The sequence below is a fragment of the Ursus americanus genome, chromosome 2 (genome assembly GCF_024610735.1).
Source record: "Ursus americanus isolate L20-20 chromosome 2, mUrsAme1.1.p, whole genome shotgun sequence".
NCBI lineage: Eukaryota > Metazoa > Chordata > Mammalia > Carnivora > Ursidae > Ursus > Ursus americanus.
In genome coordinates, this window is record NC_142128.1 from 42949387 (window position 1) to 43010334 (window position 60948).

The 60948-nt window shown below is 54.6% G+C and overlaps 2 protein-coding genes across 5 annotated transcripts; one reads left to right on the plus strand and one right to left on the minus strand.

Moving 5' to 3' along the window:
- Positions 1-4371: 4371 nt before the first annotated feature.
- On the minus strand, positions 4372-15059 carry LOC123783530 (ETS translocation variant 3). 3 transcript variants are annotated; one of them, XM_045784301.2, is made up of 5 exons: positions 14948-15059; positions 13062-13120; positions 12221-12458; positions 10861-10976; positions 4372-6053 (listed from the first exon to the last, which is right to left on the minus strand). In XM_045784301.2, exons 2-5 carry the CDS (start codon positions 13105-13107, stop codon positions 4924-4926), a joined length of 1530 nt encoding a protein of 509 aa, XP_045640257.1. In that variant the 5' UTR covers positions 13108-13120; positions 14948-15059; the 3' UTR covers positions 4372-4923. The 3 variants fall into 3 exon arrangements, with proteins under 3 accessions (XP_045640257.1, XP_045640258.1, XP_087711382.1); XM_045784302.2 differs by having other exon boundaries at positions 13062-13117; positions 14948-15031; XM_087855256.1 differs by lacking the exon at positions 14948-15059 and having other exon boundaries at positions 13062-14785.
- A 31685-nt stretch (positions 15060-46744) lies between these two features.
- On the plus strand, positions 46745-59143 carry LOC123783565 (uncharacterized). Of its 2 annotated transcripts, none has more exons than XM_045784379.2 (5): positions 46745-46885; positions 49776-50165; positions 51734-52030; positions 53547-53654; positions 54504-59143. In XM_045784379.2, exons 1-4 carry the CDS (start codon positions 46813-46815, stop codon positions 53639-53641), a joined length of 855 nt encoding a protein of 284 aa, XP_045640335.2. In that variant the 5' UTR covers positions 46745-46812; the 3' UTR covers positions 53642-53654; positions 54504-59143. The 2 variants fall into 2 exon arrangements, with proteins under 2 accessions (XP_045640335.2, XP_045640337.2); XM_045784381.2 differs by having other exon boundaries at positions 54586-59143.
- Positions 59144-60948: the final 1805 nt, after the last annotated feature.

A 60948-nucleotide genomic window follows, 5' to 3' on the forward strand; every position in this document is an offset into this window, starting at 1 on the left:
CAACAGGGGGGTAACCCGGAGCCACCATGGCCCTACCTTCTCCCCTCCTGCCACCCCACCTCCACACAATTCTGTGCGCGGAACGGTCCGCACAGGGTGGCACAGCCTGACGCGCGGGCCTCACCTCCGAACTACACCCCTCTGGGGTTCTGACCCAGCTGTCTCCTTTTGCTTCCAGCCACAGGAGGCACTCCCAGCACGAGGGTCTGCCTCCGAGCTCAGTCCCAGCTTGACTTGGGTGGTTTAGGGATTCAACCAGTCTCTGTCACTTCACTTGTTCCCAAGCAGCGACCTTGACAGGCTGGGTGGTTCCCCAGGGCCGTGACCGCCATGTTCCTCACTGGCTAGTAAAATGGTAAACTCTTGTAAAATACTGGGGATAGCCACTGCTAGTGGAGTAAAATGTGGCCTCCCCAGGCATCTCCTAAGACCTTTTGTGATCTGCCCTTGCTTGCCTCTTCAGCCTCGCCCCTATCGATCTCAGCTTTCCCGAACTCACAGGGCCTTTCAAGAGGAGTCAAAATGCCTGGCTATGATTCTACAAACGTGGGGAACTTAGGGGTGAAATGAGATGACTTAGCCTAGCACCATCTCTCGTAGGCTGTGTTGTGGGACAGTCAACATCCCAGCGAGACCCCCACCTGCCCCTTTGGATTCCCATTCTCCCCTGGCTTCCCTAGCCCCGGCTTGCCCATGCTTCACAAAACCACCTCTACTGAGATAATTCACGTACCGCGGCATTCACCCTTCCAGAGTAACCATGACTCAGTGGTTTTTACTATATTCAAGTTGTGCAACTATCAGCACGCACTGCAGAAGGCTGCCATCCCTCCAAAAACACGTGGCCCATTGGAGCCCTGCTCTCCTCGGCAACCGCCGGCCTAGGCTCAGGCCCTATGCATTTCTCTACCCTGGGCGTTTCCTGTGAACAGAACCTTCCAAAGTGCGGCCTACTGGGTCTGGTTTGGTCAGGTGCTTTTTTTTTTTTTTTTTTAAATTTTAATTCGAATTCTCAAGTGAGCTCTATGTCCAACGCGGGGCTGACACTCACCACCCTGAGAGCAAGAGCCGTGTGTCCTACCGGCTGAGCCAGGCGGCCGCCCCTGGGCCGCGTACTCTTCATTCTCAGGACAATCTTGACAATCTAGACATTCCCCCGCCTCCCCCGGCTCCAGCTATCCCTTCTCTAGCAGCGGCCACTGACGCCAGGATACGGACAGTCCCCGAAGCTGTCAGACCTACGTGCTCACCGTGCGACGGGACGAAGGGCGGCGGTCTGTGGGCACGGGCTCGGCAAGTTCTCGGCCACGACCGCCCTGGCGCCGCGCGTCGACACCACCAACACCCCGCAGACGTTACTTAAAGTATTTTTTTATTTAACTTTAATTTCTGAGGTAAAATACTTTTTTCTTTCAACTTCCATAACAAAATACAGAGCTATCAGATACCCCTGGAAAAAATATGTATATTATACATATATTTCTATAACATTACATCATATATATATATAATATATATGCAAAAATCTGAAGACTTTATAGAAAGTGAAACATCTAAAAGGCACTGCACAATGGAGTCGGCTACCTACATCTATGTACATATACACACTTTATTCTGCTGAAGCGGAGAACTAGTGAAGTCATCTTTCACGTGTGAATGTCTCACTCACAAATCCCTGCCTCGCAATTTTGTAACTTAAACAACACCCAGATATTTCAAATCAATTTAACTGATAACTCCCCCCACCCCCCAAAGTGAAAAATAGAACAGTTCTTGAAAGATTGATTCAAAAAAATTTTTAAGCAAAATTAAAATGTTCCATTACCCTTTACAAAACAAAAGTACAAACATAATTATGGAATAAATAAAAAACAAGGGACAAACAGCCAACTGACTACCCGCTTGGTGAGAAGTGATGTACTTCAACTACGTTTTAATGCTTCTGAAAGTTTCTTGGCCCACGGAGGACTACTGCGGTAGCTAGCGAGCTGGTTTAATGCAGTGCAGCCTGAAGACTGGGGTGAAGGGACCTGGGGAGTCACTTATATGACACTCCTAGCCATCCTTAAAAAAAAAAAAAGAGCTCAGCAGTGCTGCGTGCTCTTAAAGAGACCTGTTTCTTCTATAGTCAAAAAAGCGAACTGTTTGCACGAACAAGTTCTTAATGAAATTTCAAGATTTGTATCTGCAAAGTTTTCAACGTTTGGCACAGCGAAATCTCGAAAAAATGGGGGAGAAAACAGGCCTGGTTTTGTCCCCCTTTTCCCACCTGCTGCCGGACAGTGATGAAATGTGCATGAGAGAAAGGCGTGGCTTTGTGCCGGGCTGGCGACAGGTGCTGCCAGGAGCGGGTCCTGGGGGTGAGAAAGTACCCCCACCCCCCTTTACCCCCAGGAAACATCAATGACTTCCACATTCCCGGTCCCCTTCCTGAGCAAGCCCAAGTTCGGCTCTGTGGAAGGACCTCCCACCCCCTGCCCCAGCCCCAGCGTGCAGTGCAAATCAAGCAATGATTTACTGGTGGAATGGCAGTCAAAGGAAACAGTAAAACACCAAACAATTTCTTAAAGCCAAAAAACATTTTTCATGGAGTTGAACATTTTTCGAGTGTGTTTTTTCAAGTGTAAAAGCAGTGACTTTTTGTTCAAACAGAAGCAGCATCTAGGAATTAATTCTGGCACTTGGGTTCCAGGGGGTTACAGGTATGCATCACAGATTTTTCTCCCTCTTATTTTAAAGGCCTCGAGTTTCTATTCCTGAGTTCATACCGACACGTGCCGGCCCTCTGCTCTCGTGGACAGAGGGGGGCCAGCCAGCCTCCCTGGTTAGACTGGGCAACGCCAAGCAGAGAGTCGTCTTGCACCTGCCCGGGCTTGCTTTCTGATCCGAGGTAAGAGGTGCAGAGAGAGAAATGACAAAAACATAACCAACCAGAGGAGCCTAACAGGGAGCCCTTTGCAGCCCAACCAAAGCCTGAGTTGATAGAGACCGCTCTCCCGATCCCTTCCCTAGGGAAAGACAAGTCACTATTTGGAATCTGAACCGAACAAGGAGGATGCTTGCCAGACAACAGCATGATGCACTCAAGTCATCCCAAGTCGACTACCTATTAACCCACCAACCTGCTCCGACCCTTTTCCGCCCCTCATGCGTGCACTCCTTTCAAAAAGATCCCCCCAACCCCCATCAAAAGACACCCCTCGAATGCTCCCCAGTGTAGCGCTCACTTAGGCTAAGGTGCAGTCAGGGATTTCTCCGATTCCTCGACGGCGCCCCTGTGCCCACTTCTCACCTCCATCGGCTACAGAGCCCTCTCCTCTCACCCTGCCTCCTCCACGCCAGGCAGACGCGAGCCACCTCAGTGTCTCCTCTGTAAGCCACACCACGCAGGGACACGCGCAAACACATGGGTGGCAATGGCTTCTCTCTGCCCCCCCGCCCCCCCATCAGGCCCCTTTTGCTTCATGCAAGAGTGATACTTTCCTGTTCCTTTGTGCTGACGGAAGGGGCTTTCCCACGGAGAAACCACTCCTCCCTGTAAACTGGAGGCTCCTGTGGGATGGTCAGTTGATCGTGAGAAGGAGAACAATCTGGGGAAATGGGTATGGCAGGAATGGCCACACCACAACCGTACAGACACCGACTCCTTCATTCCTACCAGGCTCCGGCATCTGGCTACCTTCTGTGTCTCTGTCCACCTCTGCCTTCAGCCTCGACAAACACCCACTTGCACCCCAGCTACCTTCCGCGCTCCCGGGTTTTACCCGCCCCGACCTCCCGCAATCCTGCCTTTTTGCTCCCTGGCCCCAGGAAGTCAAGAGGGGACCACTAACCACCAGCTCGACCTGTAACCATGTTTTGACATTCCTGGGTTGTCTGAAGAGTTGTCCGTCCCTTTTACAGGTTTATGCTGACAGACCCGTATCACGTGATGAAAGTATGTTCATTGTTAAGGCTTCACTTAGGAAACAGTCAGAGACCCAGACACGACGCAGACAGCTCCAGGGTCGGGCCGCTCGGTGAACTCACTCATAGTCACTCTGCGGTCTGGCTCCCCAAACCACGATGGAAAAGGAAAAATGAAGATCGTTTTTGTGTTTGTTTTGTTTTTAAAGGCATTGGGTTACTTCCTCATGCCCTCTTCTTTCTTCCCTGAATGAGAGCTTACGAGTCCTCATGGCTTCTTAGCAGGTGAAGGAGGGGCGAGCCCAAGGAGCCGGCACGGCTCCCCACCTCCCGCGCCGCCGTCCCGCGCCTTGGCCCTCCCAGCCCCGTTCTGGCGCCGCGGCTCCCGCTTCCTGCAGCCGGTTTTTAAAAAAGGAAAGGTAAAAATGCCAAACAACAACAAAGGAAGAAAGAAAAAAAGCAACATCTGAACATCCCCCTGTCCCCAGTAAGACTGAGATTACCTTACTCCTCCCCCGAAGGAACTACACAGAAACATTTCAGGCCACACGCTTGGTATAATGGTCTCTCACTGCTCAACCTCCCCACCACGCCCTACTCCCTTCTCTCTCTCTCTCTGACCAAAAGAAATTCATTAATGGCTTTTCATATATAAATACAATAGAAAAGAAAGAAGTCTGGAACCTGAACTATACCGGGACCAAGGACACCTTGGCCCCCTGGGAGTTTGTCAGCAAGTGTGAGCCTCCCCAGGAAGCAGAGGCTCTTCCCCTCCTTTCAGTTCATTACCCTTCCCGTGTGCTACTCACCAGGAAAAAAGTGTGTTCACGTCCCACCTAATTTACAACAGAAGATACCCATCCCATCCCCCAAACATAAAAATACAAGTCTATGCCCCTAAAATGATCAAACCAGTCTAATTCCCTCCCTCCCTCCCCCCCGACCCTGAAATCTCGCTACATAAATACATGTATGCATTTGATTATAGTATAAACACCTCCCAATGCACTTCCAGTTCTAGGCGTCGGCCGCGGCCGTGGCCAAACCCCGGGGTCCGGACCCGCTCCAGAGGAACTTGCCGTTCTTACTCAGCTCTCGGGCTTCGGGATCGTCATTCCAGCGCCGCTTCAACCGGAGCTTGGGCGGCATCAGGGCATCTTCTTTCTTCTCAGGTGCGTTGGGCTCTTTGCCAGGCCTGTCCTCACTGTCTTCAGTCACCTCTAGGGGTTCTTCACTTGGGGTGCTAGCGGGGACAGAGGGCCAGACTGGTGCGGCCGGGCGGGCAAAGACGGTGCCTTTTTCCTCCTCTATGGTCCTGCTTGGCACAGTGCCCTCCTCGTGCGAGCGCTCCTCCTCTCGCACCAACTGCCGGAGACTCTCGGGATCCTTGTCAGAGGCTGGCTCCACCTTAATTCTTGGGGGGACAGGAGCCACGGTGGTGGCGGTGACAGGGGCTGACTCTTCACTGCTCTCTACCCTCTCCCGGTTCTTCCGCCCAGCCGGCGGCGGCTGCAGCTTGATGGAGAACTGGGCGGACTCCTCAGGATGCATTTGGCACTGCAGTGGCGGGACCATAAGTCCTGGGTAACGGGGAAAGGTCCGGGGACTCAGATGGTAGTTGAACACAGAGCAGGCTTGAGAATGAAGGTAGTGTTTCATTTCCTCGGGGTTGAAGGAGAAGCAGCTGCTGCTGGTGAAGGGGCTCAGGCCTGGGGATGGGCTGTAGGAGAAGATGGTGGGAGTCAGGGAGAGGGCCGGTGAGATGGGGACGTTCAGAACACCTCCGCGGCCAGGGAGCGGAGAGACAGCGAAGGGACTGTGGGGGTCAGGGTACATCCCTGGCCTGGTGAACAGAGGAAGCATTATGTCAGGCTTGCGTTTCTGATGGCCAAGCCCTCCACCGACGGCACTCCGGGAGGACAGGAGATCCACGCCCCGGCGCCAGTCGGCGGCTGAGCCGTCCTCCAGCTCCGGAAGCTCTGCCTTTCTATCAGCGCCATTACTCGACTCCTGGCCAGAAGCGGTGAGGGAGCCAGCCGAGAACCGCCCTGGCTGCACGTCACTAGTTGGAGAATGGGCGTCCAGAGGCGGGAAATGGAACCGGGACGAGGCGGTTGGCACTGGTGGCGCACTCTGGGGAACCACACCTGGGACGGTGGAGAAGACAAAGGCCGCTTTAGAGGACTGGTCACTCATCGGCAGCACGGTTACTTACGCTACGTGAGCCCAAGATGTTTACTTCTTGTTACGACAGGAAGCCAACACTCCAGCCGTGCTGAATCCCTCCGCTCCCCGTCTTCCCGGGAGCACAGCTCAGCTTCCTCCACCCAAGCCCTCGCCCGCTCTGTCTTCACAGGACTCGTCACTGCCTGCCTTCGCAACCATGTACTTGGTCGTCTGCACTCTCAAACATCAATTCCACGAAGGTGGGGACTTCCTCTCGTTCACGACTAGACAGACGGCCGTTCGCGGTTAACAACAGGTGGGGCTCAATACAGGTTAGGTGAATGAACGGATGGATGGGCCCATGAACCTTCTCGTCTCCAACTCTAAATACTGTGCATACACCACCTGCTGCACTTTCCAGCTGGGTAAAGTCTTGTTTTATTTTCATAGGTTCGGCTTTATCTGTCAAACAAGCAAGCGAACCAAACGCAAACAGCCCTGGAAATGATGCGCACGTCAAGTGATGCATTAGAAGCCCAAAGACTGCACCTCACGTACGTGGACATGCGCAAGACCACGTAAGATTTAAGAACAAAAGCAGATTAAAAAAGAAAAGGCCATATGTTCAAGTGAGTTCTTACGGTAGATCTTTTACCATTTCTGATCTAAAATCACCACAGAGATTCAAATATTTTTCGATCTCTTCAAATCTGATTTCCTCTAACGCGTTCTATAGAACGCTCACCGTTCCCACCCGCTTTCAACGCTCCTCAGGCACCGAGCAGGCTGGGAGACAATATAGGACCTCCCCTGTCCCTCCCCCAAGTCCGCCGCTAAAACTGAGACTCAAATCCAAGCAGAAACCAACTTCACACTAAATACACCAAATTCAGAGGCCCACAGGTTCTCCACTCCCCCAAGAGGTCCTTCCCTAAACAAGGCAGAAGAAAGGTGGGCCATCAGAGGCCTCAGAGCCCTTCCTGGGAGGGGCTCCTGGGAGGTACCAGAGCCTTCGATGGGTAATGGCGTCAGGAGAGCTTTCTACACTCTGAGGCAGAGATAAGGGAGAAAGAAAAAGAAGGAAACCCAAGTGAAAGTATGGTGACCTAGGAGAAGACACAAAAGAGGGCGTGAGGCGGAACTGGGAACTGCCCCCATCAGCTGCCTCCTCCTGTTCCTGGAGTAGTGGGACATCCCCCGCCAGGACTCTGGGGTCGGGTGCCGTGTGCACTGTGGCTTTCGAGGCACGTGCAACTGAGTGACTGCCAGAGCAGTAGTTCCCAAACTGAAGTTCCACAGAAACTGCTTTGTCCCCCTAAAGCCAATGACCTCATCTTTCAATTAGGAAAAACTCATGCATGACCTTGTATATAATTTGACTAGAATCAAGAAGGTCCCAGGACAAAAATCTCCCTTCTGCCAGCCTTAACTGTATCTACTCTTTTTGATTCATTTGGGTCTTGTTTTATATTAAGAGCACATCTATTGAAAAGCAAAAAACCACTTTCTCTGTGTTCTGAAAGACTATAGGAGTATAACGTGGTGGGGGCGGGGAGGGGGGAGAGAAGGTCCTGTCTCCTGAACAATTTAGTTTTGTTTTAAATCTGGGTGTGAATCTCAGTTCTCGCACCGTCTATGTTGTGGCATGTAATCAACGGGTTTTTGACCCCCTTTGGCAAAATGGAAATAACGAGACCCTTGCCTAGGTTCAAACCCTGGCTCTACCATTTATTAGCTGTGTGACTCTGGATAATTTACTTACCTTTCTGTGCCTCAGTTTCCTTACCTGTAAAAGGGACAGCTACAGGACTAATCCTCATATTATAAAAACTTAAAGGGTTAATATTTTTATAAAGTCCTTATTATTATCGGCACACAGCAAATTACATGTTAGGTTTTTGTTAAGACAAGTAATTTTTTATTACATAATAGTCACACTTTAAAAACAAAAACTGTAAAGGCACATGCTATCTGAATATGTACCATGTGTTAGACAAGAACAGTAGAGTCACGTTAAACTTCCCAGATGTGTTAATGTTACTGGGGTCATGGAGGAGAATGTCCTTGTACCGAGGGTGTAAGTGCTAACGCACACAGGGGACAAATGTCACGACGTCTGCAACTTAACCTCAAAACTTAAAAAGTACGTAGAAGAGAAAAACACATATGGCAACAATGTCGATCATCAGTGAATCTAGAAAGAGGACACATGGGTGTTCCCAGTTCTATTTTATCCCATTTTTCTATAGGTTTACAGTTTTCCAAAATAAAGAGCAATATAAACCACCAGGGTGGGAGTGGGGAGGCAGAGAGTGAGAATTCTCGAACCCGTCCCTGAGCTGGCCTGTCCTGCGAGGTGAGCACTGTTCCTAGTATCTTCTGTATCTTCCCAATCTTTGATAGCCAATAAACATTCAAAAATACAGAATAACGTATTTTACAGCACGCTTTTAACGGTAACGACAAGATACCGTACGCAGAGTACTTCCCGCACCTTCCAAATGTCAAGCATTCTACCTGAAGCTGTCACTGATGAGGAGGATGGTGGGGGGAGGGACCAAGAGTGCTTGTTTGGCTTTTTACTCTAACCCTCGGAACTGTGTGGACAGGTGCCACCACCATCTAGACATGAGCTCTCTGGCCTCAGAACCAAAAGCCACACAGCTCTGCTTCCTGGAGGGCTTCACGCACCGCACTGCTATTTCCCATCGTGCTCCACCTCATCTAGCTTCTCTCTCCTGCGAAATTTTCAGTTCCTCCGGAGAAAGAACTCCTCCCTGATCTTTTTGTTTTGTCTTCAGGACTTAACACGTTTTCTGTTGAGCAAATGAATGAATCCCAGTCTGGGGGAGGAATGTATGAATTACTCCATAAAAGCTGGATTTCAGTAGCTCAGTCTCTTAGGAATGGTTTGCTGAGAAACCGTTCAACGGGTAACTGTACTCAACCTGCCTGTCTCAGTCTTGGACTTTGCTGTCCTCCGTAATTTTCTCATTTGTAAAATGTGAATATTGAGATATACACTTCAGAGCAGGCTGGGAGAGGTGAACGCGGTAACTCACAAAAACACCAAGCAAAAGTACCTCCGTGAAGCAGATGCTCAGTCAATGTTGTTTCCCCCGTCACCATAAGTTAAACCCGAAACAACATCTGCCCTCTGGGTAAAAGTTCTTTATAAGCTAATGATTCCCGTTCTTTGGGGTTATCTGTACCCAGGACGTAAGCAACCAAATATATACCTAAATGAAATGCACACTGTTCTGCTTTCCCTGTGACTTCATTCTGCTAGGGCCCCAGCTTTGTTAAGGAGCAATGCTGGGCCCACTGCTTTCAGGCAGACTAGGCTGTGCTAGGCCATGACCGCCAGGCTAGTAGTCCAGAGTCTTCCCAGAGTGAGGATCCAGATTTTCTTCCCATGGAAGGGCACATTACTCCCTAGGGCTGACGGGTGTGCCCTGTTCCAGGCTGCCCAAGTGGCTGGACTTCTGGGTTTTCAATAGACAAAAATGGGTCAAAGACCTAAGAACAAAACCAATGAAGCCCTTTTTGGCGGGGGTGGGGGGGTGAGGGAGAGTGGTATGGAATACCAATGCATGCTTCAAAGTTGCTGGTATATCCACGTAGAGACCCAATTCCTCTAGGTACACAGGAAGGGGGCAAGAGTGAAACTAGAGGAAGCGGGATTCCAGTGGCTAGAATAGGTCTGATTTCCTAACACCTCTCCCTCAGGCACCAGGAAAGAAAACAGGTTGTAATTAGAGAGATGCATTCCAATACCATTTTTTTTTTTTAACGCATGCCCCAGGGACAGGAGGGAGTGGCTACAGGAGAGATGAGATGGAACTGTACCGATAGCAGCATCAAGCCCAAACTGCCCTAACTTGTTGTGTGTAGTTAATGACCTATCTGCAATGGATCTCAGCATTATACTCTCAGCCACACCCCCGCTCTGATTTTCAAGTTTCTTCCGACTTTTCTCTGAGAAATCAGGATATTGCAGCGTCACAACAGGTTTCTTGGCCTTAACATACAACGCCACAGAGCACCGATGGACTGTTCAGAAACTAGTTAAATACAATCTATTTTCCTAGGGAAGGAGAGATTTTGCCTCTGAAACGAAACAAAACCAAATCCCTTCAAAGCGGCTGGACAGAGGCTGACCTGAAACCTTTGTGAGGAGCTCTGATGGTGAGCTATCCGTGGACAGCCCGGAGGGGAGGCCTTGCTGCACTTCAGAGCAAAGAAGGTCAAGTAACCCCAGACCTTACTCTCTGAGGAGGTGCTGGTGCAGATCAAAGACACCGCTTTTCACTGCAAACATATGAACCTCCCCTTCTGTGATTAAGGATGCTGTGGTTTTGATGATATTCACTTGATAAGCGAGAGCTTGGTAGTTTCATAGAAAATCGGAAGTGTTTGTAGAAACCGGTTCTTGTCTATGAAAGAGCTGCTGGGCAGGGTGTTAACACTGTGCGTTCTGACCTGAAGGATGAACACGAACCTATGGAACATAATTCCTGAAGAGGACAGCAGAAGAGAATCTGGGAGACGAAAACAACATGCACAAAAGAGAACCAAACAAACTACGAAACAAATCTCTCCTGATGCAGCAGAGCCTGTCACTCCCCATATGGGACAAACAGAGAAACCTGAGCAGGACCCTGGGGGTAATCCACTGAGCCTAGTATTTCTAAAAATCCTTTAACGTGCCAGGTCTTAGACTTGGGTTTTTGAACTTCTTTATCAACTCAAAATTCATTCCCCACCGAGAAAGAGTTTGCTTCTTACCACTTGACCGAATGTTGATGAATGGGTAGTTGGGCATCACCAGCTTGTTGAAGTTAAATTTGTAAGTAAACCTTTTCCCTTTTGTTTTATGAAGGATCCTCTTGTTGTAATAGTATCTGTAAAAATAGGAGCATGGATCAATTTACCTTCTAGTTACCGACAATTTTTGATATACACAGGTAACCACTGAGATCAACAGCAGCTCTGCCCCTAAGTATTACATGGAAACATCACTATCATTCTTTTGCAGCCTGGCCTTCAGGTTAGGGCTGGGAAACTTATACAATTTACAAACGAAGTTCTAAGTCCTTGGCTGGAGCTTTACAAAGACAATCTCACTTTAAGATCTTGAACACCTGTCCTAGCCCTAACCACCTTTCTCCTCTGTCACTCTACAGTTTCAATTCCATAGTCCATTTCCTTCCTATTCCCGTGTGTGTCACTGCTCTGCCCAGGTGGGGGCAGACAAGTCTCTTGGGAGACCTGATCTGGCCAGTCTGGAGGCCTGAGCACAAAGTGCAGACGAAGACATGTACAACTGTTCTGCGGCAGCAGATCCAGCAGTCACACGCCCTGATGTGGAAAGCAGCAGGCAGCCTGGTCTGCTTCACTTTCACAAAGATGTGAGAGAGCCCCCAGCACTGCTGCTGCCCAGCTCTGACATTCAAGGCCACGAGGAATGAAGAGAGACAGGGGCCTTGGGGGGGGGCCTGCAGCCCCCGGCCTGGCATCTATTCGGCAGCACCCGTTACACACAGCCTTCTGGCCCCTTGAGGGTGAGGAGGCTAGGAGATGGAAAAACTGACAAGGGGAAGAAAAGAACCCAAGAGAACCTGAAGTGGTCAGTCTTTAGACACTTCAGAGCAACCTTGGGCCTGACAACTGAGCTCAAAGATACGGGTCCTCAACAGTGAGGTCAGGACCATTCAGGGAGCCCTCCTCCTGTGTGCTCTGCTTGCTTCACTTTTCCCAGTTTTTTCCAGGAGAGCCTCCAGAAGAGACATTCTAACACATTTCCCGCAGAGAAGTCTAAACTCATCTGGATTATAAATGAGCTCCAATCCGTGTTTCACCATACACGCTCGCCCACTACAGAGCAGAATCGGTTGTCTGTCAGGACCCAGTGCCAACCACGTTGGAATTCCCTCCTACATAGAACCAAAGATATGCCTTTTCTCCTCCTGTGCCTGTGCTACTCAGACTCAGCAGCTCCTCTACTCCCACTTCAAAGCTACACATTATTCACTTAGATAGTGCAGTCTCTTACCACCTGATACGCTTTTTATCCAACATTCATACCCAACTGCTTAGTCTCCCTCCGATCTGTTAACAGCATCCATTCGGGAATCCTTTCCCTCACCTGAGGGCTCGGCTCAGCTTGTCGTAGTTCATCTGGGGTTTGCACTTCCTGCGGCCCCAGAGGCGGGCCACCTCATCGGGATCCTTGATGACAAACTCCCCGTACTCTCCCTGCTGCCAGGCGATGACATGGCGGAACTCTTCCTTCTGCAGCAGTTCCAGGATGAAGTGCCACAGCTGGATCTGCCGGGAGCCCGGCGACGACTCTGTTTTATAGGCCCAGTCAGGAAACTGATACCCTTTAATGTGAAAAGGGCAAGATCAAGGGAGTCAGGAGTCAGGTTCATATATATCGGTATTCCCGACTTCACATGCCGATGCTCAATCTCTAGAGTGCTGTGCAAACATGCGATAAACATCCCTTCGGTCAGCCAGGGCTAACCACAACAGGGGAGAGGAAAGCACAGAGACGTCACCTTTCCTGTGGCAATCGTTTTATCTGCTAGAGCTGGACAGCAGCACCCAGGTGTGCCAACCTCTCGCTCTTTCCTGCATTACTAAATCTCACACCTACTTTCCGTGAGGGCAGGAACATTCCAACAGAAACAAACAGGAAAGACAAACTAACATTTTAGGGAAATACAGCTGAAAACCCCTTGTCCCCGAGGGTGGAACTGTGTCTCTAACAGGGAGGAGACTCTAAAGCTTGGGATAAAGGTGTGGTGACCAGACATGTTAATATACATCAATAAGAAACAAGCCTACAACTGTGCTAGCAGTATCCACCCAGTCAAGAGGCTGTCTAGTCATGGTCTGACATTCGTGAACAGAGCCCAAGTGGAGAGAAAAGGAACCCCTGAGGGACATTCCAGGTACATCAGAGATGATTAACTTCTGCTCACCTCCACCTCCTTCTGGCTTTTCCACGATGCTACAGCCTGCTTTCATTTTCGCCCTCCTGCTGAGAGACACAAGCCACATCAATTACTTTAAGGTGCTATTTATTTATTCTCCTCCCAAGGTTTTCTGGCACAGCCTTTCCCCAAACTTCCTTTCCCCGTCTTTCCCTCCTTATGTAACCCTCTTTCTTTCAAATATGTCACCTCCAAACTGCTAATCCCCAAGTCATCAAATGATGGTCCTCAGGTCATCAGCTTCAAAGGCCATAATTATCTCTCACCTGACTTTAAACCACAAAGTGTAAACACTGTCTTTAATATTTGCTTTCTTCCTCCTGACCAGCCCTTCAGATGTAAGGAAGAGCGCAGTGAAATGGGTCCAGAAAGGCAGCCAAAACAAGCCAAACAGTTTTTCTTCTATTACTAGACAAGCCCAGATGCCAAGACACACATGCCTGAGTTCACCCAGATGTACCAGTTTTAAAGAGTAAAAAAAATCCAAGTCCATCTGACTACAACTCCAGAAAACATCTGATTTTGATTTATTTTGCTGAATTACGGGAGACGGGAGAAGGAAAACTCCTCCCAGTCAGAAACTAACCCCCTCCTCCTTGAAAAACACCGTGGGATACAGGAAGTAAACACACCGCATGTACAGTTACTCACATTACTTTGAGAAATATTTTTACATTTTTTCCCTTTAACAGGAAGGAAAAAAGGCAAGCATTTCTGAGAACCCTCTGTTCAAAAAGCGCAGGGAGTCTTGCTGTGATCTGAATTCATTCCATCCAGATTTACAGTTCCTCAATAAATTTCCTGTTCCTAGCAGCAAGCAGCTTTGTATCAGTCAATCCTTTAGCAAAACGGAGGGAGGGGTGAAGCTGCCTGAGGGAGAGGCGGGCAGGAGAGGGCAGATCTTCGCTCTCCGTTCCCCAGGGTGGATGACAGGGCCACAGCACCCACATTAGCAAGAGCGCTCCTGGATGGAATGTAGGTGCCTCAGTGGCCTCGGGGTGGGGTGGGGGCGAATTCCTAATCTTGGAAATTTCATCTAACCTCGGATTCCTCTAGATCCTTCGAGCTTTTTTCTCACCACATACATTAAGATAATCAGCGAGTTTGTCTATAAAACTATGAGGACGACATAAACACCCCAAAGGAAGGAGAAAACAGACGCAAACACAAACACGCAGTCACATACACAAGACACACAATCACAAGGCCTCGGAGCCGAGGCAAGCTTCCTCTCCCGGCTGCTCCCATCTCCGCGACAACCAGGGAGGAAAACACCGCTCCCCTCCGCTCCAGGAAGCCGCCCGGACTCCCGGTCCCGGAAGGCTCCGCAGGAATGCAGGGCCTCCATTCTGCCGCAGGAATGCCCTCCAAGCGCACGACTCGGGGGTCCGGACCCCGCCGCGGCAAGGACTTGACCAGGAAGCTTCCTCCCGACACCCCGGCTCCCTGATCGCCCCCTCGCAGGAGTCCGCAGGCGCCTGTCTACGCCGCCCACAAATTCACCGCGAGGCCGCTCTTCTCGAGTCTGCAACCCCCCCGGGCCCTCACCCTTCCCCAGCTCGCGGCCGCTCCCGGGAGGGCGAGGCGAGCCGAAGCCGGCGCTGCGCTTGTCCCGAGGCGGCGTGCGGCCCGGCTTCCCGGCCCCCGGAGTCTCCTTCCCTCCTGCCTCCGGCCAGGCCGGCCTCGCCCCGGGGCCCCGCGGAGCCACCGCACGAACGCGCCCCGGGTCCCGGCCGTCCCTCACACACCGGGGGCCCGGTCGCTCCCGCGCTGCCGGCGGCCCGGCTGGGCCGGTAGGCGGCCCGCCCCTGGGGACGCCGCCCGCGAGGCCCGGGGTCGGCCCGGGAGGGCCCGGCGACGGGGTCGGGACTCACCTCTCCCCGGCGCGGCCCGTCTTCGCTCCGGTCTCCTCCGCGGCGTCTCGGGCTCCTCCTCATCCACCCTAGCAGGAAGTGACCTCCTCAGCCGCTGTCGTCACTTCCGCCCACGGTAGGGGGCGGGGCCAGGGGCGGGGCCGTCCAGCCGGGTTCTCCCCCTACCGCGGGCGGCGCCCCCGTCCTTCTCCTCGCTGCAGACGCCGACTTCCGCCGCCCCGCCCCCGCGCTCCTCCAGCCGGGCGTCGCGCTGCGTCACGCCGCGGGGGCACGTCACGCACGCTCGCGGGGGTCCGTGCGGCCCCGACGGACGGGCGGGCGTAGGGACGCGCGGCGGGGCGTAGGCGGAGGGGCCACGACCCCTGGGCCCGCCTGTCCCCAACCCGCGCAGGAGTCGGAGCCCTGTGCCGGCCGAGGGTCCTGCGTGCCGGGGAGAGGGACGCCGCGGGTGCCTCGGAGCCCGGCCGCGCCCCCGAGTTCCCGTCCATCTGCTGTCTAGTCCCGGTGTCCAGATGCGAGCCGCTGGCTCTCCTCCCTGAGTCGCTAGAAAACATCTCCCTTTCTTTTTTTCTGCCTTCTGTTGTATGCGCGCGCGATCGCGAGTGTCTTGTCCAGAGCATTTTCGGCCTTGCCCGAAGACTGGTTCGTGGTGAGGGCCGCTAGCAGCTCGCCCTGGCCTTCGTCCCCACCTCCAGGCCCACCAGGGGCGGGAAAGGGAGGAGTGGGGGTCGGCAGGGGCAAACAAAGGGGCATGAGTACTGAGAGCAGCAGACTTGGAGAACAGGGACGGAACCCAGCATGGTTGAAGAGCTAGTCGGGATACAAGAGCAAACTCTTAACACCTTTTTCTCCCGAGGGCCGCAGAAAACACGTGAACATCACCATCCATCCGTGCTTGGCTCTGCCACTAGCCGTTCTCTAGCTGTTGATAGGTTAACTAGTAAGTTGTCCCCTCTGGACCTCAAGTTGTCCCCCCCCCCTTTTTTTTTTGTTTAAAAAAGGAAGGATAATAGCATCAGGGATGTAGGGTCTTCTCTAGTTAGAAAAGGATACAATGCAGGTGAATAAAATGAGCAAAATTTTAGTGCCAGAGAGGATTACCAATATCCACAACTATACCATGAGCTCTTCATAGAAACTGTCTATATGTCCTTTGTATCTTCTGCATAGTGCCTAGAACAATGTCTTATATGTAAATATCAGCTGTTTGGTTGAACATTCTTATTAAAATACTGGGATTTAGCTGAACGATGTAAATTGTAGTTTGATCTTAGTGCCTTCAGTTATTAGCTGTGTGACCCCCATTAAGTTACTTGATCTCTCTGTGTCAGTCCCTTAGTACCTTCTCCTGTGGTTGTACTAAATGAGTTAATACATGTAGAGTGGTTAAAAGAGAAGACCACATTGTAAATAGGACAGATGAACGTATGTTAGCAAAAATAATCCTAAGAATCATTATCACAGAAGTCCTTAATCTTACCGGTTGAGTCAACTCAGACACCAGGGTGGTCAGGAGCAGCTTCCCCTGAAAGTCTGAAATTGCTAACCTTTGGCTCAGGGCTCAAATGGTCATGGTGAGAGCCAGCATTCCGCCTCCGAGGACCCTGTATTGTACAAAGGGCCAGCAGCCAGAGCCAGGCACTTTTGGCATATTCTTATTCACCCTGGTCTCCTAGTGGTTCTCTGCTGCTGCTTCTCTGGCTAATTAGGGTCACAAAGGATGAGTTGAGTGAGTAAACACAGTTAACAGAGATAAACAGGTCTCTCTACCGGGCTGGAGTCTGAACTGATGTATTGAGTAATGTCTATGTCCCAGCAGAGCTCAACACAGTTTTTACATTTATCTAATCCCTGGCCTGAGACTCAACAGGCAGATTTGGGTGTGACCACGCAAACTGGGAATTCCCTGACAATTACTGGGTCCAGATAAGTAAGTTTTGCATTGGAAACCTCTCTGTGGTGGCAGAATCTGGAAAGATTGGGATGGTTAGGGACTCCTTGCCCAGCGCACTCAAGGTCCCTGTCCTCTCTCTTCCTCAATGTGGCACCTGCTGCCTTCATCTGCTCCAGACAGACTTCCACAACCATGGAGGTTCTTCTTGCTCCTGAAATAACAGAGAGCGTGAGCTTTCTGAAAGCGTGTGGGTGGAAACATGTAGGCATAGTCTAGGAGTCAAGACAGGTCATAATCTCTCTCGAATTTCCACTTGCTCCAGGCCCTCTCTGTCCACTGCTACTGCCCACTGCCCCGCTTCCTATCTGTCTTTACAATTGTCCCATATGCTGGGGATGAGTTCTGTTCTAAATCTCACTCTCTCAACTCTGCTCTTGCCACAACACAGAGACTCCGTTGCTTCTTAACTATGAAAGAGAAGAAAAATAACTTAAGTTTATTTTTCTTTCAGAAAACCTTTCCTGGATTGGTGTATGTGTGTCTTCCTTGCCCTGCTTACTCTTCTTTACTGCTCCCATTTTTATTTATGCACTTGTATTCTCCACATCCCGAACTTCCCTGGCCATGTGTATGGCAGAAATGCTTTCCCCTCTACCCGTGGAGATCACTGGGGCGGATCTACTGCGGTAGATGCCATCGATAGAGCGTGCACGTATTTGCTCTTCTTGCTGTGTTTGTCTTAGATTGCAGGCCCTCAGAGGTTAGAGCTGCAGCGGATCCCGCAGTGCCCAGAGCACCTCTATGTCATCGTTCGAAATGCTTGGTGATGATAATTTCCTTCTCTGCCAACACACGAGCTGGTGTGCTGCCAAGACTAGCTCCTTCCCGTCTCCCTTCATCTCCTCTCGGTCTCCCAGTAAAATTCAGGTGGCCCCTTCCCCCCAAAGGGTGTTCTCACTGAACTTGGATTCAGAAGACCTGAGTTTCAGTCCCAGTTCTGCCCTTTGCTAACCGTGTCCTTTGACAAGCTGCTAAATGAGTCCTAGCCTCCTCATCTGTAAAAGGGTGACACTGTTGATGTCCTTGATGAGGACGGAGTGTCTTAGCAGCTGTGGAGCACTTGTGAACTGTGAAACTCTTTACGAAGGTCAAGGATCGTGATTACTCTCACTACTACCCCCGAACCCACACTATTCTTGGTATCAAGAACTCAAACTTTACAGCCTTTATCACCTAATTTCACAAACCTTGAGTGAATTGAACGTTTCCAACTTGGGTAGGACACTAACGGAAAAGAATTTCAGACCTTTCAGAAAGAAAAATGAGATAACATTAGAACATTATTTATATTGATGAAGTCAAAGACCGAAGGGTAAAATCAACTCACTTTCCTCTCTTTGTGACTCAGTTTCCCCTTCAGTAATGTGAAGATAAATTATGAGAAAATAAACTTTGACTATGGATTATTTGTATCTTACCACATTGGACTCTAGTAGATAAGATTTTTGTGTTTTGGTTTATTTTTCCCATCAACCTCAGGTTGTTGTGAAGTTGGAGGACTTAATGTCAGTAACATGAGTGGGGATCCCCAGATTAAAGGTTAAGTGAGTCCAAAGCAGAAGTAACTTGGCCCCGAGTCACAGCTCAGCCAGGAGGGGCAGAGCCTGTCTGTTTGTTTAGCAGTGACTTGGGGACTCAAGGACTCTCCCTGATTCCACATCTATCACGGTCCACAAATACCCCTTCCTCTCATTTCCCGTTTTCAGGTCTTGGTTCCCCCATCTCAGGGGAGAGGGTAGTGAGAGATCACAAAGGAACAGAACAGGAGAACAGGATAACCACGAGGAAATGGCCACTTAAGTTATTTTGGCTTTTTTTTTTTCTCTTTTTCCTGGCAGACTAGGAGAAAAATGTTCCCCTAACCAAATGAATGATTGCCAGAATCTATATATTTCTGAAAGCTTGTTTCTCCCAGGAAGTCTGCTGAGGTTAATTGGAGCAGAGGGCTAGCTCCTGATCTTGACCCACCTAGGGCATGTTTCTCAAGGCCCTTGTGTATTTATTCCGACTCTGGTAAGACCCAAGGCCATAACCTGTCTGCTACATGGACCTTCTTCCTGTCTTTTGTATTTGTTCAGTGTTCATGTCCGGCTCTGGCTGTACACTCTTTATGACTGTCCACATCACTTGTCATCTGAAGAGGGCAGGGACTGCGTATCTGATTCTCGTTATACGATGGCCAATAAACTTGATAATCACTGTAATATACACTTGGGATCATAGTCTAGCAAACGCCCGTAATAATTGCAGCGGACAACAGAATGGGGCCTCAACTCAAGTTAATTAAAAGGCAATCACCTTGAAAATATTTTAGAAAAGCTTCTCTTTAATAATTGTCCATGGGTTTTTGGATATGTAGAATCTTAGAGATGGACTGAAGGTCAGAGGTCATCCTCCCATCCTCTTGCTAAGTGCTGCCAGCCTCTCCCTGGACCCTCACCATGACGAGGAACTCACTGACACCTAATACCTAGTCAACCTAGGTTTCTCATTGTAACATACGTCATACCCACAGAAGAGTATGTGGAAATCTATATGTCAGTTGAAAAACAGTAAGAAAACAAAGGTACTTAAGTGCCTACCACCCAGGCAAAGAATAGAAGTTACCGCACCCCAGCATTTTCTTTGCTTCTCCCAATTTTATCCAAGTTCAATGTTTAGATCACCCTAACTGTGGAAAGTTCTTCCTTATACGGAGCTGAAATGTGTCCTCCTGACACGACTACCCATGACTCCCAGTTCTGGGCACTGGGGCTCTGCAGATTAAATGGAATGTTTTTTCCATGTGACGACTTGTCAGCTATTTGAAGACAAGTACCATGCCTTCTGTCAGGAATTACTGGAAGAATCATCCTTACTTCCTTTCCTCCTCAAATGTGGCTTCAGTAACTAAACACTGGTCATCCACAGAGCCAGTGTGAATAGCAAAGTTAATTCCTTCTTTGTTTGGACACTCTCACTCCCCCCTCCGCCTTTCTTTTTCCCTCTCTCTTTCTCATTCCTCCCTCCCTCCCCCCTCTTTCATTCCCTCTCTCTCTCTCTCTCATGACGGCCTTGGAAGGATTGACTGCTTCAGAGGCCAGAGTATGCTACTGAATAGATAGTCAAAATCCCTGTGGTTTTGTTATGAGAACCATCCAGGTCTTCTGTTAAGTAGCTTCAAAATCACATTAATTATATCCACTCGTGTCAACTTTGTTTGGTAGGGTTTTTTTTTTTAAAGATTTTATTTATTTATTCGACAGAGATAGAGACAGCCAGCGAGAGAGGGAACACAAGCAGGGGGAGTGGGAGAGGAAGAAGCAGGCTCATAGCAGAGGAGCCTGATGTGGGGCTCGATCCCATAATGCCGGGATCACGCCCTGAGCCGAAGGCAGACGCTTAACCGCTGTGCCACCCAGGCGCCCCTGTTTGGTAGGTTTTGATCTGTTATTCATTCCAGTCTGTCTATATCACCTTGATTTATCAGAATATATTATTGTATGATTTACTGGTAGAGAGACTCTACTTGGAGCAAACATTAAAAGAACTTCTGCAGAATACATTAAAACACCAAATGTGAAACTATTCTACACACAATCAGACATTTTCTGACGGGCTCAGATGTCATTGCAGGAGCTTGTAGTGTGTCCTCAATATGGGACCTTTCATCTGTGGGATGTCAGTGAGTAGAGCTGCGGGTAATGGGATTCCGGACAGCAGAGGGCTCAGTGAGGAGACTGGCACAGAGCTGGAGCCACGGGGAGGGTAGGAACATCAAAGTCGCGCTGCTCATTACGCCGGCTGCGGGGAGAGGGGAGCGGGAGCTCGTCTACAGGACTTGGACATCATAAGGAACTGGGAATCGATCATATTTTGGCATCAATTCAGAAGGCGGAACTTCTAGATACGTGTACTGCCAGGACATTTTTCTCCGAACAATAGATTATTGTCATGGGCTGTGCTCATGGGCTTGCATTAATGCCTTCAGACCAGGTTCGCTGGCACAATGAAAAAAAAAATCACCATCATTATAATAACAAGTCTTGATTTTGCAGCAAAAATCCAGGCTGCCAATACTTTCAGGAAAGAAGAAAAACTCAGCCCTTGGAAGGAAAACACCCTAGCAGGCGCCTCCTCCTTCTGGCTGTTGGGAAAGCACCCAGGGCTCAGAGGACAGGCACGGCAGGCACACAAACACGCGTGCAAGCGCCGTCTTGTCCGCCTTCGACGCGGCGCGGCCGAGCCCTCTCCTGTCCCTACGTGCCGGGCTGGTCCAGACGGTGCTGCTTTCTCTCAAGTTCCTCGTGGAAAATATTTTGCCCTGCGACTGCCTCTGAAGGCCTGAAGCGCTAATTGAACCCGAACGTTTTAATTGAACCTCATTACTTGCACTGTGTGAAGGAGGTGTGGGTCCCCCGGGTCGGCCCTGGGGTGGGAGGAGGCTCCCCTCCAGGTGGCCCAGGTGTCTCGTGTGCCAAAATGCACGGCCTCTGGGAGCCCAGTTACTTGTGGCAACTCTGTGTCCTGGGTCCTCATTTACTGCAAGTACTTCCCGCCTGCCTGAGCCCTTCACCTTGAGGCAGAGAGGGAAGTAGCAATGAGACGGAGTCACGAGAGGCTCTCCAACGTTGGGGAGGCCAGAATTTGGGGAACCGCCACCAAATCGGCCGCTGACTCCCACAGCTAATGCCATTCGTTAGTTAGGCGCTCGGTTCTTCCCTATTCTGCAGAACACGAAAGGTCAGACACGTGGGGTTTTGTGGAGCAAAAGTGACATTCCAGTGTCCTGCATGCTGTGTGTGGATTTGCGCCGTGCTGCCCGCGACTCTGCGGAACCAGCGTGAGACGCCGCTGAAAACAGCTCGTAGGGACTAGCGCAGCCCCACCGCTCAGAAGAAGTGGCTCTGAGCATTGTGGGCCTACTGGCCAAGCTCATGAGAACCATTCTTTGTTAGCAGAATAGAATAGAATAAAAACAGGTGACAGAAATACCTGGTGATACAGGATCTTTGCAAGTACCAACAGAGAAGAATGCATGCCCAGTTCTGGAAGACATTTTTCTAGAAAACATGATAACTCCTGAAGTTTAAATAACAATGTTTTTTCAAAGCATTTTAAAAAAGTAATCTCTAAAGCCCAATGTGGGTCCTGAACTCACGACCCCAAGATCAAGTGTTGCTTACTTTGCCAATAGACCCAGCCAGGTGCTCCATGTTTTTTGTATTTTCACGACTCATTTATCCATATTCATTCCATAAACAATTCAAGCAGCCGATACTATGTACTGCGCATGATGCCAGACTTTGGAGGGACGAAGCTCACGAGCTTGCCTTCCTCCGACTGTAGAAGCAGTTCCATTAGCGATCCTCCCTACAATTATTCAAAGGTGTGAACCACAGACTGTGCAAGGCAAACATACGGACGGAGTTTAATGTCGTAATCCAGTGTAACAACAGGTTCCTCTAGGTCATTAAGTTCTATGCGCTCATTCCTTCCATAGATATGGGCTGAGCACCTGTATGAAGCGTGCTCGTCACTGAGGGTACACAGTTGGTCGACACACTGGCCTCTGGTTCAGAGAGTGGAGAGCCTAATGGGAGTGGTAGACACAGAAGCCGACAGCCCAACGCGACGCAGACGCCGTGCCGGAGGTCGGCAGCCTCCCTGCCGGTCATTCCCGACGTTTGCCTTCTGGCTGGCAGCGCTCTCTTCCCATTATAAAAGTGAAAATGCTTTCCCAGCTTCCCTTGCAACTGGGAAAAGCGCGTGTTACCAAATCCTGCTCCGTAAATTTACTGGAAAGATTCTGGCAAACTTGAATTCTGTTTCACTTGAAAAGACAGATTACCAGGGGCGCCCGGGTGGCGCAGTTGTTAAGCCTCTGCCTTTGGCTCAGGGCGTGATCCCGGCGTTCTGGGATCGAGCCCCGCATTAGGCTCCGCTGCTGGGAGCCTGCTTCTTCCTCTCCCACTCCCCCTGCTTGTGTTCCCTCTCTCGCTGGCTGTCTCTGTCAAATAAATAAAAAAATAAAATAAAATAAAAAAAGAAAAGAGAGATTCCCAGAGAGGAATTCGCAAAGCTGCATCTCCCTCTGTCCTGAAGGAATTGTGCCCCCCACCTCTTTTGTTGAAGTCCTAATTCCCAGTACCTCCGAATGTGACCGTATTTGGAGATGGGGTCTTTAGAGAGGTAGTTAAATTACAAGGAGGCCATTAGGGCCCAGAGAATGGCCTACGTGCTCACTTAGAACCCCGACATAGCGAACCAGGTCTGGAACCATCCACTTCCAGGCTTCTGGTAAAGAGACAGTAAGTCCCTGTTGTTCAAGCTGCTTCAGATGTGGGAGTTCTGTTACCCCAAACCACAAGCATCCTAACTGATACATGCAAGGACAGAGGCCTTGTACAGAGATAGGGATCTCAGGGACACCGAGAAGAAGTGTCTAGGTGGCAACTCAGCCTGGGTCTTTCAAGATATGCGGAAAGTAATCAAGTCAGTGCCTGGACAGAGGGCATTCAGAAAGGCAAGATCGCACAGACAGCAGAAGCCACCAGCTTTGTGGGAGAAACTTAGTAGCGATAAGCCTTTGGTGTTGTAGGAGTCCCAGGGGGGAGTCGGGAGGGTTGGGGAGTGAGGCCTTGAGTTCTGCGGGAGAGCCGAGCCTCACTGGTCCCTCTGGGGAGCGTGTGTTCCCTGGGGGAAGGGGGAGACACCCGTTCCTTCTGTTGGTCAGAATGTCGCTGGCAGAGGCAGGGATCTCAATCAGGAGTTTCTCGAGAGGTCAGGAGGGAGAGGAGGGAGCAGAATTCAGGTGGAGCGGAGATGGGGAGGAAAGACCGGCAGCAGGAAGTTCTGGAGAAAGTTCACACACTTGCGCGATGTTGCATAGCCTTATTGTACTGTACAACAATTAGGCATAATCAGCAAGTGGCTGTATTTATAACGTAGCTGAGAGCAGAATGTTGAACCTTATCCCAAATGCCAAACTTTGTCTATTTGCATCCCTTTTCATGCAAAAATTTAAGATGTACTTCCTACTTCCCTGTCTTTTTCAGCAGAGTCGACCAGATGTCAGCTAGCCTTTCCTCGATGACTCGTGGTTGTCACTATGAAACAGAGGCGTCACGGCGCAGAGGGGAGGGTGTGCTGCACGCCGTCAGATCTGCCTTTCTTCCCAGCCCCACACGCGCTAATCTGTGTGGTCAGGGAAAAGGTCACTGAGCCTCTCGAGTATGTCTCTTCTCCTTGACCGTCTACGTCACAGGCTCGCCGTGGGATAGCTCGGAGAATCGCGTGCAAGGGCTCGGTGAACCAGCACAGAGGGAGGCGTTAGGATCCTTTCTCTAGAGCCAAGTGGCATAGGACACAGTGCTGTGCCTGCCTTCAAGCCCTACTGTCTTTTGCTGTTGGCTGTCTCTTCCTGTCCAGACGCTCCCCTCACTAGAAGGCCTTTTACCCACGGCCCACCTCGACCTCCAAGGGCCGTGGGCCGGGAAGTCAGAGGTCAGCCTCTGAACCTGTTGTCCAGGGTAGCCCAGTAAGGCTCTGTGTGGAGGTCTGAGGACCCGGCTTTGGCTCAAGAGATTCGTGTCAGCTCTTTGGGTGCTTACAGGCCTTTTTCACTTCTGAATTTGGGGCTGCGCCCCACGGAACCGAGGATGTTGGAGCCAGACCTCCAGTGTGCTCGGACGGCTGAACGAGGTGTCCGGCGTGCGCCCCCCCTGCTCGGGTCTCTGTCGGTCCCGAGGCCGGGCACAGAGTCATCCTCACACTGATGCGCACACCAGCACGTGGAACTGGTCCAGACCCGTGGCTGCAGCTGCTCCCCAGAGCTGTATCTTGGATTCCTCCTTGAAGGATGTAGGGTCCCTGAGTTTCCACCTTCCTTCCCTTGCCGTCTAAGGGCTCCTCGAGGAGCACGTTGAGCGGAGCCCAGCCTCTCACACGGACTGTGGGGACTTGGGTTATGCGGCCCAGACGTAGGAAACGGGCGGTTTGCTGAAATGGTAGAGAATTCAGTGAGTAGATGTACGGACTGCTGCTCGATGCCTGGGCTTCTGCGTGGGAGCGCTTGGCTCTGGCGTGCCGCGTGACTTCTCGTTACCTGGAGTGTGAGGTCAATGTCTTGGCGCAAGGAGCCACCGTCTCTAAAGCCACAAGGCCTCTAAGGTACTGAGCACAGACTCTGGTACAAAGTCAGTGCCCATTAAACAGAAGGTGGTGATGCTGGTTGGAAAAACCCATCCCAGGAGACAGGGAGGCCGGGGGTGGGGGGTGGGCACAGAGTCTGAGCTCCTTAGGACAGAGGGGACACAGAAGCTGTTCGGACCCAGGGACGGGATGTTCATAGAGGATGGCTAGGTGTCTGTGTCAAGCAGGTTCTAGACCACGGGCTGGATTTTGGATGACCCAGTGTGGGTAACTCCTGGCATCCGGGCAGGCTAGGTGGGGGTGCAGAGAAGTGGGGAGACACCCTGGACACTGAGGTGTTTGGGGACTGCAGCCAAGTCTGGAGCTTTAACTTTTGTATCACGGAGCTCTCTGTGGCCGTGGCTGTCCCAGGTCCCCTCCCCCACATCCTTCCTGCCTGGTGCCCATCAGCTTACCGTGTGTGCCAGATTCGCGATGGCCGGAGACCCTCTGATACTCCTCCCTCAGACGTGGCATCTATTTCCCCTTCTCTGGAATCTTGGCTGACCTTCGATTGCTGTGGCCAATGAAGGACAGCACGGGTGACTCAGAGTGAGTCCTGGCTTAGCCTTCAAGAGGACCTCCAGCCCCCACCTTATTCTCTTGTAGCCTGGAGCCGCCCCTAGCAGAGAAAGCACATACAAAGACCCCAGACTGCATGCAGAGGGAAAGGCACCCAGCCTTTCCACCATCTCAGGCAAGATGCCACATATGAGAAAAGTTATCTTGGACTGCCCAGCCGAGCTGAGCCACCACCTGGGACCAGCTGACTCCGTCTGAACAGCGGGTCGCAGAAGACTCGCCCTGCGGCGTGCTATCCAAGCTCCTGACCCACAGAATCATGAGAGGTAATCAGATAGCTCTTGTCTTAGGCAAGACATTTTTGTCTTAAATTTCGGGGTGGTTTACTCTATAGAAATAGAAAACAGAACCAAATAAGGACAAAATAAGGTTTATTTGCAATATTTTGAACGGGAACAAGGAATTTCTGGGATCAGAAGAGCTCTCCATGATGTCGCCATCGAACTATTCCTCCAGATAATGATTCAACTAGAGAATACAGTCGACCCCATTATAGTAGCTGATTAAGGACTGAAAGCTCACGGACCTGAGAAAGCCGACGGACCAGCTGTCTCAGGCCCACAAGGGTGGGCTCCGCTACTCAGATGATGCAAGATGGAAGATGGAAGAATTCAGGACATATCTGGGAGAGAAGGCCCTCTCCTGTCCTCCCACTGAGGATTGGAAGAGGGTGGAAGGCCTCTGAGCGGAAAGAACTGGAAGCAGGACCACCAGATACAATTTCCAGAGCTCGGCCAGCTCTCCTTTCCTGCAGTCGTAAGTGCACAAATACAAGCTCTGCCCTCGGAGGGATGGCCTCATACACAGCCTGGGATCGGCCGGCCCTAGCCCCCGGCACTCAGAACCCCAAGCCCGGGAGGGCCGGGTCCCCGCCCCCGGCACTCAGAACCCCGAGCCCGGGAGGGCCGGGTCCCCGCCCCTGGCACTCAGAACGCCGAGCCCGGGAGGGCCGGGTCCTGAAGTCCCTTGCTCGGTTATTTGTCATGTCAGTGGTGGAGCTGGACTCGGGATCCTGGCTCTCCTGGGCTGTTTTCCGGGGGGATTTTTCTACTGTGTCCATGATGTTTCCTCTACCCTTGCGGCTAAGCACAGGAGCACATTAAGTAATAATTATCTCGAAATTCTCTGGGACCCTGACTCCCAGAGGTTCAGCCTTCTGCTCTGAGTGGTTACCTGCCATCACTCTGGGAGGTCAGAAGGGGCAGGCGTTGGTTTGCTGTCTTCGGCAGAGGGGACAGCAGCCCAGAGCAGGGGCTTGCACGGAGCTCGGAGCTCAGCAAGAGAAAGTCCGAGGCAGTGGGGAGAATTTCAGAGGGTCAGGTTTGGCCCTCAACCGTTTACATTCTAGGTGGGGACGTGGCATCTGCTTCCTCCAAGTGGGTGGGGGAAGGCAGGAAGCCATGACTAAGCAGGTCTGAGCCCGTCATGCTGCTCCTGGAATGGAGGGGAGAAGGGGAGGAGAGGTGCTAGTCACAGAAGGCCTCTTGGAGGAGGTGATAGGCCTGGATTGGGAAGGAGTGAGAGAAAATATCTAGGAGCCAACGTTTTGTGCAAAGTTGCAGAAACAGAGACAAGCACGCTCATGTTTGCGGCCTGATAAGAACGTGGCCAGAGATAGAGAGCAGGCCTGGCTGAGGGAGCAGGAGAGGTGTCATCAGAGAAATGGGGGGGCTCCCGGATGCTCAGGAGCGCTTTCTCTGATCCAGGGGCCCGGTACCACGGGTCTGGTCCCAAGGCCAAACCTCCAGCTCCTTCTGTTCCGTGCACATTCCTACCTTCCCTCTGCGTCTCTTAGGCCTCTGAGCGAGTCACAGAGCACGTCTGACACCTGTTGTCTGCTTCCTGCTTGACTCGTGCCAGGCACGGCCAGAAGCTCCGGTGCATTCTCCTGTGACCAAGGGCGATCTACACGTCACCGACTAGGAGAGAGCAAGTGTGAGAATGCTGGGAGCAGGGTGCTGGAGGCTTGACACCCGGCCCCGTGGAGCCCTGGTCCTTCAGGGTGGCCAGGCTGGGAAGGAGCCGGTGTCACCATCACCGTCCCTGTCCTTCTGAGTGGGGGACCCAGTGTCACTGTCCCCATCCTTCTGAATGCAGGACCGAGTGTCACTGTCCGGGTTGCCGCCCACGAAACTGGCTGAGGGTCATTGCGGAGACACAGGAGGGACAGACCTGCATTCAGCCGTTACTCCTCTCCTCTGCTCGGGCAATCGCTCAGGAGCCTCCTTCAGGGAGGGAGGGAGGACAGCTGGGAGCCGAGGGTGAAGCTGTCCCCTGGCTGATCCACCCTCAAGGACCCCTAGCTCCTGGTGGCTGGAGCTGCTCCCAGATGAGGGTCAGGCTGCGTGCAGCCCGGGGTGACGTGTTGTGTGGGTACACATCCACTCGTAAGGTGTGAAAGTGGTAAATAATCCAGGAATTTCTGCCCCTCTAGTGCCCTGTAAGTCCGTTTATTTAAGGTGCCCTTGCTGTGTGCACTCGGCCCAGTAGCGAGGGCAGGATGCAGAGCAAGGGGAAGGAAAGCCGACGCTCCCGGCCTCAGGAAGTTTTGCACTCTGATCGAGGATATAAGATTCATAAGCATTAAATAATTAGAAGACAATGCCAAATAACGTATAATTATACTGTCCATTACGTATGATGAAGTCCCAGCATATACTCCCCACACGTTACTTGCCGTGCGCGGTCTGCACAGAAGCCAGGGTGGCTCTGGTGACACAGCGTGGAGGGCTTCCTGCCATGGTGGCCTTTGTAGCTGGACCTTGAAGGAATCAGAGACGCGAGGGGGCCACTCACGGGTGGTGTGGGAGGTGTGCGAGAATGTTCACGAATGTGTGGGAAGGGAGAGCAAGACTGGGGACGGCATGAGCGCAGCAGGTGACCAGACAGGCTGAGCCCCAGGTGGGGGGCAGGTGGGTGGCAGGTGGGGACAGAGCTCCCGTGACGGACATGCTGCAGGGAACCAGGTGTGTGAGCTTCGGCATCATGTCACCTTCGCGAGCCTGGATTTTCTAAGACCATAGCATCTGCCGTTCAAGGTTGTTCTGAGTGATGTGCGGGAACAGAGGCAAAAGAAATGTAGGTAAAATTCAACTTATAACTTGCAGCCCATTGGCAAATACCCAAGGCAGGCAGAGTATAACCGTCCTCCAGGAAGCTCCCAGCTGTCTTCCTGTTAATGCCTTTCCCGAGGGAAAAGCAGCCTTAGCTTGACCATAGCCAGGCCTCTGGGATCCTGAGTCTTCTTTAACATATGAAAGTCCCTTTGGGAAGTCCTTGGTCATGACCTCCCCCAATTCCCAAGGATATAATCAATTGCTCCTCACAATCCCAGAGCAGTTCTTTCTGCCCACGGGGCCTGTCCTCATGCTTTAATAAAACTACCCTTTTGCACAGAACACGTCTCCAGGATTCTTTCTTGGCCGTTGGCGCATGGAGCCAAACTTCAAACCACATCACTAAGGACTATGTGATCCACATAGAGCCTGGCATGGAGCCTGGCACGGACTAGAGCTAAACACAAAAGGTTAGCTGTTGTGACAATTATTTTGCAGACACAGTCGCTGGCCTAGTAGGGTCAGAACGCGGCCGGCATCAAACCCTAGCTCCAGTCCACTTAAGCTCTGAGACTCAGTTTCTGCTTCTGAAGGTAGAGTTGATAGCATCCCCACCTTGTAGGGGGAGCAAGGGTGGAAGGACACATGACACACAAACACTGAGGACGGGGCCTGGTTCCTGGTGACCAGTAGCCGTTAGGTTTCGTGATGGCGAGCCCTCCCCACCCGCGGCAAGGGCATTTGTCATTCCCACATTCGTGGACGAAACAGTCTCAGAGGTTAAGTGACTGTCCAAGCCACCCAGGCAGTCACTGGTGAGCCAGGACTTCCGTGAAGAGCAAACACGCCGGCCCAGACTGCCTTCCTCGGGCCTCAGGTGGACACGTAGCTGTCGTTCTCACAGCTCTCTGTGCTTCCAGGATAATACAGTCAGACCTGCCCTGCGGTGACTCCCTCCAGGGCGACTGCCCCTGTCTTACTCATCCTTCATGAACCAGCGCCTGACATCTGCCAGCCTCTGGAAGGTGCCGTTGACCTGAAATGAAACAAGGTGCCCGGGGTTGGAGCCCCAGAGCAGGCGGGGCTTCCTGTGAGCCTGCATGCCGGCTGTCAGAGGAGAGAGGCAAAGACGATTCCACTCCCGGGACTGAGTCTGGACCAGGAGGAGGAGGGCGGGGCTGAGGGCACAGAAGGGAGAAGCTGCTGGCTTGGGTCAGAGAAGAAAGTGGGGGAAGGGCACACACAAAGGTCAGGTTGAGACAGGTGGTGATGCAGTCAAGAGCCATTTACTTAGAATTCTGGGCTATGAAAATCCAGTGATGGCTCCCTACCCTGAACCCGAGGACTGGCTTGTGACCTGGCCTCAAGGTCCCTGCCCTGGACTTGTTCCTACAGGAGAGACCTGAAACACACGCAGGAAACCCCAGTACTTAGAACACTTGCACAGCCACCTGTCAATACCCAGAAAAGGAAAGGGAGTCTGTCACTGTGAGGATGAGGAGCTCTGGATGGGGGTTGGGGAGGGGTCCCTCTAGGAGAGCTTCCTGGACAAGGAGGGGCAAGAGGGGCAGGAGGAGGGAGAGGAAGAGACTCAGCGTTGGCCAGGAGGGGGCAGCTAGCTGTGAAGCAGAGAATCAGGGGGTGATCGTCTTTGAGGGAAGATGAGCTTCCTGCCTGTGGCTGGGATGCTGGGCATGGTCCCCTCGCCCATCCATGGGAGTTGCTGGAGGAAGAGACCATCACAGCTGTCTCAAGGGGGCCCAGAACAAGATCTCCAGGGAAACAGGACAAGAATAACCATTGTAATGCACCCTTCCAGCTCAGCTGCCTTCTGTCCCTGCGGGGGCTTTGCTTTCTGCCTGGAGGACATCCTGGCCTCCATCCTCCATTCCCCAACTTTCCACCGGGCAGACTGTGGGGAGGAGGGACCACCACCTCCCAGCGAGGGGGGACAGCCGGCCCTGCCAGCTGTCTGTGCCCTCTCCTTAGCCCACCACCATCCCTTCCTCCTCCCTCTTCCTCCGGGGCTGGGAGCACCACTCTGGTCCTGACAGACAAGTGGGGCATCCCTGTCTGTGCTGGCCCACCCCCTCCCACCCTCCCAGCTCTGACCCCCTCCCCTCAGCTGGCCATATCACCCTGATGTCCATGAAGTGAAGGCCTGGATGAGGCTGTCTCTGTCTCCCTCTTGGGCTGCTGGCCCTGGCCTGTCCCCAGGTATCTCCCAGGACACTCTCCAGCCTCCCACCCCTCCTGCTCCCCAGTACACCTCAGCAGCACCCTCTGCCCCAACCCCTCTGCCCGGCCATTAAGGGGGCACAGCAGCTCCTGCCCGGCCGGGGCCAGCTGCGAGTCCCTGGGGGGCAGGGGCAGTTCTGCTTCTGGGAGTTCCCCAGCCTGCACTAGCAGGAAGCCTGCATGGAGAGGGAAACCGAATTCTGGGCATTAGGCCAGCTACTAAACCAGACCAAAGTTCAGGCCGGGAGCCTGTTGCCCTGGTCAGCTGGGGACTCCCACTGACCTCTACTCTTCAGATCTGGGTGGGGAGGCCTCAGAGGTCCAGAGAACAAGGTCAGGTGTGGGCCAGGAGAGAGAAGGAGGCACTGGAGGGCATGGGAGCCCTGCTGACCCCCGGCCCATCACCCTGTCCTGTCTGTCCCTGCCCTCGCTGTCCAGCAGTGGGGTGGGGGCTCCGTGAGACAGGCGGTTGTGGCCTGAGCCCAGAGTGTTCATAAAGGGTGCGTGGCAGAACCACCCTCCCCCACCCTCATGGGAACCCCAGTGTGTCCCAAGAGCAGAGCGGGCAGGTGGGCACCCTCCACTCGGGTCTCATGCAGAGACACCCAGGAATTCAGACAGATAAGTAGGGTAGCTGGCAGGGGGTGCTTCCCTCTGGTGCCTCAGTTTCCCCTTTTTGGGTCTCTTGCTGTTGGAGAGGGATAAACCCTGGGAGTGGGGGGGACATGGCCAGTGGCGCTGGTGGGGCGAGGACTGCCAGTCACCACCATTCCTCCCTGTTCTCTGCTCTGTCCTCACCCCCACCCCCCTGCACAGTTCTCTGGCTCCAAATGAGCCCCTGGGGACCCACAGCAGCAAACACAAGAGGGACAAGCAGGAGCTACCCCCAGGGAGCGCAGCAGACAACACAGTGACTGTGCACATTGCACGTGCCCGGGCCACCCTCCTCTGCCCTTCCTCCTTGCCTCGCCACCCCGACAAACCAGGCTGGCTGCCCTCAGGGCTCTTCCCGGGGCCCTGGCCAGGAATATACCCCAAGACCCAGGCAGCGGGGCTGGGAAGGGCTGCTCCCAGGGGCTAGGCTTCAGTCACTGCCCTGGGCCAGGGAAGCCCAGGAGCCACAGCCCAGGCAGGTGTAGGGACTGAGGGCAAAGCTGTGTGAGCAGCGCCGCCTGGTGGAAGGAGCTGCAGCGACAGCCGCCTGCACCCAGGTCTCTCAGCCCTGCCTTCTGGGCCATGGGGAGCAGGTCTGTCCTGGACACTTGCAGGGAGGACAGCATAGCCCTCCCAGGGCCCAGGGCATCTCTGCTCCTGCCGGAGTCAGGTCTGAGAAAGGTGTCCAGGAGCCAAGGTCGATCCCAGTGACCCGGGGTGGGCCTCCCACCTGTCCCCTGGTGTTCTCGCCTGTCCAGCAGGCGGTGGGTTATGGGACAGACTCTGAGGCCTGCTGGCTCTGGCATCCCGGGATTCTAGGTCAGGATGGACCTGATCGGGGTCCCTGTTACCTCGCTGACCTCCATGTCCTACCTGTCTTGCCTGGGCTCACGTGGGCTCTGGCCACACTGACCTCTTGCTCCTGGAACAGGCCAGGCAGGGTCCCACCTGAGGGTCATTCCACAGGCTGTTACCTGGGCCAGGAAAGCGATTCCCCCAGATGTCCACTGTCGCTCCTCACCTCCTTCCAGTCTTTTCTCAGGAGTCCCCTTCTTGAGGAAGCCTGTTCTGAGCTTCTGGGGTAACCCTGAAACCACACTCCCAGGTGCTGAGCCCCCAGCCTGCTCTTTCACCCCGAGCCCTGCTCACCTTCTTTGCTCTGGTTCCCACGCACTGCCTTTCCCCTCCTAATATGGGAGGAAGGCAGGGGGTGTGCTGGGTGCGCTCGTGCACGTGCGTGAGCCCCCGGAGCAGGGCCGGCGCGCAGTGGGAGCTCATGCACTGTCTGTGGAAGGAGCGAGTCCACCATCGGGGAGGGTCTGGGTTGGGGGCTGATGGGTCCCCCCTAAGCAGCTCACACTCAGGGCGTGGATGAGGTGGTGATACTGTGACCATATAGGGGTTCAGGGAAGGGAGTCCGGGGCCCATGAGCTGCCCTGCGGGGAGAGCGAGACGCGGTGGAGGGCTCGTGGGGAGGACAGAGCACAGCTCGGCCGCTGTCACCCACCGTGTCCTCACACTGGCACCCGACTTACCTGCATCAGACATTCTCAGTGGGATCCACGGAGCATCAGCTGTGAGAGATGCTGCTCGATAAAGGGGTGGGGGGCAAAGGTCAGGAGATACGGAAATGCTGCAGAGCAGATCCCTTCTGAGATGTTCACGGCCCTGCTCCAGGGGAACATCACGTAAATGCTGTAATCTGATTGTCACAATATGTAGGACCACAGATTCACGCTCCTGCTTTCCTCTTTGGAGCAAAGGCTCTTTGGAGCTCCTGCTAAGTTAGGGTCTGAATCATCACCTGCTCTGGGAAATGTCCACCTAGAAGACGAAGCCGAACTCCGAGCCCAGCTCCCAGGACTGTGGGGTCCCTGCCAGCCTGCAGCGGGTTCTGGGCCTGGGCCTGCTTGGGCAGGGGTGAAGCAGGGGCTCACTGGGTTAGGTCAGGGGCGGTGGGAGCAGGCAGCCTTCTCTGGCAGGACCTCTGGGAACTGGGCGGGGGGAGACCGAGGAGCAGAGTTCAAGCAGACAGGGCTCTGAGCTGGGGCTGGAGTCTAGAACACCGTCCAGGGAAAAGTCCGGGCAGAGCCTAAGGCCCTTTGTCCTTGGTGACGCCTGCGGAGGAATCCTACGTTGTTTCAGGCGCGGTGAGTTACCCACATCTGAGCTTAGTGTCCAGAGGAGAATTGCCCCAATTCCACCCCAAAGCTTCGGAAAGTAGAGTCGTCCTCACATCCAGCGAACGTGCGTTCTGCTCCCGCTACCTGAAGGGCCCGTGTGACGTCTGAGGACACGAGATGGAAGGTCTGTCCTTGGCCTCAGGGGCCTCGATTTCCTAGGGAGGCCCGGAGCGTCCCCCCCCCCCCCCGGTCTGGGGCCCACAGTCGGGAGGAGGGAGGTGTTGGTCCTGGCTGCTCTGCATGTTCATGATGCTCTCGTGGCCTGGGACACGGATCTGCTCACGCTCCTGGCATCCCTTGGCCGAGCTCTCCTGCCCTAACCCCGTTCAGCGTGGCCCGGCTCTGTCTCCCTCATGTGGGCTGTGCTGGCTTCTCCCCTCCTGGCTCTGGGCTTGTTCTCGGTGGATGGCGGACCAGGACCTGGCTGCTGCCGAGTCCTGCTGTCATCCAGGTCTTCGGGCCCCTGTCCTCAGAGGACATCCTCTTAGGGCTTGGCCGTGTCACCCGCCATCCCTCCACGCACAGGGACCCTGTGGCTTGAATCAGAGAGCTGGACGGGGGCAAGAGGGACTGGGCTCTCCCCCCTCTGCCCTGTTTGTACCCCTCCCCCATGCCAAGGTCCCCCCCCTTCCCTGATCCCCTGGAGGCGTGTGAGGAGAGACCTGGACAGAACAACGACCGGTGGGCTCTCTCCCTCCCCTTCCGTCCTTCCCCCCAGGCTGTCACTACTGTAAACTTTCATGCACGAGGAGCCTGTTTTCTCACTGAAGCAAATGTCAAGGCCATTGCTGGCCAGCTGCTGACCCTGCTCAGAGCTCGCTCCTGCAGACTGCGGGCAGGACGCCCACAGCACCGGGAGCAGCGTCCTCTAGTTACAGCTGCGGGGCCTCCGTCAGGAGCAGAGACCCGGCCACGGGGCCTGAGCCACCTGTCTGCCCCTGCCTGCAGCTCCTTCCCTTCCTGGTGGCCGCGTGCCCCCAGCCGCCCCCCGATGGGCCGTCCTGCACGCCTGCTCCGAGCCCCATTCCTGGGGTCTTTCCCTGTCTCCTGTGCTGCTCTTGTTCCCTGGATGAAAGAAAATGCCCAGGAGCCTCTGCGTGGAGGCTCCTCACCCTTCCCTGAAGGATCTGTGCTTCTGTCTTCGTCCAGCCTGTGGGCTCCCCTAGGACAACGACTTAGCTTCCTGTCTCTGCTTCCCCCTGCTGCACACTGTAGGTGCTCATGACCTGTGTGTGCAGGTGATCTGAGGTGGGAAGGCTTCTTGCCCCGGGTGTCTCCAGCATCCGTTTGGTCCTCGGCCACCAGGTGGCGCTGGTGCATGCGCTCGGGACCTGGAGGGAGGCTGCTCAGGGAGGCTTGGAGGCACAGGTGCTGCCCAGGGTGGGCGGGGCTACGGAACCTCTCCCTTTGCTCCCAGACCCACCATAGGGCAGGCAAACTGGGAGGGGCTGGCAAGTCGACATGGGGTGAAGGTACAGACGTGAAGGTGCAGCCGGGAGTCAGGGATTAGGAGCCCAGCCTGGAAGGTAAGAGCCCAGGTGAGTGATCTGGGGCAAGGTCCTGATGTAGGAGGGGTGCAGACTCGGGGTTAGGGAGGGGGATCTGGTGGTCCAGATTGTAACTGGGCTGGGTCAGCGTTCTTTGGGGCTGGGCCTGGGGCGGGATACCGTTGGGAATGGGGGAACCCTTGAGGGTCGTGAGTCTGAGATCCGAGCTTGTGATCCAAGTGTCTGGGGTGAAACAGCCTCAGGAGGAGAGAGGGACCCCGCCCCACCCCTTGAGACAGACCCTGAGACGTGAAGGCAGATTGCCCCGGGAGGGGAGATGGGACAGGGTTTCCTGGGGTGACAGGTCATTTGGGGGACACACCTGGCCCCTGAGAGAATGTTTTGACACTGGAAGTGGAGCCTGCCTCGAAGGACAGAGAAAAGTCAGAGCACACCAGCTCCCCAGTGAAGTGTCTGTCACCCTGTCACTGCCTCCTCACCTCTCTGGGCGGCGTTCTTTTCTCGGGAGTGGATGGTCACCGTGTGAGGCAGGTGGAGACACTCTGAGGGGAAGGTGGGGTGCAGGGCACCCTGAGGCACTTCCCGCCTGGTCCCCACCTGGAGCGATCACAGTTGCGGCTCCTGCCTGATTCCCCCTCCAGGCTGTGTGACCCAGGCCAAGTCTCCCAGCCTCTCTGTGCCTCTGATTTCTCTTGAAGTCGGTGAGGATGCTGATGGGACTGACCTCAGTAACCTGTTCACAGGATTAAATGAAAAACCAATGAATCGGTGATTAGCGTTATGTACTCACAGATAATACCTAATATAAAAGGTAGTCTAGGGCCTGGCTGGCTCAGTCAGAAGAATGGGCAATTCTAGATCTGGGGGTGGTGAGTTCGAGCCCCCATTGGGCGTAGAGTCTACTTCAGAAAAAGTAGTCTGAAGTTTGTTAGCTTAAATATTAAAAAATTAATGACACAGAGGAAATAAATTGTTCCGTGTTCTCTCTGTCAGGGAGCTCCTCATGACGGAGCTCACGTTTACACGTAGGATTGAAAATTGGAGCAGATGTTTCCAGAAAAAAAGTCTCCCTTCCACCTGTGTGTCCCACGGGCCCCTCTGCTCCAGGGGAGCCCGTCCTACTTTCTCATGGTTCACAGTGGCTACTGGGTTTCATCGGAGCTACACTGTATGGGTGACGTTGATACATCAGTCCTTTATGGACCGCTAGGCAACGTCAGTGCAAACGTGTGTCCTGACCTCAGAAATGTCCACAGTGAGGACACCCGAGCCCAAGGGATCCTGACGAGCAGGAGCCAAGATTCCTCTCCCGTGAGGCCCCGCGGCAGCGCTGGACCTCAGCCTCCTTCCCACTCATGCCTGCGATCTCTCCAGGTCTCAGTTCAAGCGGCCCCCCACCTCACCCTCCGCCCTGTGGCCTTTGTCCCCCTCCCCCTCCTACCCCTGGTTTAAGGTCTAACTTAAGTCCTTACTTGCCTCTCAGATTTCCCAGACTGCTCCCTTGTCCACTCCCTAGTTAACGGTGTCAGTCCCCAGAAGGTTCCCTGTCCCGTCATTCCCCCTGCTGGGAGATAGCCCCAGAGGGAAGAGCTCTGATTACCTCAGCGGTGACCCCCCCATGGGGCCTCAGACCATAGCAGGGAGTAGGCACTGAGCTGCTCGTGACCTTGGGACTCCTGGCTGGCCTGGTTAGGGTCTTGACACCTCCCGTTGGGGCCATGGACGCTCCGGAGAATCTGAGGAAAGCTGGAGAACACCTTCCTAGAGAAAGACTCACAGTTGCCAACAACACAGGAAAGAAGCCCATGAAAATGAGGCCATTCCCTTAGAAAAGGGGGTAAGGACTCAAAGCAGTAATGACACATCGTGGACAGGCCATGCGGGATCAGACGGTCAAGGTCAACATCCATGGGGACAGGTGGTTCTCTGCCCGGGACAAGTGTCGGGTTCCTTTGAAGAGGCCCCTGAAGATGGGTCCCATCGGCTGCCTCCTCTCAGAGTTTCTTGATGTTGTTCCAGAAGCTGGGACATTGTCGGGGTGCAATGGTGGGTACCGACCAGCATCTTCTCCATGTCCTGGGGACGTTGCACTTGAAACAAGCCTCCTGGGACGCGGTCGGCCCTCTCGTCTGGGGACCTCCGAGGTCTGCTAGGTGGGGCACCAACGTTGTCCGGATTTTCCCAGTTTTCACAGGCTGGTGACACTTTCCAGGTCATGAGAGCCAAGCCCCTTCCTTAGGCACGAGGCCCACAGACAGGTGCCGGGGGAGATGGCAGGAAAACGCCGAGCCTCCTGGACGGCCCCGCAACACGCTGCCAATTCCCTAAGATCACCCGGAAGGGTTGCCTTGCAGAAACTGAGACGACCAGAGCCACAGATGGATCTGGACTCCGGGGGTCCCCGGATTGCCAAGCAGGAGCTGACCTGCAGCTTGGGGTGCTCCTTGGGGAGCACAGGGCACAGGCTTGGTTTTTTTAATTTTGGTTTTTGTGGCAAAAATGCCACAGAGGCCCAACGCCATGTCCTTGCCAAGCTGCGGTGCCCATCGTCCGTCATGAGCTCGCTAGACGCGGCCCGGAAGGGACCTGGTTTCTTCTGACAGTGGGGTCAGTGGGGCCCATGGCCTCCTCCTGCCTGTCAGGTTCTCAGCGTTCGCCTGCTCTGGGGTTTGGAACAAGCTCCCAGTTCTCTATAAAGATCCAGTTCTTCCTGAGAGCGTGTGCTCCCGTCCAGGCCGCCCTGGCCCCGTGGGCTGCAGGCTGGGCTGGCTGGGACTGGCCTGGGGAGCGGTGTGCACGCAGGGGCGCCTGCGTTTGGGGAAGGCCTGACTCTGGCCGGAGCTGCGCGGCCATTGGAGGCTCCCGAGAGCTGTGTGGTCAGACCTGCGGTGCCAGACTATGGAGCCACCTCTTCTGGAAGCCGCCACGGAGCCCTCTCCCTGTGGGCCTGCAGACCCCCTGCCTCACCTGCACGGATTCCCTCCCCACCACTCTCTGCAGAGCCAGGCCTTCCCCGAAGTCACGGCTCCCCTCCCGACCTTTCTTCTGCACAGTGGAGCACCCCAGAAACCACACGGACCACTAGTAACCTGGGGCTGCTTGACACGGTGACTCTCTCCTACCAGGTGGACATCCTTCCTGCAAACCCTGACCCCGGATCCCTGTCCTCAACTCAGACGACTTGTGAGCCACGCAAGGCCCGGAGGGGTGACTGGGGAGGGAACAAACAAGGAAAAGGGACATATTGAAGAACTGTATTCGTACACGCGGAGTAGACGGACTGCTGATGTCCACAGTGCAGCTAGAGCTCTTCCACAAGTGAGCAAACGACCGGCAGCCCAGTGGAAGATTCTAGAGAGAACAGGAGGCGTCAGGGAAGAGACACAAGAGGCCACTTAACAAATCAGAGGATTTCTAGATTTGCTAATATTACAGGCATGGAAATAAAACAGCCTGTTAGTGTCACACAGATTTGCCAAGTTTAAAGACGTTAATAACCCTGAGGGGCCACGAGGGTCTCAGAGACGGGCGCTCTCATACACGCTGACGAGCTTCAGTTCCTCCAATCCGGGGAAAACGTGACGGTCCCTGTGAAGATACAGAAGGACACGTCCTGTGCCCCCGCAACGTATCCTTCTGGAAAACACACAAAGGCAAACAGGGATATCTACACAAGTAAGTTCGGTGCGACAGGTTTTGAGGTCGGAAACCCTCCAAATGAGCACTGATTGGGAACTGGTTACAGGAGGAAGGAGGTCATCTTCACACTGATGAGGAAACCTCGGTGTGTCCTCAGCTGAGCACGGGCAGCGGACACCCGCGGACCTCCGCGCTCTCTGAGCTCCGTGCTGCCAAAGCATCACACGGACAGATGTGAGCGTGGGAACAATCTAGACTGCACTGCGTATGCATCAGGGCTTGCTGTCTGCAAGTGGATCGGGAACCGTCCGCACCGGACGGTTCTACGTCATGTAAATCTCCCACAGGCCCAGGTCCTTCCTTTACGGAACAGGCTTTATTTTCGAGGAGCAGTTTTCATTCTCAGCAGCACGAGACGGAAGGTACAGGGATCGCCCACACGGCCAGTGCCGCACGCACACGTGGCCTCCCCGTGACGAACGTCCGCAGCGGCCTGGTGCGTTGGTCACGGGGGACGCACCTCCATCCGCGTCGTCACACCAGAGCCCGGAGTTCACCTCAGGGCTCCCTCTAGGACCGATGTCTACCCTATGGAAGCAGGCAGAATATTTCCTCTGCCCTCACATCCCGCCATCCACCTACACTGGACTGGCTCCCACCCCTGCAAACAAGGCGGTTTTTACTGTTTCCGTCATGTTGCCTTTTCCAGAAGGTGATGTAGTTGGCATCACACTGCGCGTAACCTTCTCGGGCTGGCTTCTTTCATGGGCTCACAGGCATTTAAGTTTCCTGTGGGTCTTTCTAGGTTTGCTTGCTCGTTTCCTTTTCGTACTGAGGGTTCGTCCGTCGTCTGCATGGACCCGTCTACTGATTTATTCTTCCAGTGCAGGACATCTTGGCTGCTTCTAGATTTTGGCGATTACGGATGAAGTCGCTAAAAACACCGGCATGTAGGTTTCAGAATGAGCTGAGTTTTCAGCCCTTTGGGTAATTAGCAAGGAGCACGACACTGGATCGTACGGCAGGAGTACGTGTAGTTGTGTAAGATGCCGCAGAACCGTCTTCCGAAGTGGCTGCCGCATCCCGCGTTCCCACAGCCGTGACTGGGAGCTCCCGGTGCTGCCCTTCCTCGTCAGCGTCCGGTGTTGTCAGGGTCCAGATTTCGGTCATTCTACCAGGTGTGCAGTGGAAGCTTGTTGCTTTCATTTGCATTTCCCTGATGACATGTGGTGGGGAGCATCTTTCCAGATGCTTAGTTCCCATGTGTGTGTCTTCGGGGAGGTGTCTGTGAGTGCCTTTGGCCTACTTATAATTGGGTTGTTTGTTTTCTTACTGTTGAATCTTCAGAGTTCTTTATATATGTTGAATAACAGTTTTTTATCAGACTGGTCTTTTGCACACATTTCCCCCCAGTCTGTGGCCTTTTTCTTCTTGTGATGTTGTCTTTTGCAGAACAGGTATTTCATTTTACTGAAGTCCAGCTCATCTCATCTTTTTTCCATGAATTGTGCCTTTGGTGTCTTTTCTGAACATCATCACCAAACCCAAGGAAACCTAGATTCTCCTATGTTATCTTGTGGGAGTTCCATAATTTTTCTGGGAGGTCATTGATCCATCAGTTAATTTTTGTGAAGGCTATAATGTCTCAGTTCCTTTTCCTTTCTTTCCTTTCCATTCCATTCCTTCCCTTCCCTTCCCTTCCCTTCCCTTCCCTTCCCTTCCCTTCCCTTTCTCTCTTTCTCTCTTTCTCTCTTTCTCTCTTTCTCTCTTTCTCTCTTTCTCTCTTTCCCTCTTTCTTTCTTTCTTTCTTTCTTTCTTTCTTTCTTTCTTTCTTTCTTTCCTTCTTTCCTTCTTTCCTTCTTTCCTTCTTTCCTTCTTTCCTTCTCATGTAGATGTCTGGTTGTTCCAGCACCATTTGTTGGAGAGATGGTCTTTCTTCCATGGTGATGCCTTTGCTCCTTTTCAAAGATCAGTTGACTGTCTCTATGTGGGTCCATGTCTGGGCTCCCATTCTGTTCCATTGCTCTATTTGGCTCTTCTCTCACGGATACCAGACTGTCTTGATTGCTGGAGGTTTAGAGTAGGTCTTGAAGTTCGGTGGTGTCAATCATCCATCTTTGTTCTTCTGCAATACGGTGTTGGCTACTCTGAGCCTTTTTCTCTCCATACATACTTTAGAATCACTTTATTCACATCTACAAAATAACTTGCTGGATTAAGATGGTGATTGCACTGAATCTCTGGATCAAGTTATGAAGAACTGATATCTGGACAATATTGAGTCTTGTTATCCATGAACATGGACTATCTCTCAGTGTATTTAGCTCTCCTCTGGTTTTCTTTACCAGAGTCTTGTAGTTTTCCTCATAAAGTTCTTGTGCATATTTTGTTAGATTTATACTTACATAGTTCACTTTTGGTGTGTCAGTGTAAACAGTTTTGTTTTCATTTTGAAATTCCATTTCTTTCTTGCTGGTGTATAAGTGGGCAGATGGGTTTGGTGCAGTGACCTCGTGGGTTCTGAAACGGTGCTATCATCACTCATCAGATCTAAGATTTCTCCTTCGTCCTCGTCTTCCTCCTCCTCCTTCTTCTTCCTCTTCCTCTTCCCCCACCTCCTCCTCCCCTTCTTCTTCTTCCTCTTTTTTTTGTCGATTCTTTTGGATTTTCTAAATAGAAAACCAGGTTACCTGTGCTCAAAGACAGTTTTAATTCGGGGCACCTGGGTGGCTCAGTCGTTAAGCGTCTGCCTTCGGCTCAAGGCGTGATCCCGGAGTCCTGGGATTGAGCCCCACATCAGGCTCCTCTGCTGGGAGCCTGCTTCTTCCACTCCCGCTCCCCCTGCCTGTGTTCCCTTTCTCTCTGGCTGTCTCTATCTCTGTCAAATAAATAAATAAAATCTTAAAAAAAAAAAAAGGTAGTTTTAATTCTTCCTCCCCAGTCTGTATGCTTCTTATTTAATTGTCTTGTCTGACCTTATTAGCTGGGACTTCCAGTCCAATCCTGAAAGAGGGGTGATAGGGGCCATCCTGCCTCATTCCTTGTCTTAGAAGGAGCACTTCCCATCTCTCACCGTTGAGTGTGCTGGTAGCCGAGGTGTTTTTGGAGATGATCGTTATCAAGTTGATGGAGTCGATAAACTAGTCCTAGTTTACTGCGAGTTTATGATCATGAGCAGGTCTTGGGGCTCAGTCACTTTTGGAGTCAAAGAAAACAATGACAAAATGAATTTGGCAGAGGACACCCCTCAGGCAGGTACCACTCATCTGAGCAGGGGACCCAGTGTCCCCTGCTCCCTGGGATACACACTCTACTCCACCTGCACAAATACCGTATCTACCCTCCAAGCTGCCAAGAACAATTTAGAACAAACGAGTTTCAAGCAAATGCATTTGGATCTCTTTTCTACACATACGGGAGGCAGAGCTGCTCCAGCGAAGACCATCTCTCACTACAGCACAGGCAGAGCTTCCTCCAGGACAAGCCATAGGGTTTCAGGGGGAAACGTGGTTGCTCAGCTGAAATGAGTGCTTGGCTTGTCCGAGAACACTGGCTAGTTACCTAGAGCCCAGCGTGAGCCACGGCTGAGCCCCAGGCACCTCTGTGAGGCCAGACAGCCGTGCTCTCCTTCTCCACCAGGCTGTCGGTGTTCGTGCTCTTGTTTCTGCTTGTCACCAATTCCTGGGGGTGCAGATGCTCTGGTTCCCTGTCAGGCCCCAACCCCTCCCAGCATCCCCCCCACCCCGACCCGGTCCCCAGCAGCAGGCACATCTCCAGCCTCAGGGAAAATTTCCTCTATGAGCCCAGGAACCTGTTGTCCACACGCCCCTCTGCACCTTGGTTCCACTGTACCCTGTTTCTGGAAAACACTCCCCCTTCTCTCCATTTTGAAATTAGGGGACAGTTAGATCATGTCATTTCTCCTAATAGACATCCGAAGAAGCTTTTGTGTCTTTTTTTCATTTTCAGCATGTAATTGTTGCATGAAAAAAACGAGTAAAATGATGCAAAACAGTCATCCCCTGTCCCACCCTCCCCGTCATCCTGACCCCTCTGCAAAGACAGTCACTTCCAGTTCTGAGAGATTTCTTATGGCATTTACCTCTGTGTTTCTAAAAAACGTTCTTTTTAAAAAATAATGTTCTTGTAATACTATTCTCAGATCAATTTCAGGCCCCATGTACTTTCCATCATAAAAGATGAGGATTTTCCTCTCTTCCATGGCTTTCCCCCAATTTCCTCCCTCCAACTAACATATATATGGCATATAACATATATATTGGTTAAATCAATTGTATTTATAATCTATAATTCTATAGATAGCTCAACTATTCAGCATTTATTATGAACTAGTCACCGTTCTTAGGTGTGAAGATATAACTACTAATTTATCCACTAGATACTATGTTTATCTCAGTTTCATGGATGATGAAAGCAAAGTACCTCTTGTGAAGATTGTGAGACCATGAAGCCAGTAGGGGCAGAGCTGGGATTTGAGGCCCGATAGCAGGTCAGCCTATAGACTCCGAGCTTGAACCACTAGGCGATCCCACCAACATAGCCTGTTTATGGATTGCTTACCATTGTGCTCAGTGCTGGGGGTACACAGTGAACAAAATTAATCCCCGGCCTTTGAGATCTTGTATTTTGGGGGGGACACTGGAAATAAGCCAGTGACTGAGTAGATAGGAGGTCGGTGGCCAGTGGAAGGAACACACGAAGCAGAGTCAGGCAGGGGAGCTGCTGTTCTAGATGGGTCTGTCTGGGGAGGTGGCAGAGGCTGAGTAGGGGTGAGTGGGAACCGTGCAGGTCCGTGGAAGGACATTGCAGGGAGAGGTGACATGAGCCAAGGCCCCGAGCTGGGAGCCTGCCCACAGTGCTGGAGAAGCTGCCCCGGGCTCGGGGCTGCAGGGCAGTGAGGGGAGCAGCAGGGAGAGGGATGGGGGAGGCGGCCTGAGCCCCCGGGAGCACCGGGTTCATCTAGGAGGGATGGGGGTCCGCAGAGCATGCTGAGCGGGGCAGGGGCAGGGCGTGAGGCTGGTGGAGAGGCCCAGGTGGCCGTGTGTGGAGGACACAGGGCAGGGCTGGGCGGGGAGGGTGCAGCCTGGGAGAGGACCCGGCGGAGGGGCTGCTGGTGGCTTGGCCTCGACTCAGAAGCGGGCAATCTGGAGCCAAAGCACTGGGCTTCGAATGCGGCCCTGCCCCCCCTGCTTCACGGGCCTGGACAGTGTAGCCAGAGGAGCTCCAGGTTCTCCATGGGTAGAATGGAGACATGGAGGAGGGGTTGGAACGAGGCGATCGTGAAATACTTTGGAGTCGATGGGTCAGATTTGGGTACGCGAGGAGGGGAGGTCGAGGTGGACTCTAGGACCTGGGCCTGGGACCCGGTCAGAGTAATGGTGTTACAAGTGCGTTCTGGAGCCAACAGGGGTCTCCTGGGGCTGGGTGACCTCACCGGCCCCGCACAGGCCCAGGACTCACCCAGCGACTCCTGCAGCAACTCCACATCCCCGCTGTGCTGAAAGCTCGGGCGCGGGGACATCCAGCCCTGTGTCCAGGGACACGCAGGAAAGGGGGGGAAGAGGAGAGTCAGCCTCACGGTGTCTGGTCCAAGAGCCCGGCTCCCCCGGCTGTGGACTGAGTCCCTGCACCTCCAGGAGGGTTTCCAGCCCGAAGCCCGCTGTCCGCACAGAAGCCATGCTACCCAGCACGAGTCCTCGGGCTCAGAGTCATGAGCTCTCTGCCCACCAGGGAGCTGTGTGCAGGAGGGTTAGGAAGTTTTCAGAAGTACCCGAGTGTGGGAGAAGCCACCCCCACCCTGAGCTGGGCTGGAGGAGCTGGCCTGAGTGTGACTCAGCCAGTGCAGGGGGGCGGCTGTGGACCTCAGAGGCTGCAGAGCTGTAACCATAGGCCTCGTGTCCTCTGCCTGGGGTGTGAGAAAGGAGAGAGGCTGTCCAGGGTCAGGTCTGGCCTCCTTCCCCCTCATGTGCTTCTCAAGGTCTGGGAGGACTTGGTTCTGGAAAGACCAGTGGCCTAGGAGGCCTGAGACCTGGGCCTGGCTCTGTCCCATCCTGGTGTCCAGACTGTGGGGTCATCATATCACCTAAATGGCCCTGACTGTGGTCATCTGTAACATGGACGGTAATGCTGAGCCCCTGCTGGCCCTCACAGGGACAGAGCTTGTGACCCACAGAGACCTAGACACACGGAGGCCCGGTGACCTTAGCTCTCTTGCTGCACAGGACGGCGGGAGGGGACAGAGAGTAGTATCAGCAGATGTAACAAGTCCCAGGGGCTGCCCCAGCATGGAACGTGTCCTGGGTGACCCTCCGGGGTTCCCGGCCTGCAGCTTCTGGGGGCTCCCTCCTGGGCCCCGAGCCCCACCCCAAGCTGTGGTTTCCACAAGCAAACAGTCCTCACCCTGAGAGGACTCGCCCAGGGCTGTAGGGACGGGGACAGGGGCACAGCTGACTTGGTCCCCATCACCCTGAAGGGACAAGGGGAGGAGCTGCCCAGATCAGGACTCTGTCCGAGGACTTTGTACCGACAGGCTCTGGGACGGCCCGTGGAAGGGATCTCCCATCACTGGCTGGGAGCGGGGGAACAGGGCAGTGCTGAGTGCTCTCCGGTTCGAGAGGCGCAGAGCAGGTCGGGGGAGCCCAGACAGGACGTGGTGACTTGCTGGAGGGCGCACAGTGGGACGGGACAGCGGCGGTGAGGCGGGATTTCTCAGAGCTCCTTGTTAGGAGTCCAGACCCTGACTCTGGCTCTGCTGTGTGACCTCTGCGGGTGGTCCAAACCCTTAGGACTCCGGTCTCACATCCAGAAAGTGGGTTTAACGGCCACCAGGCTGACCACCTTGAGTGCGGGGCCCCGTGCCAGTCCTGGGGTCCAGCCTTGTCATCTGAGGGTCTGAGCAGCTGAGGGGGAGCCCAGGGGGCGGGGAATGGGGCACCGGCCGGGGGTGAGTGATGGAGCTGCTCCCCCGGGTCCCCGGGAGGACAGGATTCTCAGAGGTTGTGGGAACCCATCTGAGAAGAGGAGGCCGGGCCTAAGCCTCTGTAGGCGGCCGTGAGTCTGAGGCCGCTGAGCCTGGGGCCAGAGGCGCATGTCACTCTCCACCCCTGCCTGTGTGTGAGTGCGGGCCCAGGGCTGGCAGAGCCTCACAGGGAAGGGGGGCTGTGGCTCTGGTCCGGTGGGGGTGGGCTCGGTCCTGTGTGTGGGGGCAGGGCCGGCCTAGGCCGCAGACAGAGCCCTGGGGCAATAACACTAGGGACATGGCCTCATGTGCATTGGGGTGTGTGTGTGGGGGGGACACTTCCCAGGAGTGCTGTGTTCTCGAGTTCCTAGCTTCTCACTTGGACACTGACAGGGAAGATCCTAGAAAATCAGAAAGGAAACGTGACTCGTGAAATGGTGTAGGGACAGAGGACAGGCCCAAAGCAGGAGAGGCCCTGTGTCCTTGGCTCTAGGATGTGACTCTGTGCTGTCCATTGGCTGGCGCTGGCGAGCAGGGCGGCCTGGGCTGAGTGGGACCCAGGGACCCAGGTCAGGGGTCCTAGGGGTGCAGGCAGGGGAGGGGAGACCACTCAGCTGGTTGTGAGCATGGGGACGGGGCCTCTCCAGCTCTGGGCCTCCTAGAGGGGGGCTGTTCCTACATTTATTCTGCAATTATTTCCTGAGGCCTCTGCACGAGCGAGGTAACAGGAGAGATGGGAATGGCTTGCTCTAGACTGGACAGTGAGTCCAGGAACTAACAGTCAGCCCCCCCCCCGTGGGTGGAGCTAAGAGCTCTTCCGAGTGATGCTTTTCCTCCTTTCTAGATGTTTCCTGTGCAACCTCATAGGCCCAGGCCGAGCCAGCAGAGAGGCCGCCGGCCATGGGCACCTGCTCAGAAGACCCCCACCTGGGTGGGGCCTCCTGGCTCCTGGGATTCACCAGCCTTCTCCTCAGTGAGTGGCCGGGCTCCCTGGGAGGGAGGGCTGCTGGGTGGGCGGGAGGCAGGAGCCGTTCGGCCGTCTGAGGACTTTACTGAAGAACCAGAGAACCAGCTCTGTGATGACTGAGCACACGCCGTGCATTTGGTTCAGAGCCCGGGGTGAGCGGAGGGAACAAAGGGAGCTGGTGGCTGAGGCCGGACTGGGAACCCTGAGCCCTGGCTGCCTGGCTGCATGAAGGGAACCCCTACCAGGGGGGAGGGCAGGAGAGCCCGGAGCCTCCTGGGGAGAGGGATGGAGGAGACAAGTTAGCGGCTGGGGGACCCAGGGGTACAGATGGGCACCCCACCTGCGATGCCCAGGGGACTCGGCAGCATCTGCAGCTGCTGTGTGCAGGAGGGGCCGGCCCAGAGCCCCTGTCTGAGCTGGAGGAAGCCGCTCTAGTCCGGCTCCTTGGGCAGGATGAGGGCCCGGAGTCCTATGACAATCTGTGCAAAGGAAGGAAAGGAGCCCCCAGAATTCAAGGGTCTGTGCCCACCGGCTGTGTGTAGGGCGAGCCCAGAACAGGAGACTGCTGACCTGGGCTCCGGGTGGGGGTGACCCGGGGGGGACAGGAGGGAAGCAGAGGGGGCCCCAGAAAGGGAACTGAAAGAAAGCCTGTCCTAACCTATGCCGGATTTCTGGTTTTTTACTTCATCAGGGTTGATCTGCTTGGTGTAACAAATGGAATGAGAACTAAGGCGAAAGCTGTTTTTGTGTGTAACGTTTCGTGTGAGCGCAGCAGCCCCTTACTGAGCTGCCGGGATTCTACGACATTTCCAGAATCCCAGGGGATCTATAAACAGGGCAATGAGTCATCACAAAATGAGCTTTGCAAGGCAGGAAGACCCTTTCAAGGAGGGAACTTCCTGTCAGCAACATGTGGCCTTTCTCTTCCTTTCTGTTTTATTGAAATTGAGACATAGGGGCCATTACACAGTTTCCTCTATAAATGTCAGGGTTGGATGATTGAGAAAGAAAGCAAGAAAGGAAGAAAGAGAAATGGACAAAGCATTATGTTGATGGTTGAATATTGAATTTCTTCTTATTTAAATAACTCAGACTCTTGCTCACAGCCACCCACCCCTGCCCTTGTGTCCCTCTCTGGGTTTGGCACCTTCTGCAGACCTGAGCGCTCTCCTGCCTCCCCCCGTCTTGAGTGGGCTTCCCGCTTGCTCAGGCTGAGGCTCACCGTCCAGCTTCTGGGCAGCTCCTCCCCTGCAGCCTGAGGGCTGAGCCTCCTCTCTCCCGGGTTCCCCCCTTTCCAGCTAGTGCTGTTTGACCCTCAGCTCACCCCACGTCTCTGCCAAAGCTGCCGAGTACTTGAGTCCCCTCTCCCGGGACAATAGCTGGAGGTGAGACCCCAGAACTGCTTGGACCCCGCTGACCAGACAGCAGTGCTGGGAGGGAGAAGCCCTGAGCAGGGCAGAGCAGAGCAGGGCAGGAGGAGTGCAAGGGGAGAGCTGTAGGGCAGGTCCCTGCAGGGGAGGCACTGGGCTGGGGGAGAAGGAAGCTGGCTCCAGGTCTGGCTCTGCACGGTGTGACCTGGGACAAGTTCCCCCCTTAGGGACCCTCTCATCTTCGAAAGGTCCTTAGAAGTCCCTCCAGCTGTGACATCCTGGGATTGGGTGTCTCCTGTACTGCCCTGAACTTTGCATATTTCCACATGAGATGAGCCTTGGGTGTGTTGACCTAGGGTGGGAACCAGTTCGTACAGGACAGTGTTCTTCTGTCCATTAATTCATAAGGGAGCCACCAGGCTCATTTACAAGAGAAATGCTCATTCAAATATGATGTGATATAATTTTCCCTTATCAGTTTGGCAAAGGGCAACAAGTTCGGTCACCGTGTGCTGGTGGGAACTCAGCATTATTGGGAGGAGAGCAGCTGGGGTCACTGTCAGGGGGGTGGTGAGCGAGGTCTGTCGAAGCTGAGAGGGACCTGCCTTTGGTCTGTTAGACCTACCCAGTGGGTGGTCCCAGTGTCTCCACACCCACGTGTGCTGTCCACAGAACCGTGTGTCACGCATGTACACGCACATCGGGCATGCATGCACTCACATGTGACAGATGTCCGTGTGTGATGTCTAGGTGCCCACAGCAGTGAATATGAGCTCCATGTGACGTATAGAGGTCCCTGTGTGCGGACAGTCCCCCCAACCTGCCCAGGGCAACAGTGTCTGCAGGGACAAGATCAACACAACTGTCACCCGAGGAGGGAACTAGAGCCCCATTCACTCCATGAGCAGCTGTTAAATGAGACGTCTCCACGAGTGTAGACCCTGCAGGCTGTTGGCCAGAGGCTGCCCCATCTGTCCCTCTCCATGGGGGCCTCTGCACAGGGCCGCCCACAACACGGCCGCCGGAGTCGTCACAGCGAGCAGGACACAGGGTGACAGCAAGATGGTGTTACCCTCGTGTAGGACCTGCTGTCCCTGAGGGCCGTCCATCCGGTAAGTGGCACTCTGCTCCTTAGAGGCCAGTCCCGGGGGCGGCCCCCACTCCAGGGGCAGAGCTTGCCCGGCCTGCAGGCAGGAGGGTCTCTGCAGGCCCGTGAGAGGCTGCCTCCTGCACTAATGCGCTCGGTATGGACCGAAAACATGCTCGTGCTTTGCTCCGACCTCTCCTGACATTCCTGCTCGCGCTGTCAGGGGTCAGGGCACCACAATTGAGCAAGTTAGCAGGATCCGTTCAAGGGGACGCTCCCCTGGGACCAGGACGGATCCCAGCCTCGCCTCCTATTCACGGCTCTCTCCCACCTTCCAAGAGTCTGGGGAGCAACGGGACAGATCTCGTGAAGATGGTTCTAGGGATTCCTCCTTTATTTCTAACGAAAACCTCTGACATTCCTGTGTCCTGTGCCCTAGGTGTCTGTGGTGCTCTGACCCAGAGCTCTGGAGTCCGTGGTTCTGGAGTGGGGGATTCTGGAATCCCTGTTTCTCTGAAGATGAGAGGAAGTTCTGTTTCGTTTCATGTGATCAGAAAACCAGAATTACCCCCAGAAGGCGAGCTGGAGAAGATTTCATGGGGCATTGTATATGGGTCAAACTACAGAGTCATGCTGAATGTCCTTCCTGGGAGGAATGTTCCAGAATGGGTCAACTTCCAGGACAAGTTCAAGACGAGGGTCCATGTGCCCATCATAACGAATTTCACTATAGACAACCTGACCCTAGAGGACAGCGGGCTGTACCGGGCTCGAGTCTACTACACGAGAGGAAGACAGTATGACCAGGATTTCCACCTGACGGTCTATGGTACGTGGTGGCCCCTCCCCAGCCCCATAGCTGACCTCCTTCCTCTGTCCCTGGAGTGTCCATGCGCCCTGATGGCAGGATCCCTTCCAGACCGCAGCCTTCAGACTCGATCTTCTCCCCTGGAACTAGATGCCGTGTGTTCAGCACAAACGCAGGCAGAGCTGAGGTTCACACCGGGGATGAACCACTTCTGTGCCTCAGGAGGGGAACACGGAGCGGGGGGGAAATGGGGACTTGGCCATAACACTCACTGTCCCCATAGCACTCAGGGTGCTCAGTGTGACTGTCAGCTGTCTAGTGCTGCTGTAACAGGTGACTGACCCTCAGGGGCTGACTGCACCACCACCTGAGTGTCCTCCTGGGCTGCAGGGCAGGACTCAGACCCCAGAGGCTCGGCCATGAAACCAGGTGTCGGCAGGGCTGCTCCTCTCTGGAGTCTCCGGGGAAGATCCATTTCTGCTCCTGTCCCTCCTTCTAGTGGCGCCCGCATCCCCTGGCTCGTGGCCCTTCCTTCCCCTTCACAGCCGGCACTGGAGGGATGAGTCCCTCTGACCCTGAGTCTCTCCCTCCTCCTCTCCTGCCCCCTCCACTTGTGCGGACGCTGTGATCACTTGGGGCCCATCTGGGAATCCAGACCTTCTCTGGTTTAGCGTCAGCTGGTTAGCAGCCTCAGTTTCCCTTTGTCATGGAACCTAAGAAACTTGCAGGTTCTGAGGGACAGCTCGTGGCCACGGTTGGGGGACACTCGTCACCTAGCAGGATGCGGAAGCCCACGTGTGGTTCTCCCTGCCCCGTCCCCTCGTCCTTCTCAGCACCAGCCCGAGGCAGCTCACTCAGACTCACGGGTCCAGCTCTAACCCTCCACAGATGTAGGAGACGCTCACAGGTCAGCCCTTCCTCAGAAGCTCAGTGAGCAGCTCTCTCTCCCTGCACTCCCCCCTGTGCAGGGAGACGTCCTGCTCCAGAGAGAGTGGCCTGTGCCGCTCAGGTCTGGGGGATTCCCAACACTGACTGTCAGTCTGTCCCTTGTCTTTGTGGACCCCAAGTTCAGTGCATGTTCCTACAACACTCAGGGAGGCTATTCCTTGTGGCCACCACTCTGTCCCCCACCACAGTCTTTCCTGGTGGGAGTCCGGCGTGATCTGGGCTCCCAGAGCTGGCCAGTGGCCTTCTGTACCATGGGCTGTTGGGTTCCGGGCACCATCCGAGCTGGAGAAGCAGGCTGGGACCTGGACCAGGCAAATCCTCTCCCTACTTCTCCTTCTAGGGGACACTCCACTTTCTTAGAATTAATGGGTTTCAGGTAGGTGCCTCTAGCACTGATTTTCTTCAGGGAGATTTTTTAAGACTTACTCAGTCTAGTAAATCACATAGAGCTGAACACAGCGTCTCCCACTCCTTTTTGGCACCTGCTGTATATTTGGTTCTGTTCTGAGTTATCTGTAAACTGCAGGCATCATCCTTCGGGGGAGGAAGCCAGAGCGTCAGGGAGAATCCGCAGGAGAAAGCAGGAGCTGTGATGCTCTCCACTCACGTGAGCCTCTGTCCTCTTGTCTCTCCCACCACAGAGCCCGTGCCCCTTCCCCAGATCCGGGCCACGGTTCCGTCCCTCACACCAGGCTGGTGCAACGTCACTGTGGAGTGTGACACCACGGGAACCAGGGAGGGCCTGACCGTGTCCTGGGAGAGCGAGGGCCTCCCCAGGGAGCTGGAACAGAGACCGGCCCCGGGACCAGCCCCCAACCCCTGGACCCTGGCTGTGACCCTGCCCCTGAGCCAGCCCAACGCCAGCCTCACCTGTGTCATCCGCAACCAGGTGGACCAGAAAACTGCCACCCGGGACCTTGGGGACGTCTGTGGCCACGGTGAGCGCATCCTGCCAGAGGGGAGGGGCTCTCCCCGAGCTCAGGCAGTCCTGGGTGAGGGTTCTCGGCTCCTGTCCCCCATGTTTATGTCACCACCTGCCACCTGGTCACCCTGTCGAGGACTCTGGGAGGCACATCCAACCTGCTTCTGCCCTTCAGTGTCCCTCCCCTGCTGCTCTCCTCTCCTCACCCCTGCTGGTCAGGCAACACCAGCAGGTACCTCTCCCCACCCTCATCCATCATCCCGTGTGTGTCTAGGCTCGTTTTTAGGAAGAACGAATTGGGGGTGTCAGTGGTCTGTGCCCTCTGAGGGGTCTGAGCCAGGAACTCCCTGCAGGATTGAGGGCTCGGGGCTCCTCTGCCCGTTTCTGGCCTCACGAACACGCTTCACACCCACCTGCTTGCTTGCGTTCCTGGGTGTGTCCTGCTCTCCTCAGCTTCCAGCCTCCACTCAGGCCCCTCCCTCTGCCCTCAGCCCTTCCAAGTCAGGGGTCCTCCACTCCCCCACTTATTCCCATCCAGGGACCCCTTCACTGCACATGCTCCGGGGCCCGTGACCCCTGCAGTCCCACAGGACGGCTGCTGGGTGCAGTTCCAGCATTCAGAGTTTTTGCAGAGGGGCTCCTCAGCCTCGATGGCTCAGGGCCCTGCAGGAGCTGCCGCTGTCCTGCCCTCACACCTCATCTCCTCTACGGAGCGGTCAGGGCCCCACATGGAGAGTTGATGCTCTGGGCTGGGATTAGTCTCCTCTGCAGCCTGAACACCTAGAGCGCAGGGGCCACGTCTGTTTCTCCTTTGCATGCCTGTCCCACCCTCGGCCTCGGGTAGTCTGCTCACAGTCAGTGTGTCCCTGAACGAATGATGACCTGGGTCCCCGCCTGCCCCCTTGTCCCTCCACCCCCTCTTCCATCAGCTGCGGGGGAACCTGGTGCTTCAGCATCTCTGATCCCAGAGGAAGCTCAAGGCTCAGTGACCCACTGGACCCTCTGGAGAGAGGCTCCTTCCTCCCTCTCATCCTCCTACCCGGCTCCCCCTGCCTGGTCCCTCTCCCTTCTGCCCCAGTGGGTGCTGGCAGCTCCCAGGGCTGGAGAGTTGACACAGCCATTCCTGTTCATGGTTCTCCTTCCTGGAATGCCGCACCCACCCTGAATATCGGGTAATCGTCCACTCCTTCCTCAAGACCAGGTTTCTCCATCACCTCCTCCAGGAGGCCCTCCCTGAAGACCTGGGTGTAAGCTCTAAAGCTCTTGTGCCCTGGGATGGCTCTGGCTGGCTGGCTCTGGCATGTTCTCAGCCTTCCCCCCGCTGAGGGGCTCCTCAAGGGCGGGCACCATGTCCCGTTCCTCTCAGCACCCTGGCCCGAAGCAGGAGCTTGGGAACTGGCTGAGGGAAAGCACCTGCCGTGCTCCTCCCTCTTCAGCTTCTGACCAGGTCCCTTCAGACGTCTACGTGTGCACGGTCACCGGCTTCTTCACTGCTGTCTTGTCTTAACCTTCCTCACTCTCTCTGTGGCCAGACACAGGTCCACGTGCACAAGCCCCCACTGCCCATGTGGGAGTCACCCAGTGCGTTGTTGTTCTTGCGCTGCTGATTCTCGGAGCTGGACTGTGACCTTGTGTGACAGGTAAGAAGAAGAAGAACTTGGAGCCCCAGAGAGGCAGGTTGCACTTCTCCACCCCTCCCCCCAGTGGACCCCGGGCCCCCTTTCTCCTGCCTTTTGCGGCTCAGGGAATGTCCCGCAGGAAGCTGGCTGCTGTGGCCATGGCCGTGGGGTCATGGAGGGGGAGGGTCCAGGTTTCCAGGCTCAGACTCCAGCTCCGTCTGTGCATGACTCAGGTGCAGGATCGCAGGAGGAGCACAGGGACCCGGACGCTGGCATCCACTATGCAGAGCTGGGCCAGCAGGAGTCTGGAGACAGGAGGGACAGGATGAAGCTGGGGGAGGGGGCATCTGGGTTCTCCCCAGTGCCTCTGTGCCTGGGTGTGTGTCTGTCAATCCCAGTCATCTGCACGATCTGGCCTGGATGCCTCGGTAACCCTTTCCAGACAACTCGATATTCACTAAGAAAGTTCTCCTCAGGCCCCATGCAGTGCTGGACACTGGGGGAGGTCATGTCAGCAGCACTGGGTCTGTGCGGGTCCCTCTGGGGCGGCTCTGTCCCTCAGCTGTTCCAGGAACCCTATGTCTGCATTCCAGGGTTTGGATTTTAGAAATATGGGGGAGGTCCTTGAGAGATTTCAGACCGGGGTTGTAATTTTAAAAAGCAGGAGAATCTCACCCTCCCGTGACACCTGTCTCGTGAGCATGACGCCTGCAGCTCGGATCCTGCCTCCACCACCTCGGAGGCTCTAAGCAGGGACTGGATGGACCCACCGTCAGTTATTTCTGTGCTAAATCGTTCCGCACAAGGTCACTGTGAGACACACACAGGGGTAGATCAAGGGGGGAAACTGAGTAAACAAACCTGTTTCAGGACCGCTCAGCCTCAGCTACGTGTCAACCCCAGACGGCCCCCGCTCTGCCCCTCGTATCTACGACATCCAACTGCCTTTCAGACCCGCAGCCCCGGGGACGAGCCCTGGTGAATTCCCAGTATCCCGCCTGGACCGTCTGAACACCACCCAGCGGCCAGTCCCGTGCGGAGAGCTATTCACGGACCCTGTGAATTCGTAACCGTGAGCGCTGGCTGAGTGCCGCTCTGTGACTCGCACTGTTCTGACCGTTCTGCTCCCTCCTAACTCACAGGGTCCTCGTGGACTCTCTGAGAGGTGGGGATCCTTGTGCCCACTTTACAGATCAGTAGAAGGAGCCAGAAAGCCTACTCTCCAGGCCACATAGCTGGGAGTCTAGGAGTCAGGGCTGAGCCCAGGGAACGGAGCTCCAGGGCTTCTCTCTCCAACCCTCGGCTGTCCTGCATCCCGGCAAACCTCCCTTCTGTCCTGTCCTGCTGGCCGATGGCCTAGCCTGCTATTGCTCAGGAAAAAGCAGAAGTTTTTACCTCCTGATAGTTAGCTTTACTGACTGCATTGACAGACACCTGCCTCCTCTCTCTCCTGTCCCCTTGGAGGACGCTGAGCTCTTCGGGGCTCAGTGAGGACTTTTCCCTACACTCCAAGGCCCTTCTCTGGGGATGTACTGTCTCCAGCATTCTTCTCTCTGGCTCCTCCCCCTGACCCTGCTGGCTCCTTCCCTGCAGCCCTCACCTGGTCTCTGTGCTACCCCTGCTCCACGCCTAAGCCCTCACCTTGGCCTCACTTCACGGGGCCCCCTAGAGCACCAGGAGGTGACCCCACCTGACACCATTGACCCCCTTTTCTGCTCCAACCCCCTCTGCCCTTGCGTTCCCTGACGGACACAGTCCTGGACCCTCCGGCCCACCTGTCGCCCTCCCAGACTCCTCAGCTGTCCCCCAGGGCTGCTCTTCACTCACAGGGTGGGGCTTCCAAGGGCTGGGCAGGACCCTTCCCATCTCCTGTGTCCTCCTCTCTCTGGGACCCCTGCCCCGGGGCCTCAGTGACCAGTGACACCACTGGTGCTCAGGGAAGCCTCCCCGCCCCATGCCTTCTGCTCAGCCCCATCCCTGCCCTCCAGCCCCACCGGCCACATAGCTGCCCCTATGTCTTCCTCTGCCTTCTCCCCCTGTGGTCTCAGTGCCCACTTCCCCTTCTGTAGTACCCGGGACCTGGTGAGAAAGAGCAGGAGCTCCTCTCCCACAGGAAGGAAAGCAGAAGCAAGTATCACCTGTGTAATCAGGAAATAAATGTGCATATTTTGTTTGCGGGAGTCGTGGGAGCCATTCACTGGAGCCCATGAAAAATACTGTAAGGTTACCTCTTGGTAAGGGACACATTTTCTCTCCTTCCTTGCTGTACCCACAAATGCTGGGGCTCCTGACCTGAGTCCCAGAGCCTGTGGGGGAGGGATTGAGCCAGCAGGGAGCCCAGCTGGGGTTCTTCTTGGAGAAGCAGCTGCATCCAGGCCGCTCCTCTGTCCCCTGAGCTCTGTCCCTGTTGTGCCCGCACAGCGTCTGTCCCCAATCTCAGAGAACTGTGAGCATGGCAGCGTGAGGACGGTCCCGGCAGCCACCTGTGCCCCCAGCAGACCTGGGTGTGTGCTCTGGGCTGCCCACAACCACGGGGGCCAGACGTGCTCTGGAGAAGGTGACAGGTGTCCCTGCCTCGGCCACGGGGACGTCACGTTACCTGCTCCTGCAACCAGGCTGCCCGGCGTCCCCCGTGCTGGGGAAGGACAGGGACGTGGCTGGGGCCAGGTGGCTCTCCCAGGGATGTCCTTTCTGTCCTTCAACGCTGACACATAAGACGCTTTCCTGGGAACACGACGTGAGTCCAGCAGATTTGGGCAGGGCCGGCTCGTGATGAACTCGTTTTTATCAAGAGTCGAAGTTGACGGAACTAACGGAGCTACTGCTGTCAATTATTTCAAAGGATAATTTCTAGGGCTTCTGGGGGCTCAGTTGGTAAAACTTCTGATTCTTGATCTCAGGTCTGGATTCCTGGGTTGTGAGTTCAAGCCTCACGTTCGGTGGGGAGCACACTTGAAATAAATATGTAAATAAATAAAAGGATAATATTGAAAACAACCGAAGGACATGGCATCACATCCTCATATTTAAGTGCAGTTCTCTGTAAGTCTGTGAGGGGAAAGCTCGTGGACGTATATTTGCATGTGTCCTCGAGGCGGGACACAGGACTGTTGGCAGAAACCACCAGAATGCAGAGCCCTTCCCAGGCTTTCATGGGATCGGATTCGGTCCTTTTCTGTGTGTCCTGTGAGTTCCAGGAGGACACTTGGAGCGTGAACGCCAGGAACACGGATCCTGTAAGGATTGTGGCACCAACGTCTCTCCAGTGGTTTTTCTCCATTTTCCTGTGACTGGAACTCCATCTCCTTCTCAGAGTGAAGAGTCTCTTCTGTAGTCTGTGAGATGTCCCTTCCTAAATTGCTTAAGTATCAGTCAGACAGACAGAGAGACAGGAGTGGGGCAGCTGGCAGACCCACAGGTGCGCACGTCACCTGCCCCGCTGGGTGAGCTCCTGCCTCCGTCTACACTACACGGTTGGTCTCCGGAAATTCCCTCCCTCCCAGCTTTTCCTGAAGCCCGGCCACTGTCTTCTCTTGGATCATGGAGCTCCCTGTTCAAGACCCAGCATCGCTGTGTGGAAACCTGCTGTCTCCTACCCTAAGGCGTTTTGTCTGAAAGATAAAATCCTGACTCAGTGGCACCTGGGCACACGCAGGATCTCGTCTCTGCAACCCTTCACCACCCGCTCCGAAAACCTAACTGCCTAAAAGATGAAGTTAAAAATCAGCAAATAAACATAATTACAAAGGAACCGAAACAAACAATGACTTTGCTGAACTTACACGAATGTATTGAAACCTTAGGAGAAATGGATCACTTTCTAGGCAGTGTCATCTGCCTCTAGGACTCTGGAGGAGGAAGAGCATCTGAGCGGGTAGGTGTCTGCTCTGTGAACAGCTCAGCGCTGCGTGCCTTCGTCACCCCCAGACCCGCCACACCGCAGCTGGCCCTGGGTGAGGTTCTTTTCCCCACACCAGGTGCCTTCGTGATTTCGGGTCCCCAGCTGGGTGTCCTAGAGTCTCAGGCAGTCCTGACGCTGCGTCCCTGCAGCTCAGGTCAGACCCCACCGGGTAGGGTTGAAGGGCACCTCACCTGTGCCTCCACTCGGACGCCAGACAAGCTGGGGTCTGTGCCTCTGAGCACCTGCTGTCCCTCGCAGGTTCCCACGAGCTGCTTGTCTGGTTGTTTATTCACTGGAGTAGCTCACACGACAATGGGGACGCAGTCCCTTCCTAGCTTACTGGTTGGTTCTACAGGGTATAACTCAGACCAGCTGGGTGGCAGAGGGGCGGAGGACAAGGCATGTGGGGAGGGGAGCGGAGCTGCTCTCCCTCTAGGTGAGCCCCCCCCACCTGTGTGTTCTCCCACCGGGAAGCCCTCCTAATCCTGTCCTTCCGGGGTTTCAGGGAGACGTGATTACACGGGCACCCCGATTAAATCCTTGATGACTGGAGACTGAGGAACTCACGCTGCAGCCCTTCTCCCTCCCAGATGGTCAGTGCGTGGGTCCTTAAGTTCCCACCTGCTAACACGGTTGACGCCCTGGCAGCCAGCCCCCTCCTTAGCAGTTTTCCCGAAGTATGTCACTGCCACAAGCTCAGGTGTGGTTGTAGGGGCTTGTTACGAACAACCAAACGCCCACTCCCCCTTCACTGTTCTGGCCCAATTTCAGGAACTGGGAACAATCCTAAACGTAACAATGCCCCCCGGGCTCTCATGGAGGAAGTCGCTAGATTCCAGGGGCTGAGGGCCAGGGATAGCACATGAAGACTAGTAACTTCTTCTTACTATAAATCACAAGAGTGCATCACATTATGGTCAAGATGGGTGACATCGTCTAAGACCTACTGTGTGTCTTTAATTGTATTTGTAATTAATTGTTTTTTATACTCTGGCTTCTGTGACCGCGCACTCAGCAGGCGTCCCCCTGGCAGCTCTGTCTCCGTCTCTCTTAGTGGACCCCATCCTCTGCTGCTCAGCGCCAGGCCCCCTGTTCTCCCCTCGCCATACTGCCTCCCTAGTGATTTTTGGGACCCCCAGGGCTCTCAGTAGCCCAGCTGCGTTGAGGCCGCAGCTCCAGCCCTAATGGGACTCCCACCCCCTACTGCCTGATAACCTTCTGCTCTTCGAAGCCAAGGTGACCATGTGGAGCACTGAGTCCCTGTCTCCGGCCTCCCCTCCCCCGACAGCTGCTCCTCCTTATGCTTTCCTGATACTTACAGCTCGGGAAGGTCACAGCATCCTCCCAGCTGCTTTAGCCAAACACCTGAAAGTCTCCTGGATTCTCTTTGCCTCCACTCTGGGGTCTAAGCTGCCAGCAAGTCCTAGTTCCCAAGTCCCTCCCCTTCTCTCGGGCCCCGTCCCTCTCTCCCTGCACCTGTTCCAGGACCTCCTCCCTGAGCTCCTTCCTCCTGGTCTTGCCTGTGTTATTTCATCTGCATTTTGAAATTTTTAATATATGTTTGTACATAGCGTTTCCCTATAATTTATAAAAGTTGTTGAAATTTCAATGCCTTGATTTTCATTCCTAAAGAATTAGGTAGAACGTCAACTTTTTCTTCATATCTCAGGATTTTGCTTTTGATTGATCATTTTAAAATCGACTTCTGATTTTGCTGATGAAATCCCCTTCCTTGTTGTCATCCGTGCATAGAAGTCAGGACTACGTCTGCCTGCAGCGAGCGTCCAGCTCGGCTCTCAGCGCTGCGGCAGGTGGGTTAGTGATCTCTGCAAAGGAACTCAGGCGATGGCAGTTGCTGGGGTCGGGTCGTCTGCTCAGCACGGTCCCCGGGCTCCCAGGCTCCCCATCTTTCTGCTCCACCATCCTGGACACGGGGTCTTGACCTCCTGCGTCTTCCTCATGGTCGCAGACGGCTGTGGCTGCAGACAGCAGCGCACAAGGGAGATCGCCAGCGAGAGAAGGACGAAGGGCGAAGTCTCTGTTGTCGTGAGGCTCTGTCTGCCAGGACTGAAGACCCACGGGTCTCCTACCTCAGTGCTGAGCCCCAGGGCAGCTCTAGGGAAGCCTGGACCCCATCCCTGAGGTGCCTGTGGGTGAAGTTGTGCCAGCAGCGCCCCCTGGTGGAAGGAGCTGCAGCGACAGCCGCCTGCACCCAGGTCTCTCAGCCCTGCCTTCTGGGCCATGGGGAGCAGGTCTGTCCTGGACACTTGCAGGGAGGACAACACAGTCCTCCCCGGGCCCAGGGCATCTCTGCTCCTGCCGGAGTCAGGTCTGAGAAAGGTGTCCAGGAGCCAAGGTCGATCCCAGTGACCCGGGGCGTGCCTCCCACCTGTCCCCTGGTGTTGTCGCCTGTCCAGCAGCAGTGGGTTATGGGACAGACTCTGAGGCCTGCTGGCTCTGGCATCCCGGGATTCTAGGTCAGGATGGACCTGATCGGGCTCCCTGTTACCTCGCTGACCTCCATGTCCTACCTGTCTTGCCTGGGCTCACGTAGGCTCTGGCCACACTGACCCCTTGCTCCTGGAACAGGCAAGGCAGGGTCCCACCTGAGGGTCATTCCACAGGCTGTTACCTGGGCCAGGAAAGCGATTCCCCCAGATGTCCACTGTTGCTCCTCACCTCCTTCCAGTCTTTTCTCAGGAGTCCCCTTCTTGAGGAAGCCTGTTCTGAGCTTCTGGGGTAACCCCGAAACCACACTCCCAGGTGCTGAGCCCCCCGCCTGCTCTTTCACCCCGAGCCCTGCTCACCTTGTTTGCTCTGGTTCCCGCGCACTGCCTTTCCCCTCCTAATATGGGAGGAAGGCAGGGGGTGTGCTGGGTGCGCTCGTGCACGTGCGTGAGCCCCCGGAGCAGGGCCGGCGCGCAGTGGGAGCTCATGCACTGTCTATGGAAGGAGCGAGTCCACCATCGGGGAGGGTCTGGGTTGGGGGCTGATGGGTCCCCCCTAAGCAGCTCACACTCAGGGCGTGGATGAGGTGGTGATACTGTGACCATATAGGGGTTCAGGGAAGGGAGCCCGGGGCCCATGAGCTGCCCTGCGGGGAGAGCGAGACGCGGTGGAGGGCTCGTGGGGAGGACAGAGCACAGCTCGGCCACTGTCACTCACCGTGTCCTCACACTGGCAGCCGACTTACCTGCATCAGACATTCTCAGTGGGATCCATGGAGCATCAGCTGTGAGAGATGCTGCTCGATAAAGGGGTGGGGGGCAAAGGTCAGGAGATATGGAAATGCTGCAGAGCAGATCCCTTCTGAGATGTTCACAGCCCCTGCTCCAGGGGCACATCACGTAAATGCTGTAATCTGATTGTCACAATATGTAAGACCACAGATTCACGCTCCTGCTTTCCTCTTTG

Coding starts and splice junctions, on each gene's coding strand:
- LOC123783530 (XM_087855256.1), bottom strand. CDS start 13,140: ATGTGGCTTGTGTCTCTCAGCAGGAGGGCGAAAATGAAAGCAGGCTGT. Junction 12,459..13,061: donor AAAGCCAGAAGGAGGTGGAG/GTGAGCAGAAGT, acceptor TTCACATTAAAG/GGTATCAGTTTCCTGACTGG. Junction 6,054..10,860: donor CATCAACATTCGGTCAAGTG/GTAAGAAGCAAA, acceptor CCACCGTCCCAG/GTGTGGTTCCCCAGAGTGCG.
- LOC123783565 (XM_045784379.2), top strand. CDS start 46,813: ATGGGCACCTGCTCAGAAGACCCCCACCTGGGTGGGGCCTCCTGGCTC. Junction 46,886..49,775: donor ATTCACCAGCCTTCTCCTCA/GTGAGTGGCCGG, acceptor CCTGTGCCCTAG/GTGTCTGTGGTGCTCTGACC. Junction 50,166..51,733: donor TTTCCACCTGACGGTCTATG/GTACGTGGTGGC, acceptor CTCCCACCACAG/AGCCCGTGCCCCTTCCCCAG.